General features: G+C 37.6%; 1 protein-coding gene across 2 annotated transcripts; it reads left to right on the forward strand.

Moving 5' to 3' along the window:
• The first annotated feature begins 18,681 nt into the window (after positions 1 to 18,681).
• LOC114245582 (trace amine-associated receptor 1) lies at positions 18,682 to 27,926 on the forward strand. Of its 2 annotated transcripts, none has more exons than XM_028177805.2 (8): positions 18,682 to 19,072; positions 19,442 to 19,567; positions 21,104 to 21,220; positions 22,536 to 22,675; positions 24,009 to 24,177; positions 25,220 to 25,348; positions 25,424 to 25,549; positions 25,629 to 27,926. In XM_028177805.2, the coding sequence occupies exons 1-8, from the start codon at positions 18,854 to 18,856 to the stop codon at positions 26,100 to 26,102; spliced, it is 1,500 nt and encodes a 499-aa protein (XP_028033606.2). In that variant the 5' UTR covers positions 18,682 to 18,853; the 3' UTR covers positions 26,103 to 27,926. The 2 variants fall into 2 exon arrangements, with proteins under 2 accessions (XP_028033606.2, XP_089593371.1); XM_089737245.1 differs by having other exon boundaries at positions 18,793 to 18,929.
• Positions 27,927 to 72,089: the final 44,163 nt, after the last annotated feature.

Below are 72,089 nucleotides of genomic sequence, written 5' to 3' on the forward strand. Positions count from 1 at the left end.
AATCTACCACCGGATCTGAAACGCGACCCACTCAGAAGATCCGGCAAGAAACTCAGTGGGCTGTGTCTATGGGTTAATTTACTCGTCGAGCCCTTCATCGCAAGCGACGGGTTCGGCGAGGACGTGACTGGTGCTTGAGGTACTGTACCATACAGATCAAAGCACTGTGAATGGATCAGAAGGTTCCGTAATGACGTGCTTAGGGCAACGTCGACTATTTATCATTCGGTCCACAGGATCGGGTATGGCAGTGGTTCGATGACGATCGAAAAACTATCGCAGTCGTCCGATGCAAAAGTGGTGTGCCCTTGTGGAGGGGGCCGAATAGAGTTTCTCATAATGTAGGTAGATTTTCGGCAGGATGAGTCACTATAGTACGCCTTTAATTTCTCACCGATTGTTTTGCGTTGCGTATAAAAATATAAAAATAATAAATTTTCATCCATTGGCAAAAGTAACGAGCAAACATCATGTCGTTTTTACCATCGTACCGATCGTCACCAGAGTAGAGTTCATCCATACTACCTAGAACCACTTCGTTCCTCCGCAGTGCGTTTCCAGAGATATTTTCTGTTACGCACCATACGCTTTGGAATGAGCTCCCCTCTCCGGTGTTTTCCGAGCGCTATGACATATTCTTCTTCAAACGAGGCTTACGGAACATCTTCAGCGGTAGGCAGTGGCTTTGTTGTGACCCTGGCATTTCTGACGTCTATGTACGATGTTAATTACTCACTATTAGGTGGGCCATATCATCGTCTACTTACAAGGACAATTAAAAAAATACAAAAAACCTCAAATCATATAAACTGTCTGAGAGATCTGGCCTAAGAGATTTTTAATTATTTTTTTGGCAAAGAAACATAACTATCAGTATGATTTTAATAAATTAATAGTGTAAAACGCCGCGCTTCGCTGAGATTAACACTAAAACCTAAAATAATGTGAAAATACATACATACATTATATGTTTAAGTAATTAAAACGAGAAATGTTGAATTTTCATTGAACACTCATTTATATTCTATGTTCGTTGTTCTTTTTGTTCAGAATTCAAGGAAATTCCAATTTGCTTGGGATAAAGGGTACGTGAATAAAAAAATTCTGCCTTAATAATGAATTAGACTTGAAAATTTCATAAAACCTTCTTTAATTTTTTATCTTAATTTTTAATAGTTTATATTCCGAAACTTCAAGATACGAAAAAGTACCTCTAAAACTTTTAAATTATAATAATATCACTAATCATTATTTTGCGCGTGAATTCTTTCTGTTCTTTTATTAGTCCTTACAGGCTTTCGCCTTATCTGTAATTTTGATTTCGTCTAATCATTTTAAGTATATAGATCATTAATTTAAAATTTAGAATATATGTATATGGAACGGTTTGATCTTTATTTGAGTGAAATAGACATTTCTCGCTATGCATCCAAACCTAACCAATCTATATTTAATATTAATAGAATTAAGATATGTATTTTTGGAATACTTTGCTCGATGGGATTAGTAGGTACCTATTTAGTGTTTCGTGAACGTTAGCGGGCATTTGAAATGATGATTACGTAATTTGACTTAGACTGTTAATTGGTCCTTGTCAAGTTCTATTTCAACGGTGGTCGGATTTCATGTAAAACCAATCGGCTTTTTAGTACATTAGACACCTGTCGATAGTCGCAACGCGTGAGTTGATGAAAGATAATCACTTGGTTTCACAGGATTTTCACAAATGCTTGTTGCTAATTACATTATAAACGACCTAGAGAAATCTAATATTAAAAAAAATTATCTAATATTAAAAAAAAAAAAGACATGCCCGCTGAGTTTCTTGCCAATTCTTCTCAGGACGGAGGCTAGTCTTGTGAATAGGCGGTAGTTCTTTTGACGTTCAACAAGTATGTACTTTCATTTATGTTGAATAAATTTTTTTTGATTTGATTTGATAGACGTAGACAGCGTAAAATAAAATATTATAGGTCCCGTAATTGTCTTCATCAAGAAGGCAATATATCAAATATGATAAATTGATTGTTAAAGAGAACAACTACAGCCAAGAAAAAAGGAAAAGGGAAATATCCGCTTCACCTTCTTCAGATAATAATCAACCAAAAAAGCAACAAACCGTAAACACAATAAAGACAAACAGGTCAAATGCTTTTGATTTAATGCGATATAGATCCAGCTCCCTTTCGAACATGCCTAATACTAATAAAAACCAATAGCAACTAAAGAACGGCAAACGGAAACCAAAACCAATCAAAAAACTGTTAATAAAGAAACAAAAAAGGAACGAACTCCCCCAAGCCGACTGGTCCTCGAAGGGGAAAGCGACCACAACCCTCCAACGTCTAAAGACAACGAATGGAAAAGGTTGGAGGGGCCTTTGCCGACTGGCAAACAGATCTAGGAAAGATAACGAAGCAACAAATATTAGTTTACAGTTATTCATCTCTATTAAGTTTAAGATTTTAATGCTAGTTTTTTTTTAAGTTTAAAGGTTCATTGTACTAAAAGATCTTAGTAAAAGGCTATATTATTATTATTTTAATTGTCTTCATACAATTATCCTGTGCTTCGAAACGGACAGTTTTATTTACTTCCCTGACAGTTTTAAAACTTCATTTATTGTCCTTGGTAAAATTTATTAAGGACGCATTATTTCATCACGAAGAATAGTGTTTGTGTGCAATATTGGTTTGTAGATACAGTAGCCTCATTCCGAAAAAAAATACTTCGATGATGAATGGCAATATTATTGTTAGATAAAAGGCTTTAAGAGACGCTTCTCCAAGTTACTTTCCGATACCAAGGATTCCACGCTTATAATCAAAAACACGCCTTGACTGCTGAACTCAAGTGATTAACAAAGTTCCCAGAAAGATGATTTCAGTTTTGATATATAATCTAACTTGATCAGAATATTTTCAAACGAGTTCTTATTTATTTGATAGAAAAACTGATATTCTGTGAATTTGTTACAATTTCTACCAAAGTTACTAAATTTATTTGCGTATTCTTTATTAGTTAATAACGTGTTGAAGGTGACTATGAAAGCCCTCACAACTTGAATGTTAATTGTACATAGTATTGACATGGGTGTCATTATAATATTGTAATAGGGGAATATTTATTAAACTGCAACATGCGATTGTTTCGCAACACAATACTAATTATATTGTTACGCCGGTAAGGGTAACGCCACTATCACCGAATAGACGAACGAATATCGAAGGATATTGTAGCATAAAACGCTCGAGAAGTGCAACGCCATCTATTTTCAGATAGCGAAAACACAATACTGGACTTGTGTGGAATATACTCGATAATTCTAGCGATGTGGTATCGGCTGTAAAAGCGTTGCAGAGATAGCACACAATCAGTCAATCGCAATCAATAATCGCAACTTTTCGAAGCGAAACAGCGAACGAATCACCTGAAGCGAAGCGGAAGAAGTGAAGTGAGAATTTTAAAGTATTTGTGAAGTGTTTTAAGTGTTCTAAGTTCTAATACAGTGTTAACTTGTAATTCGGTAGAATTTTTATTTATCCCGAACCCCAGCGCGTAACAATATTAAGGTTACAGACTCCTCAAGCCTCGATTGAAGAGAGACATGTAATAGCACCGCGGAAACCTCAATGGTCTTATTAATAAACGCGGTTTCACTATAAATACGATTATTATGCTAGTAGCTGGATATCAGCGAAAATCACCCACGATCTAACTAGTCTTGTATACCATTTTCATTAATAAGGTCTCGCAGGTTTAACCAAGGACTTGGTTTATGAAGGTGTGACCTTTGTAAACGTAATTCTAAATTATTTGTGGCTTCCCAACAATACGTAGATATATGCCAACTCTAAATAATGTTGGTAAATACGGCGTAGTTTCATACGAAATAAGCGGTATTGAGCCTCGAAATCTACTTGATTACTGACTGTCTGATACAGACAGTAGAGTAAAGGGCACCCCATTGGGAAGCAATGACTCGTCACCATTGTTGCATGCCCTATCTAATGACAGTATGTTGTGTCATGGCATTGACATAAATAAAGCGATAACACGACGGATAAATTAATACGGAACAGAAAAGTGTATTGTTTTTCAAACTGTTACGATTTATCTTAGTGGTACAATCGAAATACGAATGTTTTGTCTGACAAATTATTTTAGCGTGCGTATACTAACACTCTGATGGTAATGTTATACTATGTTTAACAATAAACTTATTTGTATTTTTGTCATACCATTACCAGTAAACTTGATAGTTAGATAATCTTTCTGTAGGCAAAATCACGTGTGCTAGATAGGAATACTGTGAACAATGAAATCTATTGTTGCTTATTATTCACTTCCGCCATTCTGAGTCTAACTTAAAAATTCAACTGAATTTTTAAACAAATTTTGAATAAAAGAAACCATTCAAGTTTATTAGTCTGAGGTATGAATCGTAAAACCAATTTAATAATTCAATATTATTAATACAACTCCGTGAAGGAAAACATTAAACTTTGGAACGGGATTGGTGTTATATATAATTATGCAAGTATAAATATACTGTATACTGGATACCCCACTGTATTTAAAGCACTTGACTGATGAACGACCTTAAATTCTAATTTCATGTATAAATTATTCATGTATACAGGATTTAAGGAGGTTCAAATTACTAAAGGTAGTTTAACAGCGCCCATCTCATTTGCGTATGTGTCCTGTCCTTGTTACATCCCGTCTCGATTTTCAATTAACGTGTGCCGCTATGAATTACCTAAATAGCTGTTCAAAGCGTGTTAATGAAACACGACCAAATACAGAAGTAATCCGAACTAAAGCCTCACAAACTATTCAGATTCGGGTATGTTAATGTAAAATTTATTTCAGTTTAGTATGCTGTCAGAAGCGCTGTACCGTTTGATGTCCCCTTCGCAACATTACATTTACGGAATTCCGAAATAATACACTCAAGTCACGATTTATATTTACATGAACGCAGCAGGAGTTCTGGAAGTTTTGTTTCGTGACAAAAAATCCAAACATGGGCCCAACGTTGTGTTACTAAAGATAGATAAGATATGAATATGAAAGTCGAGAAGGAAGCACGTAGCGACTGTGAAGTTTCACAGTTTGTTTCTTCAATTCGAAAAGTTTTCAAATGTTGCCGTGAACAGAGTTCGCATTTGTTTCAGAGTAAACTCTAAATGGACATTTCTATTACCTAACATACGTACTTATTTATTGCATTTGTGGGTGAACGAACTTATGGTATTATTTAGTTTAAGGAGTTACCGGTGCCCACAGAAAGTGTGAATACTGCCCACCCTGAGACATGAAGTCGGAATCCCAAAGGTTTTGTACAACGGCTATCACACTCTTCAGGTTTGAATAATTCACGGCTTCGCGATAGAAAAGACAAAATTCTGGAGCTGTATAATTCTAGACCGACAACACACAGTCAAATTACTGTTACTGTTTATATTGTAAAAATCAAGTGCATAGTAGATGTCGCTATGTAAAAGGTTTAACATTTAGAACTATTCATGAAATTATTATTTTAATTTAACAAATTTTAACGATAAGTTCTCTTTAAGTTCTATATTCTAAATTTTTTTGATAAATGAACATTGCGTAAAGGTTAATGGAAGTCGTGTGCCTTATAAATTTAATCTAAGTAATGCCAAAAATGTTTTCATATTAATGCTGTGGCAGACAGACAAATTAAACGACTGAATTTATTAGACCTTTTTTGATGTTGCTACAGAACGTTGTATGCATTCTTAATAGTGGAAATGAATCACAAGAAACATTAATTCATACAAACATAATTAGTTGTAATTTATCTTATAACGCATTTTAACACGGTCTAAATTTCACTCCGTGGTTTATCGCGGTAATTAAGATTTAGACTTCAAAGTAGTTCGTAGATGTAGAAATGTCATCTTTTCCTTTTTTGGAAACAAATAGATGCCCGCAATATACTTTATGTTCGGGAGGAAAAAAATCCCAACATAATTTTATTAAAAAGTATTTGTTTATATTGGATGACCTCTTCCAACGATTGGGAATCCCGTTCGCAGGAAGGCGAATTCGCGAACATAACTTTGGCCATCAAAAGCATTGATGCCCAGTTTACTCAAGGAAAAACGGGTTCATTTCTCGGATTCGACATGCATGATTGCCGGGCGGTAATCATGAATTATAATTTGACAAGAACACACCGCATTGCGACGTTTGAGGGTTTGGGTATTTGAATACAAATCTGTTTTTCGAGTTCTGAGAATGAATTTTCACTGTGAATTACAGTTTTCGCTGTTCAATTTATATACAAACAACGGGAAAGGTGACGCCACCATTAAAATTTGAATAACCGAAGTCACTGTCAACAATGATTTTTAATATATCACTTAGTATTTTAAGTATGCATTTTCAATTTACAAATAGTTAATAGTTTAAAAAAACGAAGAAAAATACGCTTTTATAGAAAATCCAACTAAAAATAGAAAATAAACTTTAATAAATTTGAATTAAAAATAGTGTCAAAAAAAAATATTTGCTATATATAAATATTTGCACCCTATGCTTTTTTACAATAAAATCTTTTTTTCTTCATCTGAATCAGTCAGTAACTTATCCGAAAAATAGGTGATCGGCGCGCCTGGTAGTTTCCCTTCTTGGTCTTGACGCAGACACTCTGGGTCTCAGGAAACCCAAAAATCGCTAATCCTGATAATCCTAGTAAGGATAACGGATAAAACTGATTAAAATATTGAATTGTCATCGGACTTTAATGTCATGTTAATGTAAGTATGCCAAATTTCGAGTTAATCCGACGTTTTGAAGTTGGTCAAAATCATATTCAAAGATTCCGTTACATACTTAACATACGTATGAAACTAATAAAAGCGTATTAAAAAATAGAACTTAACAATTGTGCATTTTCAATTTAATACTTTCACAAATGAAATTAAGATAGCTTTTGTGCTCTGTTCATATAGGTGGGATCGTTCGATTAGGTTTAGTTTAAAGCCAGCCTTCCTTGGAAATTCAGAGTGAAAGTAAATCAATGGAGGAAAGTAGGACATAATGGAAGGGCTAATTTCTCCAATTCTCTTTTTAAAATGGCAGCTTCCACGAGTGGACACAGTTTATCAGTTCCAGGAATTTAAAATGTTGGAACGGATTTCTCCTTCTAATTTTGGGATGAAATTCTCATCACGGTGTATCTTGAGCCTTATGATAATAAGTTCGTTTTCAACAAAAAATACAAGGTCAAACAAAGATTACAAGGAATCCTCAGCAATAGGCAGGGCCTTGATTGTTTCCCTTATATTCTTATTTCCAAAAGCTCCAGTGACTAATCACTTAGGTAAGCAAATGTTAGCTGCGTTCGAAAATAAAATGTAGAAAAAACAAGTTCAGAATATGGAAGATAAAGAAATAGTATTCGGTACACATTTCCGGCCACTCACTCTCCCCACTATAACTCCTGTGTATTTACGATTTACAGCGGTGACCGTAAGAAAAGGCTGAACGATGAGACGTGGGCAGCTCGAAAGAATTCGAATTCGTCTTAAGTCGACGAATTTAATCAGAAGACAATGGGAATAAAGAATAATAAGAATTAAGATTCCAACTCCTAGTATATCATGAGTCAATAAGACTTAAAGATGGAGTAGTAGTTTGAAGTGACAGGCGTTGCGTAAGCTTACCGCGTTAATTTAATATTTCAAGAATTCAAAGAATAATTATTCTTCCTTTCAGATATTCTTCAACATGTAACTTCAACAGCCTTACAATTTAAAAAGTTTTCAATATTTCTTTTGGACTGGTAAAATATTTTTGTAGTTACCATGGATTTAATGCAGAAAGCTAGAAAATATTGTTTGTTTAAATTAGGTGGGTTTTTTCAAGTAAAACTAGTTTGTTCTTGTATACTACATAGCACTTCGCACGACTAGTTTCAGTTGACAGACTTATTTAATATTTACACACATCTTCGAGTGTTTGACACAAAAAAATAATCATATATTCATATTCTGCTAGAATTTCTTCGGTGTATATTTACTTAGTCGTCTGTAAATATATGGAAGCCAAATAATACTTTATTTTGAGTTCCATTTCATTTCGTCTGGCGTGAGATTCGTTTATACCATGAAAACTGTAGAGCGATAATTTGAATCACTGGAGCGTCGTGGCTTAGGTCGGACTACGTGATCCTATGCGGCTTTAGGATCAGATATCACCAGCTGAAAATCACCGGAAATTGGTAATTTCCCCAGGTATGATCATTATTGCATGAGTATATCGAATTTCTAGTTCATTAGCACGCCGTACTGTCACGTAGACTTTAAACGAATTATGTACGTCCTTGCGATATCTACAGCATCAGTACACATTATGAGAGTTAAAGCAAGTGACGTCGATTCGCGCTAAGTACACGCCATTAGGCTGGCCTGCCTTACACTATCCAGTGCTTCCTTTGTGACGCTCAAAGACAAACGAGAGTGATCACACTAAGCGAATGGACACCTACACTGAACGTTTTATCTCGAGATATTTAATTGAAATGGCACCGAAGTTAATTTATCAAAGTTTTTTTCGTTTACTACTAGACTTGATTTATGTGCAGATTCGATTTTGGATTTGCTAGCGTTTCCACGAGACAACGTTTTTTTTATTTTTTTTTATTGCTTAGATGGGTGGACGAGCTCACAGCCCACCCGGTGTTAAGTGGTTACTGGAGCCCATAGACATCTACAACGTAAATGCGCCACCCACCTTGAGATAAGTTCTAAGGTCTCAGTATAGTTACAACGGCTGCCCCACCTTTCAAACCGAAACGCGTTACTGCTTGACGGCAGAAATAGGCAGGGTGGTGGTACCTACCCGTGCGGACTCAGAAGAGGTCCTACCACCAGTCATAGATGTAATTTCACTGGAGCAGTTGTAACTATTTAGTAGGTCCTTAGTTTATTGTACGATCACACTGTAGTTTATTTTATTCGATAAGATTAGGCCGATTCGCATGACTGGCTTGTGGTTGATAAAACAAAGGCGATTTTATGCCATATTTAGGAATCTCGTATACACATAAACGTATAATGACTATAATAAAATGATATCAGCCTTTTCATTAGTTTAGAGATATGCAAATGTCGTTATTGATTTTCCATCACGTAACCAGAAAGAGAACATTCCAGAGTTGGATATGATGTCTTAACACATTCGAGTAATGCGGTACCATTTGATAATACTTTCTCTATTGAATTTACTTTTGCTGCCGTAAATATTCAGAGAAGCTCTTGATTTAACTGATACCTAGGGCACTGGGGTATCAATTACATTCTAATATCGGTTATACTAACTCTACTAACTCGAACGGAGATGGATTAGGCGGCTTCACAGCACTGATATAGGGGTCAGAAGTAGCAACGTCGATGGCTTACTCAATAATGAAAATACTGACTAATATTCGGAAAAATATTAAATAGATTAAATATGAAATCCTCTTTGTATAGCCCGTGTTTTATTAAATATGATTTACAGATTAAATTAGCGAGTGCTAAGTTTACATTTTAATAGACTCGGCGTTTGAATAATTATTCTAATTGAGTTAAATTATTATCAAGCTATTCAGAGGAATATCTAACAAATGGATAGCTGGAAAAAATGGTAAAAATGAAGTTAAGATTCGACCAAATATTATAATACTCGTACAATACGAATATTATTTAATTTATTTAAAATAAGTATAATAATGTGAATACCGTCACACACCTTGACAGCTGAGGTCTCAATTTTATAACAATTACGCAATTTATAATTTATGGTTTTTTACTGGTGGTAGGACCTCTTGTGAGTCCGCGCGGGTGTGTACCACCGCCCTGCCTATTTCTGCCGTGAAGCAGTGATGCGTTTCGGTTTGAAGGGTGGGGCAGCCGTTGTAACTATACTTGAGACCTTAAAACTTATATCTCAAGGTGGGTGGCGCATTTACGTTGTGGATGTCTATGGGCTCCAGTAACCACTTAACAACAGGTGGGCTGTGAGCTCGTCCACCCATCTAAGCAATAAAAAAAGCGGCTTTGATAGTTATTAAATGATGCCATTCCATCATTGCGGAACTCATTCGTGGAAATGAGTTAAGTACGTAACTTCATCAGAAAAATTTGTAGCTGCCCGTGAGGTCTGAACACCGGCACAATGGCATCGATTGATATGAGTACATCAGGCGTCTTACCCTTTTGGCCACGACGACTTCAAGAGTGTTCGCCCATTGATCGAAAATAAACTATAATCACAAACACTTCAAGCCTCAAATTGATATAATGTTTTACATTTTTTCTTTTGTTTTTAGTGATTTTGTCTTGTAAAACTGCAAAAAAATCTCTTTTGTAGCTTTTTATTCCTTAGACATAAGGTTTGATAATATGTATACTAAAAATATTTTATACTAAAAATATTTAGTTTGGAACGAAAAAAATACGCTTTGTTACAAAACCGAGCTAAAGCTTTAAATAGTTATATATTTTGTCTAATTTGACCTTGTCAGGATATTAGGTCAAAGTAATAAAATTTTCATTGTCTCAAATAGGAGTGAAAATTTCAAGTGAATCGGATGTCTTGAAGTTGCCAAAAATTAAATTAAAATATTCCGTTACATGTTTTTCCTCTGACTATTTATTAATATACATATAATTTTAATATATATTTTTTAATAACATCATCAACGTAAAAATATACCGTTAGATTTTATAAATAGTTAACACATAATATTGGTTTTTTTCTTAATATATTTAATTATATATAATTTTTTCTTAATATGAGTAATGTTTTGATTGCCAACGATGTCATGTCAATGTCGACTCATGTACTCGCAATTTCATTTAATCATAAATGCTGTCGATGGTTCTTAGCGTAAGTCAAATACGTTTTAACTTCAAAACTAATACCTCACTTGGATTTGCATATTACGCTTACTGTACGAATACTTATAGTTCAAACATCAAGACTAATAACATTTGCTACTGTTTTTATGCATATCTTAGTGATTTGATGAAAATGACTCATCATTCCTCATTATCCTGCCCTTCTCCCAGTCACCTGGGGTCGGCGCAACATGCCTTCTTCTTCCATACTCTTCTATCATATACCATTTCTTCGCTCACTCCCCTCTTACCCATATCGTCTTTCACACAACCCATCCATTTCTTCTTAGGTCTACCTCTTCCCCTATATCCTTCCACATTCATAGTTAACACTCTCTTACCAACCTCACCTTCATTTCGTCACCTTCATTTGATGAAAATGACTAAGGTATTAAAAATAAAAACATGATTCTAAACATTCATTGAAAGTCTATTTAATGAATCTATTACGATATAATCAAGTTGGAATTTATTATTTTGAATTCGTTACGTGAAAGATACTGATAATAATATAGAAAAGATAAAGATTACTAATAATAATTGTACGAAAAGAGACCTGTCTATATGAGAACAATAATCTGTAACGTTCTTACACAGTGCAGATTCAGCGCCATTTTATTTTATGTCTTCTAAATTCGATCGTAAAACTTTTTTACTTGTCGATTGTCTTACTTCTGATGATTGTCTGCTTCTACGCTTAACGATTTGTTTATATTCTTTGATTTTCTCACGGGTATACGAAATAGTCATAATATCATAATATCCTTCATAGTGTTATGAAGGTATGAATTTTGTTTGAATTTGTAATCGTCGTGGTTTAATGGAAAATACGCCCGGTATCGAATGTATGAATTGTGAGTAAATTATGAGTGGTTACCATTGCTCATAGATGTCAGTAATACCAGGGGTACAACCAAGCCTCTGGCTGCCATTGAGTCCACAGATCTAATTTGAAGAAAGACATGTCATAGCATTCAGGAAACATCGAGGAGAGAAGTTCATTTCAAAGCTGGATGATACGTGGCAGAAAAGTTCACTGTGCCACCACCCTACCTATATGCTTCTGCCGCGAATCAATAATACATTTCGATTCGAACGTTGGAGCAACCATTGTTCTATAGAACTGAGTTTTGGAACTCATGTTTCAAGGTGGGCAGGTATTTACGTTGTTGATATCCTTACTTAACATTAGGTGGGGCATAAGTTCGTCCGTCTAACTATTGGTAAAAAAAACAATGAAAATATTATTCATTAATATATATTTCCGTATTTGACCAACCATAAAAAAGGTCTATTCAGAACAACTCATCATAAAAATATTAGGTACTCCCATACGAGTTAACCGAACCATGGGAAATGTTGTTTTTCCAAATCGTGCCTGTTCTAAACCAACTATTTCTTGTAATACGGAATAAGCTGACCGAGTTAACTTCACCATTTACTTGCGAAGTTTTCCCTTTATTGCTCTGTAATGGGAGATAAGATTTGTATTAGCTTGTGTATCTGATTTGGCAAACAGCAGTATCGGATAGACCATTACCTATTATGGTAACTACATTTACCCTATTACAGTTGCTTCATTGGATAAATTCTTCGGTTTTATCAATAAAATTGTTTGTTGTCACAAGTTTAATGTTTCATGTGATGATGCGATTATAGAAACCTCTACTAAGAAAACTTTATTTTATTGTGGATTAATCTTACCGCTACTGCATATAGTCATTGGTTACACGACCCTATAGAAAATCTGAACAGAAATGCTGATGCTCGTATAGACATAAGAGAGGAAACTTAAATTGAAACTATCAGTTATGATAATAGTCCGTTCCGGCAGCTAATCACTAGATTCATCCATAGTATTATTACAGTGACCTTTGTGGTTGTATTAGTACTATAATATTGGTAACACAAGAGTCCGCAAAGGTTGGTAATATCATCCCATTGGCTTTATTTTTGTTTGAAAGGCCATTATGCGATTAGTATGATGGATAGGATAAATGTTATTTGAATGTAATCGAGACTTTAATCTGATCTGGCGTGAAGTGGCTATACCTCGTTAGGATGTTTCCTTTAATTTCTTGCTAATAAGTAGATCATAAGATTCATCAGGCACGTCCTTACGAATCCATCAGTTCCAATAACTCTTGCATTAGACGTCTAGCTCTAACAGTTCTAGGAATAGGAGCAGGCTTAGGGACCCTTGTAACCGTACTCGTCGAACTCGGCAAAGAGTTCGACGTGCAACTTAAACTAAACCTCAGCCCGCTGAGTTTTTAGCCGAAACTTCTCAGCGGGTCCCGATTCCAATCTGATAGCAGATTCATTCGCGAAGCAGCTGCTCTTGAGTTAGATCTCCTTTGGAGGTGTTCGGGTAGCCATTAGCAAATCCCACCCCTCCTGGCTGAGCCCGTGCTCGCCTATCTATCCCTGTGCAACTGGAAATGCCTCTGCGCCACCGGTAATCCTTCAAACATAAACAAAAAGTTAGAGCTCTTTAAGTACCGCAACTCTATCAAATATCAAATAGCTTACTTAGCTCCGATAATATGTATAATAATTTTAATATGTATTTTTATTTGGATAGAAATTTTCAAATAAAATGTTCGAGAGTTATTGGAATCCTAGACAAAGCTTTTCACTTAACGTAATTTCCAAGATAATCTACAAGTTTGAGTTAATTCGTTTGAACAGAACTTTCTTTGTTGTTCTTATTAACATAGCCTTTTATTTTCAAAAATGTTTTGGCTTGATGATACAAGCAAATCGTTACCTGCTAATGAGAAATTCACAAGAATACTATTCTGTAAACTAAAAGAAAATGACAAAAGATTTTAATCAGCGAGCACATGAACCCAAAGAACTGTAATAAAGCCGAAATCCTACATCGAGGCACAAAGACCGAAATAATTTTTGTTGCATACAAACCCACAACAAGACTTGTCCTCGACGGACTTGGCCGTTATGCCAAGTTCTCGGTGAAGCCAAATGGGTTAACACATCTCTGACCTATTTTGTTTTAGGATACCCAATATATTGCCGTGTATTATGATCGTATATTATTTTTTGGTTACAATTATGATTCCCTTAGAATAGTTCTGAAACACCCTAGGTCACTGATTTACTTACGACTGGTAAAACAACTTGAATATATGCGCAATTAACTTGAATCGACTATTTTTTACATTACTATTGACATTACTACCTGACGAATGCTGGCGAAATGACGGCCCACCTGGTTTTTTATTTATTTTTTAATAAGATGGATGGCTGAGCTGATGGATTACCTGGTGTTAAGTGGTCACCGGAGTCCATAGACATCCCTAACGTAAATTCTGCTACCCAACTTGAGACGTGAGTTCTAAGTCACAGTTATCAGTACAACGGCTGCTCCATCCTTTAAGCCGAAACGCATTACAGTTTCAAGCAGAAATAGGCAGGGTGGTTGTGTTTACCCATGAGGCCACACAAGATGTACTACCGCCAGTAACATTAAATAAAATATTATGTATTAGACGATTGCAATAAATAAACGAACAGGGATTATAATACAATATTAGATTACAAGGCACAATAGTATCTACGTTATAAATGTTTTGAGTTTTAACAATTAAGCTAGTGGCCAGACTGCGGCAAGTACAATTTGTAAATGTACCAAATTCCGTCAATATTGTAAAGATAACAATTCCTTAATGTCGTTCAGAAAGATCTGCACAATAAACCTAATATTTTAGCAACAAAACAAAGAACAAAGTTACAAAAAAAACCACTGGTGTTGAAAGAAAACAGTACAATGAATCGTGATTCGCGCTGTAGCTTTCACAGCGGGCGGTGCGGTTCGGCCAAAATATTCGATGAAGCTTCCGAAATGGCGACCAATTGACGCCCCGTGAGACTTGTTAATTAAATTGACCCATTTTAGATGAATTTTGGTGGGATTTATAATCTCTTTAAACACAAAGGCCTGCGCGTCTTGAAAGGGAAATTTCTTAAAAAAATCAAAATTCTTTTTTATTTGATTATAAAATGTTTTATATTACTTAGAACAATATAGTTGGTCTATGAAGCCAGCTAGTGCTGAATGTGAACTATAGTTATTTAATGTATTTCTCTATATTTAAAAGAAGATCGATGATAAAAGATTTTATGTGTGTGCAGGCTTAAAATTTTTTTTTTAGTTAGAATACTTTAAAAAGACTTCAATAAAACTACTTTTATGTAAAAGAATCAATAAATACTCGATGAAATAAATAGGATATCTCCATAAAAATAAATTTTCAAATAATGAAAATGTTTAAGACGTTCACTCAAAGATATTTAATTCACTCTCTCTATTATTTAGGAATGCTTCTGTTCCGTGTAAAAGAAACGAGGTAAAAAATCTGTAAGCATTATTCGTTAGAGGGTGCATAACATAATATTGAAATTGTGAAGGTCACTCAACTTTCCAAACATAAATGTTTTGATAGATACGGCAGGCATACATTAAAATGGATGTGGTGTACTTAAAAAATAAGTAAGTACTGTGTATTGTACGTGCATGCAAGGGCATCAACATCTAAACGTCTAACTTGTTTTTTTTTGAAGTGCGCCATCAAATTTAAAGGTCGCCCAAACTCCAGACGCGTCGTCGCCAAATGGACATTACGTCGGAGCGGACAGTTCACGTAGGTCACCGGTTTCAAACTTGTAACTATGTATAAGAAGTTTTGTTTTCTGAACAGGTTTCTTGCTTTAAAATTGATTAATGAAATTTTGAAGAAATTAAAATACTTAAGGTTATAATAAACCAGTAGTTGTTCCTTGAAAATCGGACGGACTGTGATCCTTATCACCAAATAAAATTCAAAACATTTACAGCTCTTATAGAAGAAACTACCTCTAATAGTGTCTCGTGATAATAAATCTGTTCGAATTCGGATTGTAAAAATTAAAAATAAACGCATACATGAACAACTTTGAAATAAAATGAAATTTAAAAAATGTAGCTCCTTATTTTACAACTAGGTCATGTATTATAATACAAGACAGGCTAACTTTTACATAAGCAATTATGTTAATTTAATGCAAAATATTTTTATTCAAACCATAGCCAAAAAGAAGAAACTTTGCGAAGTTACCTTAGAAATAATTTGATTCGAATTTATTCGACGGTTGAAAATCTCTTATGGAAACACAGCTTCACAGTAAACTCATCGTATGCTTTTAAAATGCTTTTCATAAATTTCCCTTTTCTTTTAATTTAAAAGTAATATTTTTTTTCTTCTGAGGAAGCAAATTTATGTTCTCTAATTAAATTCAGATTAGATTAAGATCTAATGGAACCAACTAATAGTCGTTGTCAACTACCTATGATGCGCTTTTACAAGCTATATGTATTTATATCTCGAAATTCGAAGAATAAGATGGGATATTCGCCCAAATAGACATTAATTTGAAAATTTTTTTTTTGTACCCACAAAAACTGAGTTAACGTCTAAGATATATTAAGTATATCTGCAAGATCGTGATCCTGTAATTGAATGTGGGCTCTCCTATATGAGGCTGAATAAATTGACATTTTTGTTAGAGTTAAGGAACACATATCAACAATAATCTAGAACGAAGTTTGTCAACATACTTAGTAGAATAGCGGTGGCAACCTCTTACAAGATTTTGTAACAGAAATTTGAAATACCTACCTCGCTAAATAAAACAAGTTGATTCCATCTCTTAGGCCATTGAAATAGAAAAAAAAAGAACTCAAATTTTAATAGACAAGATGTTTAGAGTCCCTAATATCTGCGATCCTAGTGAAGATAAAAACTTAAATCTAATAAACAGAATAACCAATAGATGCAATACTAAGCCCTAAATGTAGTTTTAATAATAATTTCCAAATTTGAATTAAATTGAAATTACAAGTGTTTTATTTGAAATAATAATAATAAGTTTTAAAAAATAGGTGGAAACATAGTACCGATAACGTGAACTCTTAACGTTTCATGTGACGTCATAGATGATTGATTCATTCTGATATAGTAGCTTTTGTCTAGGCGTTTTTCGAGAGACTAAAACACTTTATCTTAGTTTATCTATAAAATAATATTATGTTATAAATAATAACAAAATATGTGTGACACTATCTACCTAAAGTCCTTAATGTTCGTCTTCAGAGCAAAATATTTTTGTCTCTGCCTTTCTACTTAAGTCTTTAAGTAGTGATGGTGCATTCTTCAAGAGTAATTATTACCGTCCAATCTTGTCTATCGTGGATCTATCGCGTGAAAACGCTACCGCTAGAACTCTACAGGGTTGTTTTGTAGAGTACAAAATTGGGTACTCTATGAAACTTATGAAAGAACTATGTACATTATCTCAAAGGTCATGTACCTACGTTTATCGATTCGTTTCCGATAGTACGAGGTGTTTCTATTATTCTACTTGGTAAAGAAATAAAACAACGAAATGTACTCTCAGAGGAAACGTGTGAAAAGATTTTCAGCCCGTATCCTGTCACGCACGACACACTTCGCAGTACTTCGTATTTCTTTTATCACTTTAAAGTTGAGCTTCGGTTTGTTAACGAGTTCGCGAATGCGAGTAATGGTCTCCTACAAATTGGTTTCGCCTCAAGTGTTAGTCTTCAATTAAGACGCGAGATAGTGTTGATGAACAAAATTGATGGTTAAATAAAATCATGTTATAAATAAATTAGCGACGCTCACAAAACTCTGGTCATGTCCTGAGGAAATGAAATGCATCAATTTGTTCAAAGAAGTCATTGATCATCGAACTGGTAAACTGTGCCATAAGTTTTGAAGTGTTGCAGTGTCATAAATGGAGACAACAAACGCAACTTTCAATTGAATACGCGAACACTTACTGTTAGCGACGCGCTCAAATAAAATATATTTTGTCTATGTTTGTAATGTCTGGTATTGTCTGTGATCGCCTAACGGTCAAATGAAGGACTCGTACGTGTACCGGCTTACCGGACGCAACGCGCTGTGCAATATTGTTCAATTTATTAATTGTGATTCTCGATAAAATATACGCCCTTTTCTTTGTTTCCTCGATTTTATTGCTGAACCACCTCAATAACCAACACTTACCATTAAATGGGTCGTGAGTTCTATTATCCTTTTACGTGATAAAATACCTCCTAACAAATTAATAATTATAATATAATAAAATATTGGTCAGTTGATTGTTTCTGATATGAATAGCTGCGCAAACACTAACTAATATTAGCTGTAGGTACATTTATTTCCTGTGTATTGCTGTTACATAGAAGCTACTCATGTCTGACGTCGGACGATGGTATTATCATTGTGATCTTACATCGTAAACTTCTTGTAGAAAGTACTTGTATTACTCGAATTTGTTTTCGAAAACTCCGTCTCCAACACTTTCAGTAATAATCCCAGCTTTCATGGGTAATGTCAATTTATCACTATAATCTTTGTTGCGAAGAGAGTAAAACTGATTCAGTAACCGGGGCTTAAAGCTTTTTCTATTTTACGAGCCACGTTTTTAACGCAACTGGAATACTTTATTGCCGTTAGCACTCAATTACATTAGTTTCGTTTGTTTGTGTTGATATTGTGTGCTTTTTTTTTATTTTGTGCCCTTTTTGATTTATTTTTGTCTTCTTTCCGAAAAATATTTTAGTTTAATGAAATGAGGCTAGGCCCAATGGTGCCCTAAAACTAATTACTTAAACTAGATCTATTTTATGTTTAACTAATTAAATTTATTAGCAATCGAAAATTCGTTGTTTCAGGTAAAACAGAACAGAGTTCAAGCAAGATATGAAGATAAATTCTCATTTATTAAAGCACAGACTTAAGTGTTTGAATTCAATAAAATCGTAGACAAAGATTGTAGACAGTACAAAGTGAAGTCTAAATGCCTTATTCAAAAGAAGAGCGCGCTGCAGCTTGCATGCGCCGACTATGTTCGACTCGACAAAAGGCGCATTGCTGGTAGCGCCTTCTCTATCAAACAGTTCGTGCTGGATGAATGGCAAAGGTTGGCCTTCGACTCTACCAGCACCCGGAGACATCGTAAAGGCTTTATTCATTTTTGCACTCTCCACTTCAATTGTCCTTGGGAATCTCATCTTAATCTGCGTTATGAATAATCGACGTTACATCAAATATATTGGAAATCAGGTAGCAGAATGTGAAAAATAGCTTGAGTAGATATTTTAAACAACTTTCAATATTTAAGTACCTAACAGCACAATAATAAAATTACACGATTACATTTTCTGTTGAGAGTTCAAAATGTAAATGTGTTAGATACACACAATAATAATGTAACGACTATACATGTATATTGTAATTTTTGTTTATGGGATTTTGTTTTTATTCACATTCACTGTTGTCTTAGTTAGAGCATTGGCTCATTGGTCAGGCTACTAATAAATAAACATATTATTATGGTAACTATTAAAATTACTGTTGTGGTTATCTGGACTATGAACAATATGTGTTATACGAGGCTTTATAAAAGTTTCACGTGAATCTAAATATTTGCAGCCAAGATACCTGCTGACGTCACTTGCTCTGAACGATTTGTTCACCGGAATCTTGATAGCTCCAGTGGCTCTTCTGCCTGCCCTTTACAAGTGTTGGCCGTATGGCGAGATATTTTGTCAGATACAGGTAAGACTTTATCTGGGATGTTCATATTACACAAATGTCAATTTTCTTTTTAAACTATTGCATAGCTTCTAGCGCGGGCCTTGAGCGCGGCGACTGAATCAAGAAATTCCGTAACGAAAATAACCTGACACCCCTACTACGCCTACTATGTAGCTCGCGTTCAACACATTCACACGTTGCGCTTGTGTAGTGTTTGTGAATAACCGCGCGGCCTGACGTCGCACTGCCGCATGCACATCATGGAAAGTCTACCGATCTCTCCCTCGCGCGGTCTAGGTTATGAGTGTGAAGGGCACAGTTAATGTTTTGCTTTTGTTAATCTTTATAAATATAGCGTGGTCTTATTTTATTGTTCTTTTAATATTAAATTATTATTGTCGATTTATAATTGCATAAGTTGATAAAAAATGCTATGCAATAGCTTTACCGCGGTAGTCTCCGAGTGCCACACGTGTTTTTTTTTAAATATAGTTGAAAAATACATTGTCGACTATCCTAATACTGTGTTAAAATTAGCAGGCTTGTCAATTCTATGGTATTTCGACGTATTTAATAAGCAACATCATTATAAATATGATTTATATTTGAAGTAACAGAAACGAATGCATATTGCGTTACTGGAAATTTCCGTAATCTATTTAAGATGTAGTCGTAGCTAGACGTGGCTTTGAGTTCAAAACTTCGCTCAAACAAGAACCGTAGAGAAAACGAGGAAAGTTAACTACACAGAAAAAACTTCTCAATTGAAGTGCTAAAGTCAGACAGTAATCGGATTTTAAAAATCATTTAAATATAAATCAAATTCGCAACTAATTTGAAATCTGTTTATCAACTAAATTACAGCTAAGATGAAATACGTCATCTGCAATGCCATTTAAAAAAAAAACAGTAAATTCGTAAAATTAGTATTCATAAATGCACTGGTGGTAAGGACCTCTTGTAAGTCCGCACGGGTATGTACCACCGCCCTGCCTATTTCTGCCGTGAAGCAGTAATGCGTTTCGGTTTGAAGGGAGGGGGTAGCCGTTGTAACTATACTGATACCTTAGAACTTATATCTCAAGGTGGGTGGCGTATTTACGTTGTAGATGTCTATGGGCTCCAGTAACCACTTAACACCAGGTGGGCTGTGAGCTCGTCCACCCATCTAAGCAATAAAAAAAGATAAAAATAAAAAATTTAAGTAACAATAATTACAAGAAACAATTCTATCGTGTTTATGCTTGTATTAATTATTTGCTACTGGGTAATAAAGTCGTTGATGTTCCACAAGCGACGCACGACGCGTACCTAACAATAAAACCTTTGTAACTCGGCTACATTATCAAAATAATACGATGTCCCCTAATGGTTTATAGTGACCAAGCACAAAGTTGCTTCAGCATTGTGACTGATGAAACCGCTGACTTGTTCCTTAACGTTCCTTTGTTGTATCTGTACTTAGACCATTTAGAATCTCTGAAATGTTTCCTTGTTTTGTTAAAGTAACCCGTTTCCCTATTTATTTGAGTTTAAAGGAAAAACTTTATTACCCAGGCTCTGTTGAGGGGAGCCGTGAGTCAACAGAACGCCGTTATTCTTGTCTGCATGGCGATTGACCGTTACCTTTATTTGTTACACCCGAATGCTTATCATAAGCATTCCAGCAAAAAGGTGAGATTCTTATGATTTTTGGTAGTGTACATGTTTGTATGTGATTTGTGCAAAATTAAAAAATATGTCACAAGCCTATCTATTGTTACACGATCGCACTTTCTATTTTTATTAATAATCACAATTATTTTCTCGGTAGCTTATGTAAGAAAAGCTGTATTCGTTTGAGTAAACATCTAAATACGATTTAAGAGTTAACGTGAAAAATGTTATTTTTGGTTAAACTCAAAACTCAATTTCATCTAAAAAAAATTGCGAAAGTATATTTTTAACGGGTAATGAATGAATGAAAGCATTTTGCATGTGTTTTTTTTTGTTTTTGGTTTGATAACCAGCGTGTTTTGTAAATGGCAGTACAATATTGTAGCTCACCCATTATTTTAAGCAATAGACCACACGAATGTCGCATGCTGCACGAGACACAAATTGAAGTCTCAGTTACAATAGATCAACTAATTAAATCAGAACTCGTAATTATTTCGTGGTGAATAGATTTATAATAAACCGAGCTATAAGTTCTCAAAAAGAAACTACCAGCTCTTTATTGCCTCAATAGAGCGATGAAATTATCACTGCGTCAGCCTACTATTTAGGCTACAACAAAAACATGGTGTCATTCAATCAAGAAATTCAAATTTGATGAAAGAACTAGATAAAGATAAAGAAGCCTTTATTAACAACCTTAATTTGTATTTAGGTACATACTATTAATGTAGATTTTTTAAACATTTGACATCGGCAATGATTGTTTTGATTTCGCGTAAGTCCCGGTCGTGGCATTTCCTCTTCAAGTAGAGTCTGCAACGGCCTTTATGTCGTCTACCCACCTTTCGAACGGTCGTCCTTTTAATCTTTTCCCCTCTCGAGGATACCACTCAGCTACTAATAATTTAGCCCATTTTTCTGTTTTGCTTCTTATTAGATGACCTATCCATTTACACTTTAATTTTTAATTGTGTATGATACACCCACTATTTTAGTTTTCGTACGTAGATATCTTTTAATTTTATTTTATCCTTTCTTTTAGTAGTTAACATGCTTCTCTCCATACTATGTTGGCATGTCTGTAGTTTTTTGAAGTTCTTCTGAGTTAAAATTCTGGTCTGACATCCATAAGTCATAGTCGGAAGTATATTTGTATTAAATAATATGTGCTTTGCTTTTGAGTGGTAGTAGAATAGACCCGTTTTTTGTTATTACTTTAAGAGACCAGTGTCGCTTCCAAACAACAGTTAGAACGAAAGAACTAACATACTTTAAATACCTTATGCTAAATACAGTCTTTTTGTTATTAAAGAATTAATATTCGTTACAGGGTTGTGTTTTAGTCATAAGTATAACTTGGATACTCTCTGTTTCGCTGTTCGCAATCATGGTTTTGCCGAGATCCGGGTACTACTTCAACTCAACTGGGCTTATGGCTTGTGACGTGTTCCACAGCAGGGTTGCGTTCAGGTGCGTATCAACATAATAATAGCTCATACATAAATTGCGGTTCAAGTGACCTGGAATCTTGCTATTATCGTCGTGTATAGCGTATACCTAACTTCTTAGAAACTTTGCTGACATTTGTAACGTTTTTTATGTATTTGTAGATTATGCTGTGGCTCGATAGTTAGATTCATTTTTTTTTTAATATTGACTTACCTACCACGATGAGTTTTTACACAACCTGCTGCTATTTCTACAACTATCTTGTGTTGGGCTGTATAGTGCATTAAAAAGTGTAATCAAAAAGTACTTTACTGTACTGTAAGCCTGGGAGCGTCGTTTTGTGCCACCAACTTGCCTATATGCCATCTGTTTGTTACAAAGCCGTTGCAGTTTAAGCTATAGAAATGGAAATTTTTATCTGATATTTTAAGGTATACGAGGTATTTGCGTAGCGACGCTCATAGATTCCGGGAACAATTGAAGTCGTGAATTGAACAATTGAATTTTGAAGTCGTCATGGCCTAACGGATAAGACGTCCGGCGCATTCGTGTTGAGCGATGCACCGGTGTTCGAATCCCGCAGGCGGGTACCAATTTTTCTAATGAAATACGTACTCAGCAAATGTTCACGATTGGCTTCCACGGTGAAGGAATACATCGTGTAATAAAAATGAAACCCGCAAAATTATAATTTGCGTAATTACTGGTGGTAGGACCTCTTGTGTGTCCGCGCGGGTGGGTACCACCACCCTGCCTATTTCTGCCGTGAAGCAGTAATTCGTTTCGGTTTGAAGGGTGGGACAGCCGTTATAACTATACTTGAGACCTTAGAACTTATATCTCAAGGTGGGTGGCGCATTTACGTTGTGGATGTATATGGGCTCCAGTAACCACTTAACACCAGGTGGGCTGTGAGCTCGTCGGGTGGACGATTTAAGCAATAAAAAATAAATTAAAAAATAAATTGGATTGCGGCGTCAGAGCTTTTGTGACCATTTGATACAAATAATAAATATATTAGAATTGAATCAGAAGAATAAGTTTTTTTATTCTGATCATTTTATTTATTGTTAACGAATGCAGTTATGTAATCAAGCATACAGAACGTTTCGTGGAATTAACGTTACGACCGTTTTGAAGCGCACGTAATAAAACCAATTCTTATATCTTCTTTTCACCTGGTTTGACCATAATATAATATAATATTCAAGGTTTTTATCAATTCATCATCATCATTCTCCTGCCCTTCTCCCAGTCACCTGGGGTCGGCGTAACATGTTTTCTCCTTCCATACTCCCTTTACATATACCATTTCTTCGCTCACTTCATCAATTAATGAAATAAATATTTTTAGGATATTGTCATGCTGTGCCTATTATTTCCCGACAACAATGGCCTTAATGTACTGTTACGGGTCTGGATTTCACGTCAGTAAAACTAGAACTAAATGTGATGAGCCTATAAGACCTAATGGTGTACCAGTGCCGTGCACGAAAACAACGCATGGCGATCACGAAATTGTGGTAAGATGTCGATTTGCATTGTCACTCTTAATATTTCTATGAGATGAACTATTTTGATGATTAAAATTTATATTGATGATTATATTTTGATGTAAATCAAAGTATTTTTAATTTAGTAGTAGTACATAATTAAAGTAATTTTAATTCAATAACAATTTGGGGTTTCACTTGAATTCAAGACAAAAAATCTATAGCTATCCAATAGTATCCGCTTAGTTTTAATTAGATGATTGTAATAAAATTATTATTTAGAATTCGATCTACTTTGCTTCTCAACGCAAACGTGAAAAGGAAATTAGGACACGCGTGTTTAAAAAGTCTCATACTGTAACTAAAGTGGTTTCACTGTATTTTTAGCTGTTTAGATCTTATGTGACGCTGGGTTATCAAATGTTAAAGGTTCATTGTATCTTAATTTTTACGTTAGGTAAGAATCTGTAGTGAAATACCTCTAATAATAATCCTTATTACCGGAGCACTCAAAAAATGTATTTGATTTACGGTCTCATAAAGGAGAACATTCATTATTCAGATAGGGTAACTTTTTACATTGGAATCATAAATAAAATCTCGCTCGCGTTGTAATTGCATCAATATACAGAATAAGCTATTCCTTGTTCAATTTTTCTTTCTTTCTTATTCTACTTTGTTATTGATATTTTCAGTCTTGTAAAAATGCTTTCAAAAACTGTATCTCATTTTTTCTTACCACATCCGTCTATTCCATGGGGAGTGCTCAATCTAATTGTTTGTGATGATGCGGTCATGCCTTTTGGCATTGCACCATTGAATAAACTACTCTCCATGCTATTTCGCGGACATCATGACATGTCGTTTTTCAAATGAAGTTTGAACATAAGTGATGCTCCTGGAATTACTGATCTCTATAAACGACCGCAATCGCTCAACGTCAGGTGGATTGGATGTTCGATTGACATGCAAGGCAAACAAAAAATCTAAATTGTTATGAAAACCTAAGTACATATGCTCAATTTTAATAAATAAACTAAAAAGATTTAAAACATTTTGTAAAAATTCTTAGATACAAGCTCCTGTGAGACCTCATAGCGTCAGCACGTCCAGAACAATGGCCGCGATGTCTTTGGGTTTTATTGTGATGGTTACGCCAGCTACTATTCAGGAAGTTGTTGCGGCTTGTACTGGTTGCAAGGTATCTTTGTTTTATAAACGGTCATAAACTAAATATTACATTTATAATTTATAATTTATCCAATATATTTTGCAGGTTCCACCTTCTTTGGACTTTATCGTGACGTGGTTGGCGTTGAGTAATAGTTTCTGGAATCCTTTCCTGTACTGGCTATTAAATGGACACTTTAGAAGAATCAGCAATGAGCTGTTACAATATTATGTAAGCAAAATCAAGTTAACACATAATTTATGTTAAGTATTTTATTATATTTTAAATCTTGGTAATTATTGTTAAATAGGTATGCTGCAGGAGAACGAAACCTTTTCCCCAAAACTATGAAAAACGATCTGGATGCTGCGGTTCGCCTATTCCATCTGATTTGAATTCAAAAGGTGAATTCGAAGGACTTGGAGAAAAATATTGGGGTGAAATTTTGGAACGCACCGTTTCCTCAACATCTCTCCATGCTATTCAAAAAGCTTGCCACAGAGAGCACCCTCACCGATGTACAGGGTCCTTCAAAGGCTGCCCCACAAGTGCTTGTAAATATGATCATAGATACTTTGAAGGGTACGGTCCCTCTGATTACCGTCATTTGGATAGATCAGCTTTTCAAATTGAATCATGTTCAAGACACTGTCGATTAAAAAATTCAGATTTTTGTTTGTTTAAGCCGAGTCCAAGCCTAGACTGCGGACGATCGCGCTCTAACCTTAGTTTAGATGAGAGCAACTTTATTAAGACTTGTAATGGACGGCATCCGGAATTGTGAGAATACCGAAACTGCCCAGTTTTTGGGCATAGAAGTAATAGTATAGGTATGTATCCTGGAGTGGAGCACTTTAATTCGAACATTAAATGGAAATTTGACGATTCTAATGGTGTCGATGATGACATACATACTCTTGAACAGAATCTCGATAGGATACGTAGTCTCAGTCATGAACGAAGTTTCAACGCCTACGGACTCGGTGAATCAAATAATTTGCTAGAGGTAGAAGTGAATGATACAACAGAAGATGATTCTGATGAAAACAAAGAAACGAATGGATGTATTCGTGAAACTTGTGACACCGTGGCAGACGGACGGCAAAATGAATATGGTGTTGTGAATAAATTTTCTCGAAATTCCTCATTGTCTAATAGAGAACTAGATGTTATTAAGGAGAGTTCTAGAAGCTCCAGTGACACGGAAGTAACATTAACTCGATGACTCGAGACGACACCGAGGGTTACTTTTGATAAAGCAGTGAATGTGGTTCACTTAGATTATTCATCAGAACAAAGACATCAGTGTGACCCAGAGTGTGTGATGAGTGTTAGAAGAAACATATTGTAATTAATATTTTTTGTAATTTCGTTAAACTAGTGATGTAGAATCTGTGGACCATTAGTATCTGGTCTTATTTGTGTGAACATTTCGGAGGTTTATTAAAGCCTTCAAAACAAGTTATTACGTGTCTGTGGGTAGTCTGAACAATGAAATTCTAGTATTCTATTTAATAATATTAGTACCGAAATTTATGAAAGATTATTTTAAAAATAAGGTACTTGTACTTAGGTAAATGTGAATTTTGTAATGATGAATATATGTAAGGTGAAGGTAACGATAAATAGTGATTAGAGCGACTAGAGATTTTGTGTCATAAAAAATCTTGCTCACGAAACAGTAATTTTAATGTTGTTAAATCTGAAAACTGTTTCAGAACTTAAATATATTGAGATATTTATACTTATATTAAAGCTCTTAAACAAACAAAGCATACTGTTAATACTGCATTCAAAGACTTCTGGCCAAAGTTGTCGTCAATGTGTCTAAGTTCGAAAACAATTTAACTTATTGACTTACTTAGTGATGGCAGAGTGAATTTGAACATTCGGATTAGTACCACTATGCGCATAATTGCTGTTGTCAAGTATTCATGTGTTTGGTTCGAAGAGTGTCATTATAAATTACAATACTTCGGTGTCTCAATGTGGGTGATTATATTCGCTCTTGCATGTTGGCGGAATTCACTATTATGTGTGTGTGTGCTTGTTTACACTGGATAGTAACTGGTATTGTTGTAACATTGTAACGTCAATCCAATGTTCTTAGGAATATTTAGGCAAATATTCTTAATTACTGTGATTTTTTCATTCGTTACATAACTTAAAATTTTAGAGGGGAAAATGATACTGGGCTCATATTATAGTTGTTAATTTTTGTTTGTAATAATTATTAATCAGAATAATGCACCAATTGTAGGCAGGAGTGCTAAATGTTTTGAACTGCAATCATCGACATTGAGGTAATAAATGACACTATGAGACCGACCTACATTATAATCTAGTTATACTGAGAACTAAAGTCGTATGTTGTGAAAACATAGTATAAAATAGGCATACTAATTACATGCTATGATAGCTCCACAAATAATGTAAATAATAAGACTGTTTGATGGGAAAATTCTTGAAATTGATCTGAATCGCACAATCGTTTTTCTTGTATACCTACTGTATTAATATGTATAATTATTTGATTGATATTATTGTTGACGTCTAAAATAATGTTTAAGAAGCAGACGAGAATGATAATAAACTGTTTTAAATAAAATGTCTTTTGTTTAGTTTATCCACAAAATTGTGCTTTTTGCAATACTTCGCCTCTCGCTTCAGTTATTTTTAGCCAGAACGAGAACCATATGAAAAGGCTACATTGCCCTGTATCTCACTATACTAATCATAAAATAATAGAGAAAGAGTAAAGAAAAGTGCAAGTACCACACACCGTGCACAGCTATTGAATATATTATTATCAGACTTAGGTTATGGGGGGCCTTGCTATTATTAATGCGAATATTAATTCGAAAAAAAAAAAAAATTATTGCGCAGACATTTCCGTTGGTTGCAACTATATTACTATAGCAAATTACTCCAAATTCAACACTTCCAGTATTTAGTATATCAACTACTGTTACAGTTATAGAAGGATTTATCAAACATTAACGTAGATATTCTCTTAAGAATATCTGGATAGGTGTCACAAGTAAGTCTATTTTCTTTGCGAAGCAGTCACGAGTATCGGTTGGAAGAGTGGACCAGCCCTTATACAATACAATAAGACTTGGAGCTTATGTTTCAAGACGAGTGGTGGTATTTACATTGTCATGTCCATGACATGCGGTAGGGTGAGCTCATGCAATAAAAAAATTATTAATAGAATGGGTCTCCATATTAGCTACCTCTTCAAATTAGAACCTGTGACGACTTTGTAGCATATGTAGGATGGCATTACTAAACTGCCGTACAATGACATCCAGAAAAAATCACAAAACCATATAATTTACCATTTAATTTTAAATTTAACAAAAGAAACAACATGAAAATTATTCGACATTTCTATTATATTTAAGTGTGAAGTTGTCGTAAAGCTGCAGTTCTGAAACTAGTTCATCTGTTATACGTCGAGTTTATAGGGTTTTTTATTGCCAATCCGCAACATTTTACTGTTGGGAGCGCGCCGTAAGCAGTACTAAACGTCTTGATGTCTGGAGTTACGTCCGAGATGTCTCAGTGGATAAAATTGATTCAAACAATAGAGATATTTAATATATATCTTAAAAGAGGACAGGGCGTAATTCATATAATCTTCTTCTTTGTTTTCATTGTTTTCATTGCAGAAGATTGTATTTTACTGGTGGTAGGACCTCTTGTGAGTCCGCACATATAGGTACCACATTCCCGCGTTTTTCTGAAGTGAATGAGTTTCGGTTTGAAGGGTGGGGCAGCTGTTGTAACTATACTGAGATCTTAGAACTTATCTCTCAAGGTGGGTGGCGCATTTACGTTATAGATGTCTATGGGCTCCGGTAACTACTTATCACCAGGTGGGCTATGAGCTCGTCAACCCATCTAGGCAATAAAAAAAAAATTTAGACTTCATTTTCCCAGACCAATTTCTCCATCAACCCGTTCCATTTAATTATGCGCTCAAACCTTTTTAATGCGTTGTCTTTTCCTGTCGACCTTACTTATCACAGGAAGCTTTTCTAGATTCTACGAGAAACGTCTTTTTTTAAATTTTATTTTGGTGGGGTTAAGTGGTTACCGGAGCCCATAGACATCTACAACGTAAATGCGCCACCCACCTTGAGATATAAGTTCCAAGGTCTCAAGTATAGTTACGTCTTCAAAGTACCCGTGAATTCGTAAGAAACAGACGATCTAGAGTCTTGTTGTTACGTATGGCTCACTAAGTACTGTAGTGTTGGTTCTGCGAGCAGTAGTTATTATTGATACCATGGTAATTCATTCACATTTTAACAAAGTCAAAATTTATATTCAACGGAAACTAGAATCTTATTTCATCATATTATGACTATTAGCAAAGCGTAAATCACAAGAGCACCTGTTCTTGATGTAATTACACCAAGAAAGAGCCTTTAAAAAATCATAAAAACCTTCCACAGTGTAGCTGGAATAGCCCCTCAGTCCACCAGTGAATAAGGTAAGGAATTAAAACAAAAACTTTTAAAATATTTTTTTAGTGGTTTGCGGGGTAAACGAACCCAGGGTCGGTATTAAATGCCTACGTCCATAGACTTCACAACCTGAATTCCGTGACTAATTTTTATACGTCAAGTCGAAACCTTCAGTATATTGTAGCATTGTTATATTTATTTATTTGTTTTCGACTACACATCAAATTTAGAGTACGTATTTAATACTATGTTATCTAAATGACTATCCACAACTCCAACGAGGCGATGCTCTGTTTTAAATTTATGAGATAGTATTTATGTAATAATGACTATTACCTTATTAAAAGACTCAAAAGATGTTACTTTAGTGCGCCAAAGTTCTGAGAATACTATAAAACAAATGCTTACTACATAACCGGATAGTTTTGTTTGAAATCATTATTTAAACCTATCCACAAACAAAACAATATTTACAAAGTAAGATCTTTAAGCTTCTATAATTTTAACGTTCTTTTTATATCCAAGAGAGACATAATAATTTGTCACAATTTAGCAGCATTTTTTACGGGCGTATTTAACGAGGAAATTGTAACAAATGGTATAGCCACGGAGAAATCTCTGGCTTAAATATTTTCAAGGCGTTTTGTGCAACTAAAGAAACGCGGTGTGTAAATGTGTAGGCATATTTATTACGCAGGCAAACTGTCTCGGTCATAATGGATGGCCGATACGTGCTTTGGTTCCATATTGTAGATCAAATCACGAAGACCACATCAAGAGCTACTAATATATTCACTTACTCCTATTATTCCTACCATGAAGCGGTAATGCAGTTTGAGACGTGGGTCACTCTTGATACACTTGAGACTTAGATCTCATGCCTCAAGGTGGGTGGCAGGATTTACGCGACTATGGGCTCCGGTAACCACTTGAAATCAGATGGGCCGGCACCTCAATCACCCGTCTACGCAATACAAAAACAAAAAGAAAATAATGCGTAGAATAAAACTAATATTTGCAATACTTTAATAATATTATGTCACTCTTTAAGATATTACGCTTTTTTTAGCTTCAGACATATGTATGTTAGTATGTAACGGAATCTTTCAACATGATTTTGACCCCCTTCAAAACGTCGGATTAACTCGAAATTTGGCATACTTATTAAGGATCGATGACGACTATATTTAAACAAAATTGAAAAAATTGAAATTCAATTAAAGAATTAAAAATAAATAATAGTTCAAAAAAACTAAAAAAATACACTTTTATAGAAAATCTAACTAAAAAATAGAAAATAAATTTTAATTAAAAATAGTGTAAGAAAAAATGATTTTATTGTAAAAAAGCGTGGGGTGCTTTTCAGGATATTATCGAAATAACCCTTCTACTCATAGGTATCTGTTCACAAAATATTTAAAACTACTGATACCATGCCACGCCATACCATGTTGTCTTTCCGATTTTACATTAAATACCTGCAGATTCTATACACTCTTATACAGTACTATACTTGAGATTAATATAATAATTAATATGTACATACTGCCTTAAATATAAAAGTTGATAATATGATAATTTCAGAGCATTACAATCAAAATGAAAAACGTGTAAGTGCGTACGAAGGTTTGACTGTTTAAGATACCAATATCGCATGTAGACGCACAAAGTAAGCCTTTTATAGCCTCATTGAATGAATCGCTCTACACGGCCCATTACGGGATTACTGATTTGAATGTTCAAGGAGTTTCGTCTAAATAATATTTATACGAAGCAGTCCGCCAACGATCCTAATTTTGAAAAACAAAGAGTGCTATCTACGGTACCTTTTTTGACTGTAATATTTACAATATAAGCTGAGTCCGAAATTATTGTCTTTTTGTGGATCACGAAAAATATCAGATAATCTTTACCATATTTAAATTATTCTACAAAAGTGTTTATACAAAAAATAATTAAAATAGCTTTTTCATATCATGTCATCTTAGATTGGTGTCATCCCATCTCTTCCCGTGGGTGTCATAAAGGCGACCAAAGGCTTTGCCGGAGAATGAGCAGCAGCATTCTCTGAGTATTGTATCGTTGTACTGCGATCTTCGTTGTACCAGTGTTAAGGCGTAGTCTTCACGACTAGGTATCAATCACCAGCCCACATATAATATCTTGCGGAATGATGTCATGTGTTTCTGTTTTAAGGGTAGAATAGCCTTTAAATAATACGATTGAGCCTTCGACCATGCTTTAATATCAGAGGGGCTATAAGATCCATGAATTATGTGCCCAATATTTTTTTAATACGCGTAACAGATATATAAGTTTTATATTATAATAACATAATAAAATAACTTATAGGGAACTTTAATGAATAATTAAACAAACAAGTATTATATCGGGCACCGTTATCGTCTAATGCGACCATTCCAAGGCTTTACGAAAACAAATTATTTAGGATGAAAAATCTATCTAGTACTATCTAGTACTATCTAGTAGTATCTAGTAGTATCTAATACTATCTAGTATTGAACGTGCGAAAGAAAACTCAATATATTTTACTTTAATTAAATATCAATCTGTTGAAACCTAAAAACGGGAGTGAAAGTGAGTTTGTGTTCTAATGTTTACGTTTTAAATCAAGAGCTATAGAAATGACTCAAGTGTTGTAATATTCAATTTGAAAAGCATTTATTTGCTAACACAAGGAGTGTTGATTAAAACGTAGTAAATCGATTTTGTCCTTTCCGATTGGCTCCTAATATTTCACACAGCACGAACAACACTAGACATTTATTAGATACAGAAGAAGTAGTATATTCATAGTGTTTATCTAAAGGCACTCTCAAGGGAAAACTTCAGCACCGGCCTCTCTTTTACAATGTATTTTTCTTTTTTCAACCGAAACCTATCTTGCAAGCCTGAAGTACTGAAAGAAGCGTAATATTTTACTATGTTCCAGCTATAAATTACATCTTCTTGAGATCGGCTTACACAGAATGTTGACTTTGAAATTTCTAATTACTTAAGGAAAGTTGAGATTAAAATTCTTGGTCATTTTTATCTTCGTACTTCGTTTCTAGTTAGCAAATATTCATAACATCTATTCATCTAAAATAATCTTTATAGGTAAGAACATTAGCGAATGAATGTCTAAATTTAATGTATTATTCAAAAGCAAACTTTCAAAATTCACACATTCAGAGCTCACATCCCACAAGGTTTTTTAAAGTGTTACTGGGCCTCAGAAATACTTTAAGTAATTGTCTTAAAAGAGCAGATACCTTACATTTTAAGCTGCACTGCAGAAGAAGCAGCATTGACACTTACTGGTGGTAGGACGTACTGTGAGTCCGCACTGGTAGGTTCAACCACCCTGCCTATTTCTGCCGTGAAGCAAGCGTTTCGGCTTGAAGGACGGTGCAGCCGTTTTACTATGATACTGAGACTTCGAAATTATATGTCTAGGTGAGTCGCGGCATTTACTTTGCTGATATTTATGGGCTCCGGTAATCATTTATCACCAGGTAGACTCTGAGCTCGTCCTACCCTATAAGCAAAGAAAACTTACCAAAACTGTCTCGGTTTCAGTAAAAAGTATTACATTTATTTTTAATTAATTCCTCTACTGAGCAGTAGAGTCAACGCAACATCCATTGCTTTTGAGTGACAACCGCGTGGCAGGAGAAGACCTGGTCACCCTGTACACACCTGGCGACGTGGAGAGCGAGATGAGGACTGCAGGCCTGACCTGGTGCGAAGTTAAGGAGCGTGTACAAGACAGGGTGAAGTGAAGACAACTTGTGAGGGCCTTATGTACCCTTTTTACGGTCAAAAGGAAATCGCTGGACTTCCGAAACCATTGGGGGCATGTCAGAGTCGAACCGATTAAAACCTCCTGTCGCTTAAGAACCCACGTCCGAACCTCGTATGAGACAGAACTCATGAAAGGAAAGGAGGAAAGTGAAGCGTTTAGTGCGGAGCACATCTCTCCTATCACCCACCCCCCTATGTACCCTAGGACTAGAACAACAACAATATTTTTCATCTAACATTAAGTACTTGCCTAAAGTACTGTAAATGTAACAGAAAAACGTACTTGGCATCTACCAATAAATATCTAATATTTCAGGTTCACAGGTGTATAACGAAGACTAGACATTTCGCATGAATAAGTAATGGAAAAAATCTGTCAATATTTGTTAATCTAAAATTTATCTCAACCTTGTAGCTTTATATTAGAAATGTTTTATTACGAAGACTTACTTTGTAGACTTGTGACCTTTTTAAACATTCTTTCTGTTATGTAATTGGTGTGTTGAGAAAATAAATTTCATACTTTTTTTTAGATACGATGTGTAGGGGTCTAGACGGCTGGACTTAAGGGGCGCAGGGACTTCACAGTCTGTAAAACTTGGGAGAAAACTTAATTTTTTGGGTCCTGTCCACTAAGCGACTCGTCTTGCACTCTCACCCAACATCCGACTTCCACTCGAGATTAGAACCTGTTCAGAGTAGAGTAGTTCCCACGATCAGCACTATAACTAGACTCGCAGTGTCACCCCAAGGGGGCTGGCTGGTCGACAGGTCGTCGACCGCCAGTCTCCACGGTACAGCAGTCCGTCAGGTCACCTTCGCAGACCCGCTGGTGTTCCGGGATACCCCGCTAAGTCAGGACCAAACTGCCGGAACGCGATGCAAAAAATATAGTTTTATACATCATATCTTTTTATAGTTAAAAACTTTTTCATTGAACAACACACCTTTTGTTAGTGGAAATTGATTGTGGAAAATATGTTTTCTTGTTATAACTAAGGCTCTCATAAACGTTTCGAGTCAAGACATATTCCAGTTTTATTTTAGATCTAATCATATATTATCTAATCATATAGGCTATAAAGGCGAATAGTTTTGCTGAAATAGTTCAACTGATTTTTGTGTTCTTTGTTTGATATTTGTGATGTCTACTGGTACTACAAGTATACTCATAATCGTGACGGCGAAAAATTTAAAGATTTTGAAATAAGAGATTTTTAAAAAAGGAATAAAATAAACGCAAGTAATAATATAAAGCAATAAAGTCGGAGCACGTTGCCAGAATTGGCGAGCGACTGAATAGCTATCCCTCTGGGAGCCGTGCTTTCTGGTCGCTGGCTAAGGCTGCAGAAGGTAACTTCTGCAGGTCTAGTCTTCCACCACTGCGTAAGTCCAATGACAGTCTGGCTCATAGTGCGAAGGAGAAGGCTGACCTTCTGGTCAAGCTCTTTGCCTCATACTCGACTTTGGATGACGGGGGAGCCACGCCGCCCAACATCTCCCGGTGTGACAGCTCCTTGCCTGAGATTCGCATCACACAGCGTGCGGTCAGGCAGGAGCTTCGGCTTCTTGATGTCCATAAGTCGAGTGGGCCGGATTGCATCCCCGCAGTGGTTCTAAAAACATGCGCCCCTGAATTGACACCCGCGCTAACGCGTCTATATCGCCTCTCGTACAATACCAACAGGGTTCCGTCTTCATGGAAGACTGCTCATGTCCACCCTATCCCCAAAAAGGGTGACCGGTCGGACCCCTCGAATTACAGACCTATCGCGATAACTTCCTTGCTTTCCAAGGTGATGGAGCGAATCATAAACATCCAACTTCTTAAGTATCTTGAGGATCGCCAGCTGATCAGTGACCGGCAGTACGGTTTCCGTCATGGTCGCTCAGCTGGCGATCTTCTTGTATACCTCACACATAAATGGGCTGAAGCCTTGGAAAGCAAGGGCGAGGCTCTCGCTGTGAGCCTTGACATCGCGAAGGCCTTCGACAGGGTCTGGCATAGGGCACTTCTATCGAAGCTTCCAGCTTACGGGATCCCTGAGGGACTCTGCAAGTGGATCGCTAGCTTTTTGGATGGACGGACCATCACAGTTGTCATCGACGGCTGCTGCTCCGATACCATGACCATCAACGCTGGTGTTCCACAAGGTTCGGTGCTCTCCCCCACGCTTTTCATACTGCATATCAATGACATGCTATCTATTGATGGCATGCATTGCTATGCGGATGATAGCACGGGGGATGCGCGATATATGGGCCATCAGAGTCTCTCTCGAAGCGTTGTACACGAGAGGCGATTAAAACTTGTGTCTGAAGTGGAGAACTCTCTGGGGCGGGTCTCCAAGTGGGGTGAACTGAATTGAGTTCAGTTCAACCCATTGAAGACACAGGTTTGCGCGTTCACTGCGAAGAAGGACCCTTTTGTCATGGCGCCGGAATTTCAAGGAGTATCCTTGCAGCTTTCCTCGAGTATCGGGATTCTGGGGGTCGATATTTCGAGCGATGTCCAGTTTCGGAGTCATTTGGAAGGTAAAGCCAAATTGGCCTCTAAAATGTTGGGAGTCCTCAACAGAGCGAAGCGGTATTTCGCGCCTGGACAGAGACTTGCGCTTTATAAAGCGCAGGTCCGACCTCGCGTGGAGTACTGCTCTCACCTCTGGGCCGGGGCTCCCAAATACCAGCTACTTCCATTTGACTCCATACAGAAACGGGCTGTTCGGATGGTCGATAGTCCTGCTCTCGCGGATCGTTTGGAACCTCTGGGTCTACGGAGGGACTTCGGTTCTCACTGTGTTTTATACCGCATGGTCCATGGGGAATGCTCTGAGGAATTATTCGAGATGATCCCCTCATCTCCTTTTTATCATCGCACCTCCCGCCATCGGAGCAGGGTTCATCCATATTATCTGGAACCGCTGCGTTCATCGACAGTGCGTTTCCAAAGATCTTTTTTGCCACGTACCATCCGGCTTTGGAATGAACTCCCTTCCACGGTGTTTTCCGAGCGCTATGACATGTCCTTCTTCAAACGAGGCTTGCGGAGAATACTTTATGGTAGGCAGCGGCTTGGCTCTGCCCCTGGCATTGCTGACGTCCATGAGCGACGGTGACCACTTACCATCAGGTGGGCCGTATGCTCGACTGCCTACAAAGGCAATAAAAAAAAAAAATGACGCGAAATTATATCGTAAAATCAGCTTATAATTACGTTTGTGGCTCGTGAACACTGAGGCAAATTCTATAGGATCTTACGAGTTAGTAATTTGCAAGCAAGATAAACATCTAGGGATACATGATAGGGATGTTTTGGTAGCGGCTCTAAGAGGTGATTAAAAAAAAAATCCGTTACATTTTCCCTTTCAAATAGTTACATTCGTATTCCTTTCCCTTAGTAATTATTCAACTTTAACAATGTTGAAATCACCCAATATATTTATAATAAATATAAAATCTAAATACCCCTCTGGGTCAACTTAAAGGACAAGTTAAAATATGATAGAGAAAACAGACATTTTATGTAATAAAAAATATTAAGTTATTCATCAAAATCTATTTAAAATAAATGATGCATTGAGATGGAAATCTACGAAATAAGTTTATTTTAAGAACATTCTGCGGTAAATACGTTCAGGGTACGTTCAATAATAGTGATAAAATGAAACTCAAACCGTAAAACTTGTTTATAACTTGATTTTACTGGGCTTAATGCGGCTTTGCTCGTTGCATTTCATGTAAGCACAGGATTGGATAGAAAATTATGTTCTACGTATCATCATAAAGTTTTGTATTAAAATTTCATGCTTGCGTAAAATGGGGATAGAGGAATAATCTCAAATGAAAAGACTATTTTACTATCACCTAATACTGCTATAATAGAATTAAATTTCGGATAACAGAATAAAAAACATATAAAATATTAGTGCTATCTTACTTGGTGGTAGGACCTCTTGTGAGTCCGCACGGGTGGGTACCACCACCCCTATTTCTCCCGTGAGCCAGTAATGCGTTTCGGTTTGAAGGGTGGGGCAAGCGCTGTAACTATACTGAGACCTTAGAACTTATATCAATACTTGAGCACATTTCGAATTAACTGTACAATATTGTTTATTATAAAAACGAAATTGTATCAGGCAAAGAATAATTAGCTTAGGACAGTAGTTATTGAAAATAATTACTTCATATAACTTTTATAGCATTTAGGGGCTATTTTTCCTCGGAATCCTTAGCTGAATTTTCATGTATCAATAATTTTAGATTAATATAATGAAGAGATACCCATCTCATTAATTGTAATTAACTACTCTGACTTAACCATGGCTTGTTTTGAAAAAAAAAGTGTATTTCCTCATCTAAATGTAAGTGATATAATATTATAAATTAACCTAATCAAAATGTTATAAATTGATATAAAAGCTTTTCTTGATTTTGAACTTATAATTTGTAATGTTCTGTTTTCAATACAAATTTTGAACGTGGTGAGTGGTAGTAAGCATTTTTCGACATACAAGTTCCTGAATATAAATTACGTAATATTTATATGTATATGATAAAAAGGAAAACAAAGATCTGTTAATACTATACAACAGAGCTATTATTTATAAATTTCCTTTACCTATATTCTACGGAAAGTCGAATCTAGTTTCGTGAGAAGGAAACCTTGCTCCTGCGGATATTATAAGGAAAGGAAATAGACTTCGAACTACAATATTAGTAAGTTTTCCGTTGCCTCATGTCAGGCGTGTCATTCACATTGTTTTAGCGTCTATACGATTATAATGTGTATTTAGTTATAAGATTTTTGTGTTCCCGAGAATTAACCCGGGTATATAGTAGTAGTATTGATAGCAATAAAATCGCGATCCGAAATTCAAATCAATGAGTCATCAGACATAGACAATATGATTTAGTACAATTCACTTATGTGTTTTTCAATCTGTTTTTATTTTGTTTAGCACTCGACAAGATTTAGTATCACTGATAAATAAAAGTTTGAAAATAATTGCTCGTTTCCCAGTTTTATCAGTGAATATTTGAATATGAAAAAAATGTAAATGGGGTGTCCGTGCTTATATTCGAATTTCGACTACGGTGCTATTACTGTTTTTTTTAATTATGCATCTTAATATATTATATAGGTATATGAAATACCCGAAGCGCATGCTTTACGGTCTATCAAGAATGCACGTGACAATTTGCTATCTGGCAAGTGAGTTTGATCGATAGCGGTTGTTGACCACCAAATTTTTCACACGACCATTGTGGACTTACGGAATATTGAATGCAGTAAATTGTAATACTCATTTATCATGCTTGACAACAAAATATAATATTTATAGTTAAAATTAAAGATAATTAATAAATTCTAAATAGATTGGTATTGACTACCTATGTGTGTATAAATTTATTTATAATATCCTTTATACAGGGTGTCCAAGAAAGAATGGATAATCCTGAAACACCGTATGGTAGAGCTATTGCTATATCGCTTGTTTTGAAGGGAAGTTTTATTATGTATGTATGTACTACGAAAGTGCGATAAGTAACTTTAAAGTTTTTTGAACAAAGAAGTGTATATTTTCTTGTATTTATCGGCAATCACAGTATCGTAACAAGATTCGCCAATTTCAAAACAACAAATTAAGTACGAAAATGTGAAACGTTTCTTTTTCCTTCCTCAACTGCTCTCAAATTTGCAGATTTAAATCACATCATATTTATCATGGAGGATTGGGATTACCAAGCAAAAAAATAATCCGGAAATGTTTTTTTTTTTTACATATTTCAAAAATTCAATCTATTTCTGAATTCGTATTAAAAACAGAACAAAGTTAACAAAACCGGGCTGTTTTTGATGAGCTCGAATGTCAAAGTTGCCTAATTAAAAGTTATGAATGAGCCCCTTCATCCGATTTATGTCTTTGAACTTATATTAGTAGCTATATTGTGTAGAACATCCATATAAATTGATGTTACAGTAATTAAGGATTTGATTTGGAGATGTAGGAGATGTATGGAAATAGTAGTGCAAGGTAGAGGAGGAAGAGGTTGACCGAAGAAGACATGGAAGGAGTGTGTGAATGACGATATGATCGAGAGGAGGGGGGTGAGTGTTGAAATTACGGCTGATAGAAGAGAATGGAATTTGCTGTGCCAATCCCACCTAGTGGGATAAGGTGGAGAAAAAGAAAAGAGTAATTAAGTATTTCTAAAGTTTAATATACTGTTTGGGATTTTCAGAACGCTGAGAACCAGAAAACCTGTTCTTTCAATCCAACTTTCGAGGCATATTTGTAATAAAATTACGATTACAATATTCTTTAAAGATTTTTAGATTAATCATTCTTCTTTTTCTTTTTCTCCACCTTATTCCACTAGGTGGGGTCGGCACAGCAATTTTCTCTCTTCCATCTCTTCTATGAGCCGTCATCTCAACACTCACATCTCTCTCTCTTGTATCTAATCTAATCAACAAACACCATGTGCACGTTTTTACTTGCACTGCAATCATTAAAGCCATAACATAAAATTATTCAATGTACCCAGAGCCTAAAGCATCAGAAGCCCTGCTTTTCGAATCGAGCGATGCGGCTATGCCGAGACTTGAATTCCGCAAGCACTAATTTTTCATCTCACACCTATTGGCATTTTAATGACGTCTAGGTAGATAAATTACTTTCTTCATTTCAGCATATAACTGAGACAAGCAGTACTTGAGTTTAATTCAAGGTAACATTCTACATTAGCTTCGCACCATCTGTCACTAATAAAGTTTCTTCACACTAAGCCGGGACAGCGTATTCAACAAGACCGCATTAGCCAAGACTGTAACACCGTGGCGACCGGCCAACTCTATAACATTTCTCTACATAACTACACTTGGCAAATACTCTGTATGTTGTCTAACTGATAACTTATGTTTAGCATTAAGACTCTATGAAGCTGTCTATATTGACTGTATTAATAATATAATAATAACAGGGGATAAGTCACACACGGTTTTTTAGCCCTAAACTAATATTCTCTGTATTATCGGAACCAGAGACACACACTTGTATATTCTACATTTATATTATCCTACTTTACTATATTAGTTTATACATATAACATAATAAATTAAACATCCAAACAAAAAGCAAACAAACTTTTTCATCAGACGAGTCTTTGTCCGATGCGAGAACACAGCCCATGATCCTTAGTAAAATATTAAAATACATGTCAAGCATGGTGCATGTGTATGTTCTATATTGAACTGTTTGGCACTAGAACTTTCTTCCTTTATTATTTATGAAAACCAGAAATAAAACGACAAATATGGGACAAGATAAAACATTTTATAAAGAAATTGACTTAGAACCAGAACTATACCGCCGTAGACTAACAAATAGAATTGTCATGGCTTAAGGGGAAAAACGCCGAGGTATATTCGTATCAAGTAATCTGAATATGTCTTTTTTATTTTTATTGCTTAGATGGATGGACGAGCTCACAGCCCACCTGGTGTTATGCGGTTACTGGAGCCCATAGACATCTACAACGTAAATGCGCCACCCACCTTGAGGTGTAAGTTCTAAGATCTCAGTATAGTTACAACGGCTGCCCTACTCTTCAGACCGAAACGCATTACTGCTTCACGGCTGAAATAGGCAGGGCGGTGGTACCTACCCGTACGGACTCCCAAGAGGTCCTACCACCAGTGTTTACGCAAATTATAATTTTGCGGGTTTGATTTTTATTACACGATGTTATTCCTTCACCGTGGAAGTCAATCGTGAACATTTGTTGAGTATTTGTTTCAATAGAAAAATTGGTACCCGCCTGCGGGATTCGAGCACCGGTGCATCGCTGCATACGAATGCACCGGACGTCTTATCCTTTAGGCCACGACGTCAGCAAGGATGCACCAAATTTTCTAAGTAAATAATCAAAAGCCTATTCCCAAGCGACTTCTACTTCGCTATTTGTTTGCTATATATTGAAATACAAAGGTAATTTGTGGTGAACCACCATGTAATAAGTTTGTAAGTAGAATTTTATTCCTGCATTTTGATTGATACCGCCCAGAATACCAATTTCAAGTTCTAATAAATGTAAATGAAATACATTTAAGCAAACGCCAGTTGCATCAATACTGTCAATAATCCCACAATAGCTCAGTATTCATAATTATCCGTGTATAGCTCACCATTTCACATGTTAAAATGCCCATAAATTTTCATCACCAACCGTAGCATAATTTTTTTTTTTTCGGGGTCGTCGTACTCCCTTACGGGGGCACGGAGCGGGCCTCGGGGTAAACCCCACTACCCGGACAGACGCTCCCTGCCACATAGGGCAGGGGTGAAATGGATGCAAGACTGGATTGGGGGGGGGGCTGTTCGCAGCGTGCCTCGGCACACTCACATCGACAAAAATACATACATATATTTAATACGACGGGCTTGATGATGCAGGAGGAGTGGTGCCCGCGGACGACGCACCCCGGCGCCGGCTGCTGTCCTCTGCTTCCTAATGCTATTTTTTTTTTTTTCTTACTATCTAACTACAACTAACTACAACTAACCTAAACCTAACTAACCTACTATATACATACAGGGACAACAGTCAGCAACCTTGGGGCCCGCCACCGGCCCCATGCCGCGGCCCCACCTCTACAAACCAGAGGAGGAGCCGCGGCACTAGTTTGGCGCTCACCCGTTCTGGGCTCCCCAAAAGGGGAAGACCATCGCGGGGAGGGACCGATGTTAAACACTCTCCAGACGGGGGAGTGGTCCACCCAACGGGGGTGGGAAATGGGTCCCCATAAGGGGGCACCCCAACGATGTGGGGGGACATGACGAGTGTGGACAGCTCAGTCCCATGGGGGCACTCATTATGAGCACTCCCATATCACTCCGATTAAGCCGACTATCTTACCATAGCCGGGGGTTCCAGTAGCTCCCTTGGTAGCGCCCGACCATCAGGTGGTCTGGCGTGCAAGGGAGCTATATTGTGGAGGTGCTCGTGGGGTCCACCGTCAGCTCGCTCGTAAAGATTACGAGCTAGCCTCCGGATGAACTCCTCGAGCGACTCCACATCCAGATCCCGGGCGATTACGTCATTTCTGACGTAACGCCCTGCTCCGACTATCGTGCGAAGAGCCAGATTTTGCTGGACCTGTAACCTCGCCCGCATACCCTGCGGGATGAGGTGATACCAGGCCTCAGCTGCGTACGTGATACGGGAACGGACATACGTCTTATAAATGCCGAGCTTAGTCCTGACCGGCAACCTGGAGGCCAACACCGGCCGGAGGAGGAATCTAGCACAGCGAGCGGCCGCCAACGCCTTATTGGCGTGGGCGGTCATCCTCAAACTCCGGTCGATATCGACCCCCAAGTACCGGACGCTGGATCTAAACTCGACATTAGCGCCACGGAGACTGAGCTGTCCCGGGACGACTGTTGTGCGGACCGGACCGAAGAGGGTAGCCGCAGTCTTCCCCACGTTGACCGCGACCCTCCATCGGTCCAGCCCCTGGGGCAGTAAGTCCAAAAGCCTCTGCATCCTCAGAATGGCCGCAGAGGGGACGTTGGATGACGAGAAGTAGGCGCTGTCGTCGGCAAACAGCGCCAACTTCACGTCTACTACCCACGCTTGGAGGTTACCCTCGAGCGTGGGAATGTCGTTGGTGTAGAGAGCGTAGAGGAATGGAGCCAGGACGCTTCCCTGAGGAACTCCGGCCGTGACTGGGCGCACCGACGACTTGGCGCCCTCGACCGCGACAAAGAAGGATCTTCCCTCCAGGTACGACCCCAGCAGTCGCACGTAGGCGTGCTGGAGGTCCGTGTTCTGCACCAGCTTGTGGATCAGTCCCGCATGCCAGACACGGTCGAAGGCTTTCTCGATATCGAGAAAGACTGCGGCCGTGTACTGGCGCGCGTTGGACCGATCCGCCAAGTGATGCATGACGCGGACCAATTGCAGCGTTGTCGAGTGACCGCTGCGAAACCCGAACTGCTCGGGTCTGGGAAGGATGTGCGGCGACACCCTTCTCAGCAGCAGCCTCTCGAACAACTTGCCCACATGCGACAGCAAGGTGATCGGACGGTAACTGGAGGGATTTCTCCTATCCTTGCCGGGTTTGGGCAAGGCGATAACCTTGCCCAATTTCCAAATTCCCGGGAAGTGTCCTGTGGACAGAATGGAATTGAACAGCCGTGTCATATATGCCACGACCGTTTCAGGGAAGTGGAAGAATGCGAGGGAGGGAATACCGTCCTCACCCGGCGCCTTGCGCCTCTTCATCCGCTTGATGGAGAGGCGCAATTCACCGGGAGTGATGAAAGCATCATCTCCCAACGGAGGCACCGGGGAGGAGAGTAGGTTCGCTACGCTCTCTTCCACCGATTGGTGGAATGCGGCCTCTGAGGGTGCAGAGTCATTCGGAACGAACTGCCGCTCCAGCATTGCGGCCAGGACATCGGCGCGGGCCTGAGCCGAGAAACATCGGTTGCCCCTCTCGTCCACGAGTGGACAAGTCGGGGCAGGCCGATTTGAGAGCTGGCGGCAAAGTCGGTGGAGGGACACAGAAGAGGGGTCCTCACGGGCCTCCTCAATCCGTTCCTCCTACGCGTAGCCCCGGAAGGAGCTAATCTTCGCCGCCAACTCCGCTTCCAACTCATTAAGCTCGCGCTTGATCCTGGGACAACGAGTTGTCGCCCAGAGCCTCCTCAGGCCCCTCTTCCGGCGAATTATCGCCTTCAGATGGGCCGGGAGTCTACCTCTGGGCCCGCCGCTGGGCACAAGAGTCGTCGCCTGGTCGATCGCTCCCCTGATGGAGTCGACAAGGCGGACTGCCGCATCGTCGACCCCATCAGGGGTATTGGGGTCCTGAATCACGGGAAGGTCGACTAGTCGTCTCTTAAAGAGCTCCCAGTCGACCTTCGGTCGTAGGGGCGAAGTCGCAACCCGGGTAAGCCCCATTCCCAGTGTCACCAGGATAGGGAGATGGGGAGTACCCAGGTCGTACAGTGCCTCGATCGTTACGGGGCACCGTAGCCCCTTATGAACACACACGTCCAGCACATCGGGCTGGTATCGCGCGGCGGTAGGGACGTGCGTGGGTTCATCAGGGCCGACCACAGAGTAGTCGCCCCTATCGGCATCTTCTAACAGCCGCCTGCCCACTGCTGTGTTAAGTCGGGAGCCCCACGCGACGTGCTTCGCGTTGAGGTCCCCGACCAGCAGAGCTGGGCGGCTGTCGTAATTCAGGGCCCGTCTTATATCCTCAGGGTGAAACTCAGGCCCCGGGGGTCTATACGCGGCATAAATCCGCATATCCCCCCCCGAGGTGTGTACCCTCACACCGACCGATCGTGTCGATGAGAAGGACAGCAAATCCAACCGATCATGCACCACGTCCCGCCTGACGAGGGCCGCAGTGCCCCTGAACGGCCGCCCGGCAGGCCGCTCGTCACGTCGGTACATGAAATAGTTGGGAATCCTGAACTCAACCTGAGGACTTAACATGGTCTCCCCCAGCAGTAAAACCTCAGGGTTGTACTCCCGGGCGAGGACCAATAGCTCGTTTTTCCGGGATCTTATCCCGTCGGGGTTCCAATAAATGATGCGCAGCTCCTGGCTAGCCATTGAACTGCGCAATCATTCGGTAGAACCCCGACAGGATAGCCCCGATAGGGCTGGCGCCCGAGGCGATCTCACGGATCACTCCGGAGATCACCTCGGCCAAGTTCTCCCAGAGCGCCAGCAGCCATGCAGCAAAGCCGGCAGGCTGGGAGGCCTGTCGACCGCTGCGGCGCTCGCGCTGAGGGCGGGGGGGGGAGGGGGGGCTGAGATGTGCCCGAGATGGCTGGTTGGGCCTGAGGCAGTGGGGTCGTTTCCGGTATTGAAGCCGGTTGCGAAGGTTCGATGGGGGGGTTTATATCAACCTCCATTATTACATTTGTTGACGGAGGAGCCGATGCAGTACGAGCGTTCGCTACTGCGTCCCGTTGCGCTCTCTTCTTTAGTTTTTTTTTTTGTTTTTTAAGCCTGTTTTTTTTTGTTTTAGGACCTGGTAATTGGAGGGTTTGTACTCCAGCACGGGCTGGAGCGCTGCGTTGTGAGAGGGGCGGTCTGCTTGCAGCGTTTAGACCACGAGGGGTAGGAATGGGCATACCCCGCCGCGGAGCGTTGGCTTCAGCCATCAGCGTTGCCGCTGATGGATTGGCCTCCACTGACACGGCAGGGGGGATGGATAAGGACTGGGGAGGGGGTTGGGGTTGGGAAGATTTCCCTTTCCCTTTCCCCTTCCCCTTCGGAATAGGAGCTACAGAAGGAAGAGCTGTGTTCCCGGATCGAGGCACCAACGGCGCAGGAGGAGGGACGGTTACTCCCATCATCCTGGCCCTCTTGCGGTAGACCGCGCACCGCCTGTCGACGGCAGCGTGATCTTTCCCGCAATTGGCGCAGGAGAATGGGCCGTCCCTCGGCCTCGGGCAGTCCGCTACGACATGCTCCCCGCCACATCAAACGCAGCGGACCGCTCGGTGACAATTATTGGAGGCGTGCCCGAAGGCCTGGCAGCGATGACACTGCGCAGGCCCGCGGGTTGGTCGCCATCCCTCAATCGTCACCCCCGGCAAGTACAGCAGTTCATTGACTGCGTACAGGCGGGCGAGGTCGTCCTTCGAGAGGTGGTCCAAGGCTACGTGAAACACGCAGCCCGGGCGCCCTCTCTGGGACCTGATGCACCTGGCGTGACGAGCCGGAAACCCCAGCTCCTTCAGGGCATCGGTTACTTCTGCCACGTCAGTATCGGCAGGGAGGCCCCGGACAGCCACCTTAGTCGGAATCTCCCCTGTCAGGGCATAGCAGTACCATTTTATGGTACCATCCCTGGCAGAGGCCTCCGACAGGTAGGCCTGGACCGCCCTGTATTCCTCTACCGACGTCGGCAGGAATCTAAAGCCGGCGCCGAAGGGTCGCACCGAGGGGGCGCGACCGAGGCGCTCCCTAATGGCCGCCATGTGGCGGGACCAATTAGGGAGGGCCTCCACCATTATTGGCGGATGTCGGCGCAGCTCCTCTTGGGCACGACCCTTCGGCCTCGGGAGAGGGACATGAGAGGATTGGGATGTCCTCTGGGTGGAAGGAATACTCGGCCTAGCTGCCATGGCAGCATAGGAGGTAGAGGGAATGGGGTTAGGCTTAGGGGCGTGATGTGGTCTGGTGGACTCTAGGTCCATATACCTGGTAGAGTCCAGATTACCCGCCGTGCCGCTTAGGGCGGGGGCACCTCGGGTAGAGTCCACCGGGATTGGGGACAAGATTGGGGAAGGAGAATGAGGAGGGGTTCTTAATTGCCTAGGAGCAGTCCCTGTCCTGGCGGGAGCCTTAGGCTTGGGTACGGGTTGATCTGGGATTGGACTCCCAGAGGGGGAAGCAGATCTTGATGAGGAAGGAGTTACAGACTCGGTAGAGGAGTGGTCTGTGGATGTGGTCGCGCTCTCTTCTCCCTCCGACCTGGAGGAAGGGCCTATTCGCGGGCGCTTGTCTTGGTCACCCGATGAGCCTCGGTCAGACTCGGACCTGGCCTGAGTTACAGACTCGGTAGAGGAGTGGTCTGTGGATGTGGTCGCGCTCTCTTCTCCCTCCGACCTGGAGGAAGGGCCTATTCGCGGGCGCTTGTCTTGGTCACCCGATGAGCCTCGGTCAGACTCGGACCTGGCCTTCTTCCGCGGCCGAGAGGCCCCAGAGGGATCGGTCGACGGAGGAAAGATACTTTCCACCGGACCGATCCTCGGGGCCCCCTCGGCCGCAGCCGAAGACCCGGACGAATTGTCCAACCGAGGACCCATCGGGGCCATACGGATTGCAGGTATCGGTCTGGTACGTAATTCGGGCATCGCCTGACGTCCCCTATGAGACGGGCCGGGTGTGCTGGTATTTGGAGGTGAGTTCCCCCTCGACATGATCTTGCTGATCTTTTATGGCTATGAGGTCATTGGTACCCCGTCTCAACGGTTAACTAAATGTTACTACCCTACTAGTTCACTGATTCACTGGTTCCCCGGCCGACCAGCAATTGCAGTCACTACTTACTACTTGACTATTACGGAACTATATAATAATAAAAAGAAAACTAATTAGTCAAAGTCAGTACTAAAAGAAATTTACTAACGTAATAAATGTAAAATAGAAGAATTAAATCAAAATAACAATAAACTACAACTACAGGGATCAATAACCAATTCAGCTTCAGCTGAAATCCCGTCAGCGACAGCAGAGCCGGTAGGTTCTTACTCCGGATTCTACTATTAACTGTATATAACTAATAAAAATTAATAAAAATTAAACTATAATTCCCTATAATTAATTAAAGAATTTATGTAAGGTACTTACCCGTTATACTTGAGTCCCTTAACCAGTAAGACAATTACTGGTAAGGGAATCATGAACTCCAACCTATTATTAACTAATACTATAAAATAGAATGGAAATAAAATAAGAATAACAGTTATCAAGAATTTTAAACTAACTAATGAATTAATAAAGAAGACAAATAAACAAATGTGACGGGAACACCCCTCCAGACCCTACTATCGCTAACACAACTGAAGGAATGAAAAAGAATAAAAGTTAACTCAATTAATGTAACATAAATGGGTGACCACTTATGATAGTCGGCCGGAAGGCCAGAATAACAGAATTACGATGATTGTAATATTTGGTAAAATAAATTATAACACTTAAAGTGGGTAGAAATGAAAAAAATTTAATATATATAAAAAAAAACTACAGCAGCGCCACTAGTTTTAATTAATAACGGGTAGGTTGAAATTTAATATGAAATAAAATGAATTAATTACTATTGTATTGTTAGAATTTAAATTTAAATTTACTACATAATCAAGATAAAATAAACCAAAAGGACACTAACGCTACGACTAACTTAAACTAACTATCGGTAGGGGGTTCCAACGTCAATAACCCTGGACTACTTGGTAGTCCATTGGACCAGCTTATCGGGTTTAGCGACCGCCCCGCCTAGCCCCGAAGGGTAGGAGAGGACTGGGAATTACACAGGAGGGCCAGACTCGGTGGCGCTAACGTTCGCCGGTTTTATATTCAAATAAAACGGTAACGCAGCTTACACAGGCTGGTCGACACCTACCCGTATTAAACTAATCGTTTAAGGAAAGAAGTGTCGATCCACTTACCTGTTCCCGGGTCCTTCGTCTCACTGTTCGGGGCGTTTCCACTCCGAAACAGCAACTCCAGATGAAACACTCTCACACTTGGGCACACACTATCCGCACAGCACAACACAGTAGGGGCCTCGTAGCACTGGTGTCCCGGGCGTAGCATTATGTTAACGCGATATGACACTGTTTATTTTTTCCGTCATTATCAAATCGCGCGCTAACAGAGTGAGGGTAAGAAATCATAACCAATCAGTTGGAACATTTAACGTAAATTACTTCTATTTAATCTTGTCACTTATATGTCTAAAACTCGATGATTTTATATATTAGGACAACTTCTCTTAAACAAAAATATTTTCTGAATTGGTTGTGTGGGTGATTCGTCTAGTAATGTTAGAAGACTTTATATTATTATTGTGAGTAGAGGTAAAAAATAAAGGTAAATGCACTTATTCAAAGCTCGAACGTAAAATAAACTTAACGTTTCAATTAGAATAAACATATGTGTAGTTTTTGAAACATGAATTGAATGCTTAACGATAAGTTTGATCAAAAAAATACAATATGAATCCTTTAAGGTTTAAGGTTTCATATTGTATCGGAGAACAAATAGATCCATTATTCTATTATAATTATATTTTTATTTATTGTATTTTATCTTTCTATTTCGCTCAACTGGTTTTTACTTTACTTTAAGTTAAACATCAACTCGGTCTTCGAATGTGTTTCTAAAAATTTGTATACAAATACAGTCTTCAAATAAAATAAAAAAATTGCTAGACTCTCTCTTATTTACTGTGTAAGTACTCTGCTTTTTGTTCGTGGGAAATAAACATTTCATTTTAGTGAATACGCGGTAAAACGTCATTGTTTACGCATCCCGGCCGCCCTAACCGACGCCTAATGAGTGTCAAGTGCCTGCGACACCGTGCGTCACCATTAGTGAATATCAGATCTGGATCAAGTGAGAGCGTAGATGTTTTTTTGTTGTTTTTTCAGAAGTCGCACGTTGGTTTACAACCCTGGTTTTTGGTATGGAAGAAAATCTTGCGTACATTCACCTAGTCGTAAGCGGTCACAATCAATCATAACATCATCTGCCCAGACGCTATTTATCGGCGAATTTTGTTTTAAAGTCCTCTGTAAGCTATTTCTTAATTTGAAGAAATTAAACTGTGGGTCCGGCGAGGACGGTGACCGGTGTTTGTGGCACCTAAAAGCACCGTTAATGGATCGAGAGGATCCGTTATGACGTGTTTAGGGCTTTATAGCTCAGGTCTCTCTTGGTGTTAAATAGTTACTGGGGCTCATATACAGCACACTATGAATGTCACCAGCCACATTTAATCATGAGATATAAAATTCAGTAGTATAGTATTGTATTGTCCCATCCGTCAAACTCATCATCACCATCTTAGACCTTACAGCCCAGGGTGGGCCTTAGCCTGGTCCAGTATGTCTCTCCAGACTGGTCTGTTCAGGGCTTTCTCTTTCCAGTTCCGGACACCGATAACTTTGCGGTCGTATTCTACGCCATATCCGTCAAACTGGTATGCATTTATACACGACAGAAAAAGGCAGGGTATATACCCGTTGGGCTCACAAGATGCCTTACCACCTGGTACCTATCACGCAAATTAGGAATTTTGATTGAACTGCTATTTTTTAACCGCGAAAATCGGTCTTGATCATGTACTAAGTACGTGTTCCATTGGAAAATTGATATATACCTGCAATATTTAAATACTGGCAGAGTTGCATCAGTTGATACAAATGCACTCGGCGTCCTATCGCTTTTAACCACGATGACTATCAAATCATACCGTTATTCATACCGTTAATATTGATTGATATTAGCATATTTTTGCAATCTTAGGGCCTTGTTGACAAATGCTTCGAATTTAATACAATTATGTTATTACTAAAACCGAATATGGTTGGATTAAGCTACATTTTCAGCTCTAATAGTGTTGAATTTCCTTTAAATTTTTCCCATGTGAAGGCCATATAAATGTGCCCAGATCAATATCTGGCATTATTCCAAGGTGGGAAACTCTTTAAAAATGTAAATATATAAAATATCTAGAAAACAATCCTATTCCGATTTCTTTTGTTTTTCGCTCTATTATAATATTTCTACTGCCATCAAAAGCAGACGAAGTTTCAGCTCGCCGCATTGTTTCCGGTATGTGGTTACTGCCATTTTTAGACATCACTAACCCCAGGCTTTTCAGCTTATGAAACTGTGAGTAATGAGCCATGAGCTCGATCAACTATGCAATAAATAAAAGTATTTTCTTCAGTTTTTGCAAGTCGTAGATTCAACACTACTATTACTATTTAATTTTGCGTTTTTAATGTCATTATGATTCATATTGCCGAGATTTCGATTAATCCATAAAAGTAGTTTTAATTATATAAAAGCTATCTATGTATAATGATATAATATAAAAGTTAGAAGTCGACGGGAACTAAAGGATAAGACGCCCGGTGCATTCATATGTAGCGATGCATCGGTGTTCGAATCCCGCCGGCAGGTACCAATAATTCCAATGAAATACGTACTTAACAAATGTTCACGATTGACTTCCACGGCGAAGGAATAACATCGTGTAATAAAAATCAAACCCGCAAAATTATAATTTTACGTTTTGTGAGTCCGCACGGGTATGTACCACCACCCTGCCTATTACTGCCGTGAAACAGTAATGCGTTTCGGTTTGAAGGGTGGGGTAGCCGTTGTACTTTAAAAACTGTGACTTAGAACTTATGTCTGTGGGTGACGGAGCTTACGTTGTAGATGTCTATGGGCTCCGGTAACCACTTAACTCCAGGTGGGCCGTGAGCTCAACTAAATCGGAGCAATAAAAAAGTTAAGTATAGTAAATAAAAAGGTATGAAAACACCGTTAATGGGAGTTCACTACAGACCTTGAAAACACTAGCTTTGTTTTAATCCATGCATCTTATCGTAACGATGAACGTAGCGTAACCGCTGCTTCCAATCTTGAGATGTAAGATTAAATACTCAGTTGTATTGTAGTAACATAATATACTTAGTCTTAAATTAAAACTCAGTCGTATACTTAGATATTACAATAAGACGTCAAAACAAACTTTATGAGCAGACCTCCAAATTAATCATAGTATATGACATGTATGGTGTATGTAAAAAGAAAATATAAATATCGAAGAGATAGCTTTAAATTGGCTTAAGTGACATCTCATGTGGAGCTTTAAGAGCAATTCTTTGATATTTTATTGGCTCATTGCTGATTATATTGTTTCGTATTTATTAAAACGTCGCGTGCTGTTGTGTTACGAAAACAAAATAGATTGTATATTATTTAAAATGGAACTGTGCCGGAAATTAGAAAATATAATATTGCATCTTCATTTTTGATGATCGAAGCTTATCATTTTTTCACCGAAACAAATAGATTTTATTAAGAATACAAAGTTACTGGAAATGTTTACTGCTACTTTATGTATGAGGTCTCAAAATATTTTACACTGAAATTAAAGTGTGGACTTTGGATTCTCACACGATTTACAATTATATCTCTACCACTACCTAATATCGTAAGATGAACGGAGGCATTTACGTTGTGACGCTCAAGATACGATCACGTAACCGGGTAAAAATATAATAATGCATCTTCATTTTTGATGATCGAAGCTTATCATTTTTGCTACTGATGTTCCGTTATAACTACTGAACCATGCATCCGATTGACTTGAAACTTGGTACCCATGTAGAAAATACATGTACTTAATGGATAAGATAATATTTATATGAGTGATGGACTCCCTACACCAGTTGCGGTGGCGTTAATGATGAGAATCTTTGTGGGGGTGAGAAATAATAATGTTAATTTTAAATGCCCAGCGAAGTGTACGGGTACAGCTAGTAAAATAAATTTAATAATACTGTATAAAAATCGATTACAAGTAATTTGGGTTTTTAGAATAAAACGGACCCTAAATTAGCCATTAAGTGTCTTTGACTTGATTAATATACTCGAAGTGGATAACATATAGAATCCAACATCATGTGAAGTAACTCAATGTTACCCCGCGCACTCAAATGATTCTGAACAATCCGATAGAATACACTGTATTAGCCGAAGTGTATTTGAACGTGACAGGAGACTTCGTATTCGAGGCTTGTTCGTTAATTGAAATGAACGAAGTTGGACCGTCACAGTTTATTTACTTTGTTTAAGAATACCGTCCTTACGAGTTCTATTTTGGTGAACATTAATTTCTAGAAATAAGATGGAGATAGATAAGATTGAGAAGTCATTTTACAATTGGTTTTATAAGTTTTAGTTTTTTTATTTTGATAATGTTTTATTTAGTTTGTGTTTGTCTATATATATAAAAATGAATAGCTGTTCGTTAGTCTCGCTAAAACTCGAGAACGGCTCGACAGATTTGGCTGGGTAGAATGATTTTCGGCGGTAGCCCCATCCAGGCGACGTGCTGTCGTCATCTTCATTTTTTTTCCTTATTAGTAACTTAAGCTTATTACAACTAACTGCTATGTAATATTGCTAACTACATCAAACCACTAACTATTTACATTGACGAACAATGGTCATCCTACCTGAAAAATCTGTCACCGGCCCCACCTTTATAAATTGGAGGGAGGACTACAGGACGTATTTGGGGCCGGGAAAGATCGAGTACACTTTCCAGAAGTGGGAGTGGATCACCTACGGAAGTGGAAAGGGTTGGGCCCACTGAAAGGGGTACCTCATATAATGTGGGAGAACGACAGTGTACAGTGGACAGCCGAGTCCCACGGGGGTACTCATTATGGGCGCTCCCATACCACTCCGGTTGAACCGACTAACGCACCGTAGCGGGGAGGTCCAGGAGATATCTTGGCAACGCCCTACCATCAGGTGGACTGGCGTGAAAGGGAGCTAATCTGTATTTAAATCTGTACTTTATATTGTGGAAATGCTCGTGAGGTCCACTGTCAACCCACTCGTAGATAGCACGAGCTAACCTCCGGGTGATCTTCTTGAGCGACTCCATTCCCAGATCCCAAGAGATTAAGTCATTTGTGACGTAACGTCCGATTTCGACTATAGTGCGGAGTTAAAGGTTTTGCTGGACCTGCAATCTCGGTTACTTAGTTTGTGGGATGACGTGATACCAGATAGTAAAAATGATCTCGAGATACGCACCGTGGGTAAACGTAATTGCTCTATGTAATAGGTATGTATGTGTAAGTGATAAGCATATGATGATGGATGGTGTAAAAGAAACAATTCAGAGTATTAAGCGTGTGTACAAACAACGGCTGAATCAAGTGCAATATTATTTTGAGAAATAAATTGACCTGAGATAGATTGAGAATTCACAAAAATACAGAGAAGTTACAAGGTTATAAGCTGCACATTGACTGATTGTCAGAACTGAATGACCGTCGACGTATTTGAGCCAAAGTCGCCTTGAAACCAGACTGAAATTAATCAAATAGGTACCTAGCTAAATGATGGACAAGATTGTTTGGATATTTCCACTATTTGACGAAACTTTAAAAATACATAAAAAAATACAATATAATTTACGCTTTTAAAAATAATTGTAACATGAGTTTGGTCCATAGATAGTAAAAAGATATCTTTTTTACCTTTCTTGAAACCTAAGATCAAATTTCATTATTGGCTATTCCGTTTTCCGATCGAGACAGATAAACTGGCCATACAATATACCATATTACGTTATCACCAAAAACACCTCGTTGATATCATGAGTCAGTACCAAACCGCAGCATTAACTGACCGCAATCGATTTGATGTTTATAACAAAATAGCAACTGAACGATTTGAACAAATAAAGGAATTAATTATGTTTTAGGTAGGTGATTTAGTTTCTTTGTAAATACAGATCTGTTTTTCAATAGATAAAGGCATAATAGCAAATATGCAAACAAATAATTATCATAATAATAATATAATATTAACAGGTGGATTGTTGATTCAGAGCCAAGAATCAGAATTAAAAAAATAACTACCAGAATTGACCAGAGCAAGTAATTCCGTAACAAAATGAACTTGTCACGTGTCTTTTAACGTTTGTTTAATCTATATATTAATACGTGAAGCAAAAACTTTGTATCCCTTTTTACGAAAATTGCGCGGACGGAGGATTATGAAATTTCCCACACTTATAGAGAATATAGTGCAGAATGCTAATATTTTTTTTAAATTATGCATTAAGAATACATTAAATCAATAAAATAACCGTTACACACACTACCGTGTATGTGACATACACACACACGCATGCATACTATTTGTTTATTGTCAAACCTTACTTAATGCTTATAAGTCGCTGTTCAACTTGAGAATAGATTAAATATTGTTTGTCTTTATTAATATTTCTAAGTCTAAAGTGTAGTGTTAACGAAATCTGTGATTATAGAAGTTTAATAGTCTTCGACAATAGAATCATAATAGCGTAAACACTTATAATTTCAATTAATTATAGTCGAGTTTTGACTACCGGGGGACCACTAGTATTACTAAAAACATGACTAAAAGTCATGAATAAATTCGATAAAATTATACCAACAGCGAAATGACATTTTAATTCGTAGATTAATGTATGAGCTATAGAGGGTTTCAATTTAAGCCCTCGCTGATTGGCTGTCAATTGCATTTTTGAATTGGTTAACGAATCCAATAGCACTTCTGAAATTAATTAAAATTGATGTTTTTATTTACTATTTTGGTTGTCCAGAGAAATTGACAGTTTTTCTGGTATATAATAGTCGATTTCAAAACACGATGCCAAAATATATAAATACAATTTATTGTAATATATTGTTGGGTATCACACCATTCGAATTGAAATGCATAAATGCATGCAATGATTTTATCATTGTACTATTATTTAACATTAGCAGCCCAAAGTGAGTAAATAGGCTTTAAAATGGTACTAAATTAAAAAATGTTCAAAAATATCATTTTGGGATTATGTGCATTAGTACTGAATTGGGAATAACATAATAATATTATAAAGTAATAAATGACTCATCTAAAATTAAGTCTGCACTATTCTAGAAGATTCTCTCAACATATTATAACAAAGTCTTGTTAGAGTTACTTCACTTATTTTGATGAATACAGAAAGATACCAGTAAGTTGGTTAAATTTTTTACTGCGTTAGTTTGTAACCACAGTCTAATATTTTGATTTGATTTGCTTAAATCAATACTATGTAGTGATGATATGATATGCATAATCCTTTCATTGGATTCCAGCCAACTTTCTTTTCTATATGCATATACTCGTAGATGGGCATAGACGACTTAATGCTACCATTGTAGCTGCTATACGGACACAGGAGGAGCTTTCTTTGCTTCGCTGTCGGTGAACCGGAGAAGGGATTTTTCAAATTGCCTTGTTAGGCCTTTAAAAAGTCTTCCTTAAATGGGGTATACCGCGGACTGTAGGCAAAGGCTTGGCTGTGTCGCCCTGATATCCTTTCGTAGCATTGACCACACACCATAAAGTAGGCAATATGGCCAATGAAAAGAAATCCACGTCTCAAGGTTTGTAGTGCCATTCATGTCTGTGGTCTCTCATTAACATTCATAGCCGGGGGACCGTGAGCTCATTATCCTTAGCTATCTAGTTCAAAATTCTATATGATCTTGTTATGAGTTTTAGTCCTGATCTACCAAAAGCTATTAGAATTTAGGTTAAGGATTAAACCAAATTTTTTTTTTATAACTTTTTTTTTTTGGATTGGATAGTAAATCGCTGTATATACAAGTATCTGTAAATTCAAGTATATGGGTAGTATGATGCACAGATCTTAAAATGCAACATTCACGGAACTTAAAATATAACATTCAACACCGAATAGCCGCAGTGTGGCTAAAATGGCGAGAAGTAAGTGGTGTCACCTGCGATAGGAAGATGCCCGTTAAACTCAAGGGTATGATAAGACTACAATAAGGCCTATTCTTATGTATGGCAGCAAAACATGGGCAGCAACCAAAAGGATCGTGCATACCATTCAAGTTGCTGAAGATGCTGAGGTGGATGTGCGGCACGACCAGGCTCGATAAAATCCGCAACGAGTACGCCCGTGGAAGCCTCGGTGTGCGAAACATCGCCGACGAGATGCAGGAGAGTAAGCTGAGGTGGTATGGTCACGTGAAATGGAAGCGTGACTACGTCGGAAATTTGGCACTACTAATCGACCTCCTTGGAGGTAGAGTGGGAGACTTAGAAGTAGACCAAAGACAAGGTGGAGGGATATAGTGCTGAAGGACAAAAGGGAATGCAATGTTGCTGAAGAGGATGTCGAAGATAGAGCGAAGTGGAGGAGTAAAGTGAGGAAATCTGATCCCACCACAATGTGGGATAAATAGCTGGGAAGAGAAATAGAGAGAAAGAGGAAAAGAGGAAAGTAAATACCTGTACAGAACAAAACTACCAACAATATTTCAAAACTTGTTGTATATATTTTATCGTGGTGACTTAAGCAACTGTCGTATGTACGAATAACCCCTATCTGTCTTTACGTCTTCCGCAAACTTCGAATATCTTGATACTTTGCCAAATACATTGTGATTTATATCTTTAAGCTTTAACACACCGCAAATAGCGGTATTGAAGCCAAAATTGTGTTATAAGAATTTTAAAAGTTACAAGAATTGTTAAGCAGCTGCGTGGCTCTGCCCCTGGCATTGCTGAAGTCCATGGACGACGGTAACCACTCATCGGTGGGCCGCATGCTTCTCTGCTTACAAGGACAATAAAAAAATATTCAGGAGCCTCGACGCATTTAAATTTCTCAGCGTCTTCTTCTCTTTATATTTTTGAGTGTTTCAACTGATTTCTGAATTATAAAACACTATTTTATAATTTCTATAATGTAATTCAGTCGCCGTATATTTATAGCTCGCAAATTTAAGCTTCACAAACTCGACCGTAAGATAATCTCAAATTAATTATGTCAATATCGTCGTTTACGCCTACAAAATCCGTCCACGTCGTAAACTATTACGGGGTTGTTGTTCTGTGGGAATATACTGAGCGTGATAACCAAGGGATGAGAGCCACTAAATGAGTATCTATACTAATATTATAAAGAGGAAAGATTTGTTTGTTTGTTTGTTTCGAATAGGCTCCGAAACTACTGGACCGATTTGAAAAATTCTTTTTCCATTAGAAGCCGACATTGTCCCTGATGAACATAGGATACTTTTTTTTTTTTTTTTTTGTTTCATTTGTGTTTTAATGTTTCCGAAGCGAAGCGAGGGCGGGTCGCTAGTGCTTTAATAAATATGTTTTAAGGGTTTTTTGAGCTGTATTAGTTTGAATGCTAAGTGGGTGTTATTAAATTTATTAGATCCCTTGTTAGAAGCACCGGGAGTGATCATGAATGACCATGAGCTTACCCCGTCCAGGTAATACAAAAAGAAGCCTCCCTAACCAATTAGCACCACGCAAGCCGTTAATATTTTCTGTCAATCTATGCTATAAAAAGGGTTTCACATTTCAATGGTTCAAAGTAGCTTTGATCTTTGATCATGGTAAGGTAATACGCAATAATAATTAGTTAGTTTAATAATTATTGAGCATTAAAAAGAATAGACTTTCATAGAGTTAGATACCTAAAATAAACGTTAATTCTATAACTATTTGTTGTATTTTATACGTTCATAACCTGAAGTATTTAATTTTAATTATTTTTGCTTCCATTTTCATACGAACAATTTGTATATTCTGAAACTGACAGGGCCAGTGACAAAACAACAATACCTTTATCTCGCGTCATTACTTTTATTCTTACGGCATTACTTTTCAAATTACTGTGTGAATTATTTATTAAACATGAAAGTTGTGTACTTTATAAAAAAGCTGTCTTTATTCGCACTGAGGTAATATTATCCACTGGTTTATTTTGTTTTAAAAAATCTAGAATATCTTTAAAACTGATTAATATTGATAATTGTTATTGATATTCGCAATAAAAGTCTCTCTCACCCTCTGTTTACGAGATTTTTTTATCAGTACCTCTTTTAATATATATTACTTTCATAAAGAATTGCATTCATTAGAACTAATTACGATATAAAATACAATATTTATCTAGTTTCGTCACGTTTTAAACGATAAAAGGTAAAAAAAAATGTGGTTAATACAAATAAATAAAGCTCTGCTAGCATTTGCTTTTAAAGGGTTAATCCGTACAAAATTATTTTCACTACGATTATCCCAACAATTTATTTGCAAAAATGACTTTACCGTGACTGGTCAAGATAAAGCCACTAAAAAAGTAACTAAAAGCAACCCTTATAATTAATTCAGGGGGATGCTTTACTAAACCAAATGGCCAGAACTATCCTTTCTACGGATTTGGACTAGGAGGGTATATTTAAATCGGATTCGAATGTTCGCCTTTGAAACGTCTCTTGGGAACGTATCGAAGGGGTCTTACCTGAAGGAAGTCTGAAAATACTTCTTTCAATATGTAGGTGTTACAGAGTGAGCCGATTTCGGGAATTTAGTTTAGAGAGATTCGTTTTATTGAAATAAAAATGTGTTGAAGCCAAATAAGGATAGCATCCCATAAGTGCTTTATTGAAAATTTTTATTATTTCAAGTATTAATATGTGAAAATAAATCATGGGTATGATAAGATTTCGTGAAATATTATTATTAATATGTGTCTTTGGGTCTAAAGGGAACAATCGTGCTGTAGTAATATTGAGACTAGCCTCGTGTCCCAAGATGAACGGGGCATTCACTTTGCTTTGTTATAGTCCCTGCTTATTTTACTCCAAGTGGACTTTGAGTTCGTTTGCATGTGTGAATGCAATAGATAAATATTGATTGATTGATTGAAAATTCTTTATTGCACAAAAATATTGTACAAACGCAAACTTAACGCCATGCAGACATTCTCTTCCAGTTAACCCTCGTTGATGAAGTGAAAGATTCAAGAAGTGCGTAGCTGTGATAAAGTTAATACATGGGGATAATTGAGGCCGTCAGAGCAAAAGTGGCGCCTAAGCTTACCATAGTTATTATGGAGCAATGAGGTTTAAATTGTAGGCTAAAAAATTATACGCGCAAAATTAATTTTTACAAAGTCATCTGTTATGTATGGGTGAAACTATGGACGGGCCGGTTTTGCACCAAAATTTATTTTAATTTAAATAAATTGCAATATACATAATATAAGAATGATTATGAAAAATTGTGGGTTAGGCCGCTTTTGCGCTGCCTCAATTTAAAGAATTATAGTAGAAGACAAAATAGACGAAGTAGGTTCTCAGAGTGGTTCTTGAATTATAGACGTGTGCTAATATCGTTAAACTGATACCAATAGCATGGACTTATGCTAACTAAGAAATCAGCTCCTGATATGTTCAACAAAAATATTTCGTATCCTTCTAATTATGAGCAAAATTTCATTTCGCAAGCACCGAAACTATCCTGTGACGATAAATATAAATTACGTCGACGATTTCACATCCGATAGTCGAATTTAAGTTGAATTACTTCAGCAATTTAGTGCACTTTAGAACTTTGGTACGATCGTAACTTAGTTTCAAGTTCAGTATCATTTATTTTGCTACTGCCACCGGACTATTTTATATAATATGGCATATGTTTGTAACTCATAATATAGCTGAGAATTATCATGAGCTTTGTTATGACGGAGCACCATTGTGTGGAATTAAAACTCATTTTTTTGGTTTTAATTACTGGTAGGGTGAATGTTGATCGCGTACGCGTAATTATCTCGTACATCATCCGGTCTATTGCTGCTGCAAAGCATGAGTCTTTGGCCTTGTCTCAAGGGAGTGAGTGACTCATTTACGGACTCAATTCACCACTAAAAATCGAATAGGCAGTAGGCCCATTAGGTCATATTAATTTCCACTTTTGCCCAACATTCCATATTACATAAAAATCAGGCGAAATTTTGACCTATATCATTTGACTCTTTTCATTTGACGATCGGAAGCTTTTCATGCAGTAACTAGGCTCTCAGACATGTTTACACTATCAAAGTGAATCGGAGAACGCCGACTTTGACGGATGGTGTTTGTGGACACACAGCCCCGCAATGAGAGCGGGAGTTGGTCAACCGTAAATACAAGTGGTCTACGGTGCCCGAAGGAAGCCAAATTGAATTTTCTTTCTGTTAATTACACGGATTTCATTGTTTTGTTTTTTGCAGAACAGAGAAAGTGTTTCTCGCAAAGATACACTTACCAGTAAAACTAGATTAGGTAAGAAATATTCGTAAGTCATTGATTTGAAAACAAAAATGGTAATGTTGTGGCAAAAATCGATACATTGTTCAGAAACAAATCATTGTATTTTAAATTTTTTACATTTCTTTTATTCTCTTTTTTTTTACTTCTAATCGGTAGCCGCCAAATTTTCTAGGATAACTGAGTTTATTTGTAATGGTGTGTACAAAATCATTATAACGTCTTGTCTTAATCTGGTGATCGATCATCTGGTAAAATAACCTTCACGTTGTGAACGTTTAATGTTGTATCATTGTAATCTTAATCTTATTTCTTAATTCATTTACCTTATTGTCTATAGGTGGTAGAACCAGGCCTTTGTCCACGAGCACAAAATATTTAATAGAATTGGTAAATACCACTCAAAATTAGCTTCAGTGGCAAGCCGAACTAAAACTTGAAGTTATGATTTTTGTCCTTGGTGACATTGCTGACTTTTTTGTGGGCAGTAGGTCGGTCGGTACCTTCACACGCTGACGGGGCTTGGGGGTATGTGGGACTGCCGACGTCTTGACTCTCCAGCACTCGCCCGAACGTCCTATTCCCACCCTAGACAGAGCTCGAAAGAAATATGAGGGTTTACTGTGGTCAGCACTGCGATCAGACGCTCAGATCACTCCAAAGACGCCCGGTTGACGTGGTGGCGTCGAGGTGTATCGACGATTCTACATATTCTATCCCATTAGGTACATGACCCAACAAACTAGCTGATGTTCCAAAATAACCCACTTGACCAAAATTAGCCTATCAAGTCAGAACGACCCTAGTGACACTGACTAAAAAGTCCAAAGTAATATAATGAGTATATTCATATCGATGTTTGATACTTTTGCAAATTATCAATTAATCGGTCCTCTTGAAGTTAGTTAAAATTACATCACAAGATTCTGTTACAGAGATAAATTCAGGTCAAGCTAATACTCGTAAAAAAATAGGGAAAGCGTGTTTTCTTAAACTTCACAAAGATGTAACTTTAATTGCTTCCCCGCAGCTGCGCACCGTTGTGGCTACATTTTCCTTTTAAGCTATATTTGTCAACGTAAATTCCTGAAGAAGAATATTACCCGGAAAATTTTCTCTAGATTGAAATGCAGAATGTATGAGTTTAGCTTTAATAAATGGACTATTTTTAGTTTCTGTTTTTATGCAGAGATATTTTTTCAAGTAAACTTATAAACACGTTTTAGACAAAGAGGAACGAATTTTCATAAAAACTAAGCTGAGTTATTTTTAAAAAGCTGTTTCTAGCTAGATTACATTCACGGATAATGTACCTAATTGAGATCAGATACTAGAGTCTGATACCACTTAGGCAGTGGCTAATGGCACCTTTTTTTTTTTTTTTTTTTTTTTTTTTTTTTTTTTTTTTTTTTTTTTTTAACGCTGGGGAATCCATTTACGGATACCCGGTCGAGAGGGGTGGCTAATGGCACCTGCTGCACGATATTAGCAATGCTTCTACTGCAATGGTATTGCTAATATCAATGAGCGACTATGACCAACCACCATCAGGCCAGTCTGTCTGTAAGATAGTAAAAATACTTGGGAGATTTTATAAACACACTAACGCTATTTTATCTTTTAAAATCGTTCTTTCAGCATTGTTCGCAGTTTTTACAATTTAAAAATTAGTCTATCACATCTCCTTGAAAATTTGAAGCTGTGTAAAAAGTCGTGGCTAATCACACTAGCGTTATAAAATCGCTTCGATAGTGTAACGTAAATGTGTTTTTTCTCGTTGGGTGAATAGGATTTCTTAAGAATACCATGATTATTTTAGTACAGTAATAAACAGGGTAGGCGTACACATTTGTGTTGGATCACACTAAGCAGTGCCACAAGGAAACCAACAGCAGTTGTTGCGATAGCTATTGTATAAGAGAAGGTATATATTATTTGAGAAAAAAACTGAGTCGCGCTAACGAGGTTTTCAAGATGAGATTTCGTATATGTATGGATGTATAAGTTGTGAACAACAACAGCATCCGGGGCGTCGGTCCGCCAAGGAAAAAAACATTAGCTCGAAGTGATTTTAACACGCATCCTTCTAACATAAATGTGATTTTATATCTAATAAAAAATATTTGTTTTCAGATCTTTCGACTATTATTGATGCGTGCGATAAGATTGTATTTTTATTGAATGTAGTATGGAAGAGAGGCCGTCGCTGAACAACTTGTCGTCGCTCGGTGGAGCAGGATTTAGGCATTTTAGGTTTTTTTTTTTTTTTTTTTTTTATTGCTTAGATGGGTGGACGAGCTCACAGCCCACCTGATGTTAAGTGGTTACTGGAGCCCATAGACATCTACAACGTAGACGCGCCACCCACCTTGAGATACAAGTTCTAAAGTCTCAGTATAGTTACAACGGCTACCCCACCCTTCAAACCGAAACGCATTACTGCTTCACGGCAGAAATAAGCAGGGCGGTGGTACCTATCCGCGCGGACTCACAAGAGGTCCTACCACCAGTAATTACGCAAATTATAATTTTGCGGGTTTGATTTTTATTACACGATGTTATTCCTTCACCGTGGAAGTCAATCGTGAACATTTGTTGAGTACATATTTCATTAGAAAAATTGGTACCCGCCTGCGGGATTCGAACACCGGTGCATCGCTTCAACACGAATGCACCGGACGTCTTATCCTTTAGGCCACGACGACTTCAGGTATGACGTGGGAGGCGCTAGAAAAGACTAGAAAAGACCAAGACCGATGTAAATGGATGGATTTGATTCGAGCCCTACACCCCAGTAGAGTGTAGAAAGAAAGAAGGAGAAGATGTCAATAAATATGTTTATTATTTAATATATGGTAACAATTTCGTTGCCAACACGTGCATTCTACTACTTATTGACACGATTTTATCAGCTTGACTTGAAATCTAACAATATAACGAAAACTTTAAAAGTCATTTTAACCAAATTTAAAGACTTGCATAATTAATTATGTAACTTAAAATTTGAAGACGCATCGCGTAAATTTTCCATTTTTAAATCAGGAAGGAATTAAGGAATCAATAAAATCGTATTTTCATTCAGAATATTCGTTTCAATTATTTTAAAAGTCCAATAAATAACTCAACGGTTCTGCTCACCAAGGACGCCAGTGCGTTTTGTTTCTAATGGATGTGCTGTGTAATGTCCACACAATCGGTCAATGTCATGTCTCCATCGGCTTTTTGTAGCACTTATGGAACTGTTCATTGTTCTTATTCACTTCATTATAATATTTTGAGCTTATTAGGGTTGGACGCTCGTTAGGACGATTTCATTATAATTCCCCAACGAGGCTACCCTAGCGTTGTTTTCAATGGAACATGCATGCTTGGAATGAATTTGCGTATTTACTTAATTCTCACAGTAACGTACATATATCCAGTAAAAATTTATTTATTTATATCGTTTTATATAATGATTTTCCTTATCCTGGTGTATTTTTCCAACCCGATGAAAAAGTGAGCATTCTCAGAAAATTTCAGGATGTTGGGAATGTCTTTGCTGGAACTAGACTTTTTCAAGACGATTATTGTAAGAGATATCAGCATATTTACAAATTTTACTATCTAAACGACTAGTTATACATTTAATTTGCCACTGCCCGCCTTAAGATATGAGGATGAAGCCTCGCTTGAACTATAGCAACGTGTGTACACCGGAGAAGAGCACAACAGTTCACAACATAACTACGGGCGAGCAACGGCCCGCCATCCCGTCTCGCGGGCTTTGTGGCGCCTGACCGACACTACGACGCAATCCCGCCACGCCAACTGTTTACAGTCATCTTAAAAGTTAGGATCTTCAACATGTCTTTGGAATTCAAGACGTAATAATTCCATATCGAGGGGTGAACGGCTATTTGGTTTAAGCGATATTTTGGCAAGTTTACAGCCATTTAGTGTTTAAAATTTGGAAAAAAATAACATAATAAAAAAACTTCTTCAGCTATTTGAATAGGGTAAAGTAATTGAAGTTCAATTACAAACATCGAATTGTTGATACTAATACCAAATAAAACGTACCTTTAATTATAGAGATAAATCTCACGAATGAAGCGAAATGTCGCCTTAAATAGCCTTTCACCTCTCACTATGTTATATCCAGTCCAATTCGGTTGTGCGCCCAGAACATTTCCATTAAGCAAGTGCTATGTTACACACTCAAGAAATCTCAGATTTGCGCTGCAGATAGATTGAAAATTTTAAGCCAAATGCTTGCTTTGTCATAGGAGTTTATTTAAGTCAAATACGATTATTATTTACTAGCAACCCGCCCTCGCTTCGCTTCGGAAACATTATAACACCCATGAAACCAAAAAAAATAAATAAATAAAAAATAAAAAAAAGTAGCCTATGTTCATCAGGGACAATGTCGGCTTCTAATGGAAAAAGAATTTTTCAAATCGGTCCAGTAGTTTCGGAGCCTATTCGAAACAAACAAACAAACAAATCTTTCCTCTTTATAATATTAGTATAGATTTCTTTTGCAATAAAGTTGAAACATTTATAACGAGTAGGGATTTCATCAATTCAAGAAAATCAAGCACGAGCCAAATACGGCTGGATATGGGCAGTTCATTGATAAGTTCTACTTAATACTGGAGAACTATGCTAAATCGTTTTTGGTTGTAGAAATTGTTGTTGAACTTTAATTGGATCTAAAACAGTAGTAGTTATATCTTTTTGGGCACTTTTAATAAAACTGGAGTTATTTTATAGCCGATTGACGACAACACCGAATTGATCCACAAATTACCGGACTTATGTCATTTATCCTTTGATGTATGTTGATTACACGAAACGAGACAACAAATACTCGGTACCTACATAAAGTTCCGGGATACAGAACATTGCACGGATTATTGCCATGCGTCTCGCTAATACAATTTAAGCATTCGCCGTTATCGTAGGTGATTACGTTGAACTTACTGCCGCTACGTGTAATTTACCAAAACAGTAGCGTTAAGGTGAATGTTGATAAAAATTTCCAAGCATAACTTCACCACTCACGCAGCCTAAAAAGACGGGCTCAGAGCTAGCAAGTTGCAAGATTATCTAAACTATGCTTTTTCTTCTCCTTTAACTAAGTACTTTTGTCAGAAGCTAAAAATTCTGTAACATGCAAAAACTGAGGACAAAAGCTTGAAAACCTCTTGTCATCTCTTTTAATCATCCCCAACATTCAAAAGATAATGAATTTAATAATGCCTCCGAATTTAAAGCGACCATCGCCACAGGGTTCGATGTGTCAACGAGATTGATTAGACGTCCATTTTAATTAATTAAAAAAACAGGCTCCAAAAAAACACTTTTCACCTTATAACGAAAATACGTCCACGTTGAACAGAGAGCCGTCTCTGACTGATCGATAGCTATTTCAGAAGAAATAATTTTACTGGTGGTAGGACCTCTTGGGAGTCCGCACGGGTAAGTACCACCACCCCGCCTATGTCCGCCATGAAGCAGTAATGCGTTTTGGTTCGAAGGGTGGGGTAGCCGTTGTAACTATACTCAGACCTTAGAACTTATATCCCGAGGTGGGTGGCGCATTTACGTTGTAGATGTCTATGGGCTCCAGTAACCACTTAACATCAGGTGGGCTGTGAGCTCGTCCATCCATATAAGCAATAAAAAAAAGTTCTAATTTCAATTACCAAATTTTCGGGCATAATCGATTGTCATGTAGTTTAATAATTAAGACTTATATTATTATGTTATTTTTTAAATACCCGTAATACAGAATATTTTCGAAATTCCGTCTCTAAAAGCGTGATCGATGCCGCCTAAGTACGCGTGTTTGCTTATAGTTTTAAAATCCCATGTTTAGCTATTAGTTAGAAAGTTGTAAGTTTGTTTCACGGATTTACAACACACTCTCAAATACAGCGTCGATTGCACCAATCAACCGCAAAATACATGTTCAAAATACATGCTTTCTTATATTTAATTTGGGGTTAAAATCGTAAAATAAAAATATTTTTTGGAAACTTAGGGTGTACCACAGCGAAAACTAGTTCACGGTAAGAATTACGGCATCGTACAAAGATTAAAGTCAGTGAAACGGCTGGCCTGGAAATTGCAGAAAAGCGGAAAATGTTCACATCAGCGTTCAGAGGGTCGATTCCACTAAATTACCATCTGTGGAGTATTCCATTGTGAGTGTTCAAATCATTATTAAATGGAGAGACAATGGCGTTCTATAAATCTTTGTGAGATTTAAATCAGAACTTAACTTTGTTTTAAAATATATCAATTAATTACTACGAACTTCTTTTTTTTCAGAAGTGTTTTTATAATTTTGTTATGTAATCTATAAAGCTACAATCACATAGATAAAAAATGTAACATGTACAATATATTGAATTTAAAAATAATGGAAAACCAATCTTATGATATTCAAATATTTTTTGTAAAGCATTTCGGATGTCTGTCGCCAAAATAACGAAGAAAATGGAATCGCTCCCCTTATTGGATTAACATCTAAGACATCACCATTACTTCACTTGTAAGTTAGAGGTACAATAAATTGGTTAGCGGAGGTGAAATCTTCAGTTTCCCCATCTTTTAACCGAGTGCCGTAAAATATACTTTATTTCGGGGAGAAAGATCTTATTTTTGGCTGTGCTGATGTTTAGGGATTGGAAAGTGTGGCCGCCAACCCAATTAGGTCACTTACTTCCGACACGAAGTGTGCCACTTCTAAGAAACGGTGGATGGAAACTTAAACGTGTCCTATGACACCGTGTTATGAAGAGATGAAAATATTATATTGTGAATAAGAAAACACTTTCGACTTTTATTTTATAATACCAATGTACATTCTATTCCGAACTACCACCGGCTGGAAAAATAAAATTTGAATTTGTATTGTACATAAAAAGCTTAAAATTCACCAGACTGAATCTAAATTGCCATTCGCGGCTACAATTTCAATGAAACGGAAGATCCAAATTGCTTCACTGAATTCTATTAGAGCTCATTAAATACTGACGTTGAATACGGTGAATGTTTATAGGTTTTTAGTTCTGAAATTTATTAACCATACATATTACTATGGATTTTGTTGCCTGTGGTTTTCAATACGCTTTTATTAGCTTCAGACGTATGTATGTTTGTAACGGAATCTTTGAACATGATTTTGAGCCCCTTCAAAACGTCGGAATTATTCGAAATTTGGTATACTTATTAAGGAACGATGTCAATTCAATATTTAAAAAAAAAATGGAATTCAACTAAAAAATGAAAAATAAATAATAGTTTAAAAAAAAGTAACAAAATACGCTTTTATAGAAAATCCAAGTAAAAAATAGAAAATAAATTTTAATAAATTTGAATTAAAAATAGTGTAAGAAAAAAATATTTTATAGTAAAAAGCGTGGGGTGCTTGCTGCTTTACAGAATATTATCAAAATAGACCTTCTACTCATATCTGTTTATAAAATATTTATAACTAATTTTTAATAATTTTTAATAATTATTATTATATTACATTGTGTATTTGTATGTATATTTACAGATATATGTATGTTTGTGTATGTATATGTATATATTTCACTGGATTGGAACACCGCGCGTCCCGCACCAACTTGAAGCCCCTTCAGGTTATTCAATCCCGATTGTGCTGGATAGCCGTCGGAGCACCATGGTTCCTGATCGGAACGTGGATCTCCACGATGACCTGGAGCTCGAGTCTGTCAGTAAGTATTTACAGTCGGCATCATTGCGCCACTTCGAGAAGGCGGCACGACATGAAATCCCTCTTGTCGTGGTCGCTGGAAACTACATACCCGACCCAGTAGACCGAATGGTAAACCGTCGACGTCGCCCAAAGCACGTCATTACGGATCCTCCTGATCCATTAACGGTGCTTTTAGGCACCACAAGCACCGGTCACCGTCCTCGTCGAACCCGTCGCTTGCGACCAAGGGCTCGACGAGCGAATTAACCCATAGACACAGCCCACTGAGTTTCTCGCCGGATCTTCTCAGTGGGTCGCGTTTCCGATCCAGCGGTAGATTCTGCGAAGCACTGCTCTTGCTAGAATCAGTGTTAGCAACTCTCCGGTTTGAGCCCCGTGAGCTCACCTACAAACGTTAGGGTGAAGCTGAAATAACCTCTCAAGGCTATCAGCATAGGTAGGAAAAAAAAATGCCATGGAAATAAAAATCAAATGAAAAAGAATATAGATTTAAAGGTGTCCTTTCGCTTCAATCCAACATATGTTCAATCCAGAACGTTTACTGGTGGTAGGGCATGCTGTGAGCCCCCATGGCTATGTACCACCAACCTGGTTATTTCTGCGGTGAAGCAGTAATGGGGTTTGCCTTGAGGCATCCGTTGTATTATAAAACTAAGACTTAGAACTCGTGTGTCAAGCTGGGTGGCCGCATTTACGTTGTTGATATCTCTGGGCTTCTGTAACCACTTAGCACCAACTGGGCCGTGAGCTCGTTCAACCATCTAAGCAATAAAGAAAACCTTTTTCGATGTTACCCTTCAAAGCTAACAGCGTGGATACTTAAAATCGTGAAGTCAACCTCTGCAAATGTACAAATACAAAATAATATAGAAACGATGATACAAGACGTCAGACGCTCGGTCGCGGAATCCGCAAATAGTTATTTTATTTTTCCATAACATACAAAGATATTCAAGCATACCAATACTCACGTACTTCCTAAATTGTTTACTGACGAAACTTGTTTAGGGAGGGTGCTCCAAAAAAGTTTTCGTAACTTTTTATGAAAAAACTAAACAGACACGTGGTTTGTGTGTGTTTGTGTTTATGAGCAGCCCACATATAAAAGACAATTATTTATATTTTATTTTATTTTATTTTTTCTGATGTAGTATTAAAATGCTTTCTGCAATTTTAATGTTTTTTTTTTTTGTAATTCGAATTGAAATTAAAAAGGAAATTCGAATTACAATGAAACGGATGCAATAAATCCACTGATGCGGGCTCTTAATCATATTCCACGCGTATATATTTAATTAATCATCGTTAATTCATCGTTTTTTTTTATTGCTTAGATGGATGGACGAACTCACAGTCCACCTGGTGTTAAGTGGTTACTGGAGCCTATAGACATCTACAACGTAAATACGCCACCCACCTTGAGATATAAGTTCTAAGGTCTCAGTATAGTTACAAAGGCTGTCCCACCCTTCAAACCGAAAAGCATTACTGCTTCACGGCAGAAATAGGTAGGGCGGTGGTACCTACCCGTGCGGACTCAAGAGATCCTACCACCAGTAATTACGCCAATTATAATTTTGCGATACTAGATACGAATGCACTGGACGTCTTATCTTCTAGGCCACGACGACCTTAAATCGTGGATGCTATCACGAATAATTATACGGTTTAAGTACATTTTTCTAAACTAGCTTAACATTCGATTTTCATATTACTCACATCGTAAATAAAGACTATATTATGAATTGCCTATATATGTCATATAATGCCTGCCCACTATCGCCATAGACCAAATACAAAACGTATTATACAATAACTAGCGACCCGCCCTCGCTTCGCTTCGGAAACTGTAAGTTATTATTCATTTCTCCACTATTTAATGGATGTTATTATACATATAAAGCTTCCTTTTCAATCACTCTATCTATTTTAAAAAAACGCATCAAAATCCGTTGCGTAGTTTTAAAGATTTAAGCATACATAGGGACAGACAGATATAGGGACGGAGAAAGCGACTTTGTTTTATACTATGTAGTGATAGTGATTATTTAAGCACTTCCTGAATTTAAGCATAGTAATTATCTATATACTTTTTTTCGGTTTCACGAAGCATCAACATTATTAAAACTATTTTTACGGTTTAATCTGGCGTTTTTTATTGGCATGATACATACTCAGAATACAGAATACATATTATTTCTGACGTTTTTAATACTTTACAATGTTTGTGGACGTGGACAGCTGCCATGTTATTCGTCGACATTTGAATATCGTGCTAACTACCGTCTATTTTTCTAGAAAAAATTCTTCTTGACAACAACAAAAAAAAAAACGTTAATGTCGTAAATAAATAATAGCAGTTACAAGTTTGGTGGTCTGTTGTGTGTTTCCGCAGTAATAAAAGTCTCAATTGCAAGGTTAAGAAATTAGCTTCGGTAATTGGATAAAACTTATAAAAATTCTTCAACGACAAAAATCCTTGAACTTGTCGAAATATTCCATGTCCAACAATTACATCTTGTTTTTGTTATGAATTTAGTTAGTGATGATGGTAAAATAATAGTTTTGTGGCCATAAACAACGTTAAATTAAATTTCCGACGCTACCTAGTATAGTACGTAGACTTAGGGAACGAGACTGGTTTAAGAACACGTTTTCTTCTTAGAATAGACTTTAACAAAAAAATACTATATTTAACTACTTAATTGATTTATGAAACGGTTATTGAAAACTCATTTAATAAAAAGCCCCGAAGCTAAATAAATATAAGATAAAATAAGGTAAATGTTATTTATCCCTAAATTCTGTCAAAACCTAATTTTTTATAAGTTACAATTATAACTTTGGCTTTAAGTATAAAGGCACTTGAGGTTTCGCTAAAAGTTAAGTGTTTGCTTGTTATAACTTCATAAGTACTAAGTTAAGAACACGGATCCGGTTTCCTGTTTATGCTGATACCAAAATTTCAGATTTGGGAAGGATAATTTTTTTGAGCCTTTCGTATACTTCAATTTAACAACTTTGATTGCTATTCAAAGACAGAAAAGTCTTTGGTCACTTCAGATAATAAAATAATTTATTTGGGAATTTCGCTATAGATAGAACATATACATATAATACCTAAGAAGTATATTTCAATAAAACTATTTAAATATATTATGCATTTGACCAGTTCGAAATAAAACACAGTTTATAAAAATAACGTCCTTTCGAAGTCACTAATGCAGAATTTAATAATATCCCTTAATTTTGGGCAGGTACGGGTGGAATAGTAAGCCTGCATCATCCTACCTATT

The sequence above is a fragment of the Bombyx mandarina genome, chromosome 23, assembly GCF_030267445.1.
Source record: "Bombyx mandarina strain Sakado chromosome 23, ASM3026744v2".
Taxonomy (NCBI): domain Eukaryota; kingdom Metazoa; phylum Arthropoda; class Insecta; order Lepidoptera; family Bombycidae; genus Bombyx; species Bombyx mandarina.

Excerpts from the sequence above, each read along its gene's own strand:
- LOC114245582 (XM_028177805.2), top strand. The coding sequence starts at position 18,854 with ATGTTCGACTCGACAAAAGGCGCATTGCTGGTAGCGCCTTCTCTATCA. Across the intron at positions 19,073-19,441 it reads TCAAATATATTGGAAATCAG|CCAAGATACCTGCTGACGTC; the intron begins GTAGCAGAATGT and ends AAATATTTGCAG. Across the intron at positions 21,221-22,535 it reads ATAAGCATTCCAGCAAAAAG|GGTTGTGTTTTAGTCATAAG; the intron begins GTGAGATTCTTA and ends TATTCGTTACAG.